The 72,089-nt window shown below is 35.7% G+C and overlaps 2 pseudogenes across 1 annotated transcript; one reads left to right on the forward strand and one right to left on the reverse strand.

Moving 5' to 3' along the window:
* Positions 1 to 41,965: 41,965 nt before the first annotated feature.
* On the forward strand, positions 41,966 to 44,925 carry LOC104671377 (annotated as a pseudogene).
* Positions 44,926 to 55,013: 10,088 nt separating this feature from the next.
* LOC104671375 lies at positions 55,014 to 56,433 on the reverse strand (annotated as a pseudogene). Its single transcript, XR_004057167.1, has one exon. The product of XR_004057167.1 is annotated as a vesicle-trafficking protein SEC22b pseudogene (transcript).
* Between the last annotated feature and the right edge of the window lie 15,656 nt (positions 56,434 to 72,089).

Raw genomic sequence — 72,089 nt, forward strand, 5'->3', positions numbered from 1 at the left:
AAGGGTGTATTACCACTGACACTGGAGAAATACAAACAACAATCAGAGAACATTATGAACACCTCTGTGCACATAAACTAGAAAATCTAGAAGAAATGGATGAATTCCTGGACACATACACCCTCCCAAGACTAAACCAGTAAGAAACTGAAATCCTGAACAGACCAATAACAAGCTCTCAAATTGAGGCAGTAATAAATAGCCCACCAACCAAAAGAAGCCCAGGACCAGATGAATTCACAGCTGAATTCTACCAGATGTACAAAGAAGAGCTGGTATGATTCCTACTGAAGCTATTGCAAAAACCTAAGGAGAAGAGACTTCTCCCTAACTCATTCAAGAGGCCAGCATCATCCTGATACCAAAATCTGGCAGAAATACAGCAACAACAACAACAACAACAACAACAACAAAAACATAGGCCAATATCCTTGATAAACATCAATGCAAAAATCCTTGACCAAACACTGACAAACCAAATTCAGCAGCACATCAAAAAGTTTATCCACCATGGCAAAGTAGGCTTTCTCCCTGGGATGCAAGGTTGGCTCAACATACACATATCAATAAATACGATTCATCACATAAACAGAACTAAACACAAAAACCATATGATTATCTCAGTAGTCTCAGTAGACGTAGAAAAGGCTTTTGATAAAATTCAACATCTACCCGTGTTTGAAATTCTCAATAAACTATGCGCAGAAGGAATTTACCTCAATATTAAGAGTCACCTATCACAAACCCACAGCCAACATCATACTAAATGGGCAAAAGCTGGAAGCATTCCCCTTGAAAACAAGCATAATACAAGGATGCCCTCTCTCATCACTCCTATTCAAAATAGTATTGGAAATTCTGGCCTGGGAAAGCAGGCAAGAGAAAGAAAGAAAGGGCATCAAAACAGGAAGGGAGGAAGTCAAACTATCTATCCACATTTGCAGATGACATGATCCTATATCTAGAAAAACCCAGAGTCTCAGTCTAAAAACTTATTGGGCTGATAAACCACTTCAGTAAAGTCTCAGGATACAAAATCAACGTGCAAAAATTACTAGTATTCCTATAAAACAATCAAATCAAGAGCCAAATCAGGAAGGCAATCCCATTCACAATTGCCACAAAAAGAATAAAATATCTAGGAATAAAGCTAACTAGGGAGGTGAAAGATCCCTATAATGAGAATTACAAAACACTTCTCAAAGAAATCAGAGATGACACAAACAAATGGAAAAACATTCCATGCTCATGGATAACAAAAACCAATATTGTTAAAATGGCCACACTGCTGAAAGCAATTTACAGATTCAGTGCTCTTCCTATTAATCTACCATTGAGATTTTTCACAGAACTAGAAGAAACTAATTTAAAAGTCATATGGAACCAAAAAAGAGCTTAAATAGCCAAGGAAATCCCAACACAAAGAACAAAGCTGGAGGAATCACATTACCTGACTTCAAACTATATTATAGGGCTACAGTAAGCAACAAAGCATGGTCCTGATACAAAAACAGATACATTGACCAATGGAACAGGTTAGAGAACCCAAGAGTAAGACTGCACACACACCTACAACTATCTGAGCTTTGACACACCTGACAAAATCAAGCAATGGGGAAAGGATTCCCTATTCAATAAGCAGTGCTAGGATAACTGGCTAACCATAGGCAGAAGATTGAAACTGAACCGCTTCCTTACACCATAAACAAAAATTAACTCAAGATGAGTTAAAGACTTAAATATAAAACCCCAAACCATAAAAACCCTGTTATACAACCTAGGTAATATCATTCAGGACATAGGCACGGGCAAAGACATCAAAAGCAGTTGCAACAAAAGCAAAAATTCACAAATCAGATCTAATTAAACTGAAGAGCTTCAGCACAGCAAAAGACACTATAAACAGAGTAAACAGACAACCTACAGAATGGAAGGAAATTGTTGCAAACTATGCATCAGACAAAAGTCCAATATCCAGCATCTATAAGGAACATAAACAAATTTACAAGAAAAAAATCAAACAACCCCATTAAAAAATGAGCAAAGGATATGAACAGACATGTTTCAAAAAAAGACATACATGTGACGAACAATCACTAAGAAAAAAAAGCTCAAGACCGCTGATCATTAGAGAAATGCAAATCAAAACCACAAGAGATACCATCTCACACCAGTCAGAATGTCTATTATTAAAAAGTCAAGAACAGACACTGGTGAGGATGTGGAGAAAAAGAATGCTTATACATTGTTAGTGCAAGTGTAATTAATTCAACCATTGTGGAAGACACTGTGGTAATTCCTCAAAGACCTAAACAGAAATGCCATTTAACTGAACAATCCCATTACTGGGTATATACCCAAAGGATTATACACCATTCTATCATAAAGATACATGCATGCATATGTTCATTGCAGCAGTCTCCACAATAGCAAAGACATGGAATCATCCTAAATGCCCACCAGGGATAGACTGGATAAAGAAAATGTGGTACATATACACCAGGGAATACTATGTAGCCATAAAAAAGAATGAGATCATGTCCTTTGCAGGGACATTGTTGGAGTTGGAAACCATTATCCTTAGCAAACTAATGCAGGAAGAGAAAACCAAATACTGCATTTTCTCACTTATGAGTGAAAGCTAAATGATGAGGACACATGGACACATAGAGAGGAACAACACACAGTGGGGGCTGCTGTCAGAGGGTAGGAGGAGGGAGAGGATCAGGAAAAATAACTAACGGGTACTAGGCTTCATACCTGGGTGATGAAATTATCTGCACAACAAACTCCCATGACACAAGTTTACCTATGTAACAAACCTGCACCTGTACCCCTAACCTTGTTTTAAAAGTTTTGAAAAAGAGATTAAAAAAGGAAATTTTAAAATTTAGGGAAAAAAATGAGTTTACACAACCAAAAAGAGGTCAAAAATACTCAAAATAGTTGGCATGCTTTCCCACATCCGGGGGTAGTTGGGTGGGGAGAGCATGTCACTATGTAGCTGTTCATTTTTGATGACATGATTCTAATGTCTTTTATTTCCAGTTTGGGATTTTACTCACGCGGCCATATTCTGAATTTTTAAAAATTCAAAATGGTATTATTTCCGAAATCATCCATATGACTGTAAATTCTTCCTGTCCAGTTCTCCCATATACTTTCTTATATAAAAATTAGTGTTTAATCCAACTTAATCTTCAGTTCTTCAACTTGTCTATGTTATTAATAATGACTTTGACTAAGAATTTTGCATACAGTTCTTCATTCAACATTCACAGGTAAGTATTTTTCCCATTGGGAAAATGGGAAAACTTTGGCTTCAGGAGGTAATTTAAGTTGATCAGCAATGCACTCCATGTGTCTTAGGTCTGCCTAAGTGTAAAGCTCATGTTCTCAATCACCACAAAATATGCCTTCCATCTTTAGTTTCTTCCCTATTTATCCTAGATTACACAATATCAGTTCACCAACATAGTCTGTAACATCTTCAAATTTCTCTCTTGACTTTTTGAAGACTCCATACTCCATTACTCTCAAATTCTAGATCAAACCATTTCTTTTCTCTTCTTCTGTTCTTTGCTTCTGAGAAATGTTAGAGAAAATTAAGTTTCTCTGGTCAAAGGCTATATTATAAAAATGTTATTTCAACACAGAGCTTTACATGTGCAAAGCAACATAAACCTGTTTACTTCCTCAAAACCTCAAATAGAGGCTATCAACGATTCTTAACTCAGCTTTAGGAAGTTCCTGAACTTTGCTTTTGTAAGCAAAACCTATGTTTATGTTCCTATTTTTTGATAATAGGACAATAATATTGATTAGATTCTCCAAAAGAGTCTGTGATTCAAAAAGACTGTGCAAAATTGCCCTAAATCTTCACTATTCTTAACTTCCTTCCTAGTCGCAGAAGCACATGAACTTCTTCCAAATTTAGAATTATTAATTACATCTTCCTTATAAATTAAAGTTTGTTATCATGATGAAATGTTTATTTTTAACTTTTATTTTTAACTGTAGCAATGCTTTGGGATTTGTGTTTTCTGTTTGCTATAATGCAAGTATATCAGCTTTCTTTTGGTTAGTGTTTGCATTGTACAGCTATTTCCATTCTACTACATTTGACTTACATTTAAAGTATGTCTCTTGTAAGTAGCATAGAATTGAGTTTTGAATTCTTGACAGTCTCACAATCTTTGTCTTCAACTGACATATTATCACATTGCTAAAATATCTAGGTGTAAGCCTGCCATTTACTCTTTCTGTTTGTCCCATCTGTCCCCCACTCCTCCACCTTGTTTTGTCTTCTTTGGGAGTTTGTATTTCATTTTTCTAATTTTCTTTTCCAATAGATTATTAGACATGCTTTTTCCATTATTTTTTCAGTATGAATTTCTTATTTGTTGAAGTCAAATGTAAATTAGTACTTTCTCACTTCTCAGACAATGCTTTAATAAATTATTATTAGGCCAGGCACAGTGGCTCATGCCTATAATCCCAGCACTTTGGGAGGCCAATGCGGGTGAATCACCTGTGGTCAGGAGTATGAGACGAGCCTGGCCACCAACATGGTGAAACCCCATCTCTACTAAACACACACACACACACACACACACATTAACTGGCATGGTGGCATGCATCTGTAATGCCAGATACTTGGGAGGCTGAGGCAGGAGAATAGCTTGAACCAGGAGGCAGAGGTTGCAGCGAGCCAAGATCGTGCCACTGCACTCCAGCTTGGGTGACAGAGCGAGACTCTGTCTCAAAGAAAAACTAAATAATTAATTATTAAAATAATAATTTATCTTTCTTCCAAGTTGCATACTATTGTTTTCTTGCAGCTCCTCAGAAATTATTTTTTTAATTTAGATTTAGTTACCTATTTACTTTTTTCAATATTGTTTAAGCCTTCCTAAATCTCTGAGCATTCATCTGGGATTATATTCTTCTTGCCTGAACATTCCTTTTAGTATTTCTAAATTTCAGATCTGCTAACAGCAAATTAATTTTTTTTTGTCTGAATATGCTTTTAATTTACATTCTTTTTGAGGTATAGTTTTATGTAGAATTCTATTTGAACAATTCTAAGTTGACAATTATGTTATTTTCTGCCCTTTAAATTTATCATTCAATTTTTCACTGGCTTTCATTGTTTCTGTACAGAAGTCAATAATCGGTGTTTGGAAGATAATACGTCTTCTCTTTCTCTCTCTGTCAGATTGTAACTTTGATTTTTTATCTTTAGTTTTCAACAATTTTACCATGAAGGTGTGGTTTTCCAACTTTCATAAAAGACATCAATCCATAGATTTGGGAAGTACTATGGCCCCCAAGACATGTAAATGCAAAGAATACCACTCCACCACTTCCGTAGCATGTCTAGCTTATTTTCAGGAGGTTGATTCTGAATCCCTAGATCACCACTGCCGAAAGTACTGTGAACTTCCTCCAACATTAGGCATGATGTGTGTATTTCTCATTTATACACGATTCTGATATGTATTTCTCTACTTTACATTCTACTCAAGTTCTAATAATACTCAAATACCTCCTGTAGAAAAAAATATTTTAAAATACTACCTCAACTACAAACTGGTGTCTCTGCTAATTTCCCCTTTGCTATAATTAACTTACACTTAAATAGTTTGATTTTGAAAAGAAAAATCAGTCCCCATGCCTACCATCCTTTTTCTTTACATTTCATTTATTTTTGTACTGCAGTAATATAGACTTCTTCCTACAAAACAACCCTCTTGAGGTCACCAAAGTCTTTCTTCACGATTACTGAACCAATGGCTTTATTTCAGTCTATAATGAAGCAGATTTATCTGCTTCATTGCTACTGAACCATCTCTTACTTGTTAAACTTATTTATCCTTGGTCTCTGTGACTCTGCTTGTTCTTATTTCTCTTATTGCCTTTCTAAATATGGTTTTCATCTCCTCCGTTTTTACCCATCTCTGAGAGTTTGTTGTATTTATGGTTGCTTCCTCAGTTACCTTCACCTTTTATAAAATACTTCTTCTGAAGTAGCTATGTCTTCACATGTATCTTTTAAATGAATACATTTGTATCTGCTGTTTAATTCTTTCTTCTGAGGTATGAGTCTCAAATTTCCAACTAATTCATGAAAGCTTTAGTTTTATCATTAGCTACCTCAATCTTAAAAAGTCTTAAATAGAACATAATTTCCTCTGTTCCCTCCACCAGACTTATACTTATCAGGCTGGAAATGTGCAATATCTCATCTCACAGTATAAAACATTACGTCTCCAAATTTGGACTCATCTTTGACCTCTATCTTTTTTTCCTCCTCTGTCAGATCCTTTTTCTTCACACTACTGAACCCTCAAAATCATATCCTAATTTCCCTTGCTACCTTCATAGCCCTAATAAATTTTTGATGGTGACTTAAATTTAGTGAATGCTTATAGAGTTCCAAGCACACTGTAATCATTACCTCATTTAATCCTCACAACAAGTCAATGAAATCGATATTGTCATTCTCAATTCAGAGATGGGTAAATTAAGACTAATAGAGAGTGAGTAACATACTAACACCATATAGTTAAGAAACGGGAGGAGTTGGGTTTTGGAAACAGAGAGCTTTGCCAGTTAGCAACTACGCACGTGCCCATGCTTTGTGATTTGCTTATAGTAACAGCTTCATAAAGATTTTCTATCTCCACACAGTCCTAACCAATCAAACCTCCAGATTCCTACTAGAATTATCGTCCTGAAGATAAATCTGACCACATCCTCTCCTTGCTTAAAACTTATTTTGGTGGCTTTCCATTGTGCACAGAACAAAATGAGAGTCTAATACCATCAAACCTTGCCCGGTTTAATTCTTTCCTTGGTTGCCACTCTTCCTCCCTGCCAGTGCACCCTATAATCACCTTCATCAATCCCCTTTCTTATCTCCTAATCTGAATTTACATTTATCCTCTAATCACCTACATTCATCATCTTTCTCTGACTGACTACCTCCTAATTATGATCTCTCCGCAAACTGTGGTTCCTCCATGAAGCGCTCCTTCCATTCCCCTTGTGTTTTTCAAAATATTATTAATTCAGTATCACTATGTATTAAGTCAGTTTTGCATACATGTCTGTTAAATGCCACCTGCACTCAGTGCTACTTTAAGATAACACTATTTTTTTCATTTATATATCCATTAGGAAGCATTGGATATATGCCAGTGAGAATTCAGAAAAGACTTTTTGTATACTCTGGGCCACTGAGCATTACCAGACCACACTGCAAATGCAGAACTTTATCCCACATTAGTGAATGCGTTCTGCATCTTGTGTATTTTCTTGCACTGGGGACCTATCTTTATACCACTTATTTTGTGTTCTTGTGGAAAGTTCTGATATATCATGGTTAACAAAAACTGTCCAAATAATAATGCTGAACCTGCCAAAAGGAAACAAAGAGAGAATTTCAAGTTGGATGTTAAAATGAAACTTCTATACAACTTGTGTTTTCTTCAAGGACATGGTTTAAAAAGGACAGGATAGTAACAGCAGCACGTAAGGAGCAGTGAGTCTTTGATACTATGGAGCACCCTAAATATAAATGCATCCTGAGATAATACAGGCATAATTATATAAATAATAATCAGAGAAATAATGACTACAGATATGCCAAGACTTCAGAATATTAGAAGAACATTTTATAAATGACTGGCAATTCTTAATGCCAAGAATGCATCTTCACAGGGACAAGACTATAATGATTCTTTAGAGTTAGGTAAGAAACCATACTTTGTTCATATTTATTTTTTCAACATTTAATACAGTACCTGGCATTATGTATGAGCTGAACAAATATTTTTTAAGTAATTTGAATTGGCTCCCTTGCTATGAAGGTGGATAAGATCACCTAGGGAGTATGTGAGAAGGAAAGAGGGCAGGGCAGTATAGTGGTTGAGCATGTGGTTTCTGGATTCAGACTAATTTGTTCATATCCCAGCTCTACTGCTTACAAGCTCTGTGACTTTTCCTATATTTTCCTTCCTTCAGTATTTTCTTTTAGACATTAAATAATTTGCAGGAACAACGGTACCTATTCATAGAGTGGTTGTGACAATAGAATGACTTAATACACATAAAAGTGTTTAAAAAGGTTCCTGACACTACATAAGCATTCATTAACTTTTTTTTTCTTCTAAGACAACAAATACCCAAGGAAATTAGTACTTCAAAGAGAGATAAATTGATGTGTGGGGAAGGGGGAAGAGAAGCCTGCAAAAGAAATTGAGGAAAAAGTGGCTGGAGTGGTAGGAACATGTGCGTGTACACACACATGCCTATGTATACACACACACGTCAGTGCATGATCATCCGGCCCAAGGAAAGGGTGTTTCCAGAAGGAATTGAATCAATAGCATTGAATGAGGTATGAAGTAAATAAAAAGATAAGTTATGGATGTTGTTCCCCTCATTTAGGGAAAAGAGGTTTTTGTTGACCTTTAAACAAGAAGTATAACACAAATCACAGTAGACTGAAAAATGAGTAGAGGTAGAGAAGTAGAGGTAGGGATCAATAAATAACTCTTTCAAAAACTTTGAAAGAGGAGAAGGACAATGTAGCACCATTCTCAGTGGAGAAACATATAAACAAATGTAAAGATGCAGTATTAAATTGTAAGTGCATAAAATTAACAACAACTTACTGTACCACTGTAATCATTTTGTAGCCATCTCCTGTTTTACTGTGGTGAGCTCAAATGTTGTAAGCATCCCGTTTAGAAGCCATCTGGGGCTAATCATCTCCACATGAGCAGTTTGTCTCCCCAAGAAATAACATATCACAGTTCAAAGTGACCACTTGCAGTTCTCACACATTTTTATCATGTTTAGTGCAATATTGTAAACATTGAATAACACTATGAGATTCATATGAAGTGCTGCTGGTGATACTGAAAGTGCTCCCAAGAAACAGAGATAAAGCACGACATTGTAGAAAAAGTTAAATTGCTTGATATGTATCATAGACTGAGGTCTGCAACTGCAGTTTGGCTGCCATTTCAAGATAAAAATGAATAGTGTAAGAACCTGATATAGTTTGGATTTGTGTCCCTGCCCAAATTTTATGTCAGATTGTAATCCTCAGTGTTCAATGAGAGACCTGGTGGGAGGTGATTGGATCATGGGGGTGGATTTCCCCCTTGCTGTTCTCGTGATAGTGAGTTCTCAGGAGATCTTGTTGTTTAAAAGTCTGTAGTTGCCAGGCGTGGTGGCTCACGCCTGTAATCCCAGCATTTTGGGAGGCCAAGGCAGGTGGCATTACCTGAGGTCAGGAATTCAGGGCCAGCCTGACCAACATGGTGAAATCCCATCTCTACTTTAAAAAAAATACAAAAATTAGTCAGGCATGGTGGCATGTGCCTATAGTCCCAGCTACTCAGGAGTCTGAGGCAAGAGAACCACCTGAACCCTGGGAGGCAGAGGTTGCAGTGAGCCAAGATTGTGCCACTGCACTTCAGCCTGGGTGACAGAGTGAAACTCCATCTCAAAAAAAAAAAAAAAAAAAAAAGTGTATAGCACCTCCCACTTCACTCTCTTCCTACTGCTCCAGCGATGTAAGATGTGCCTTCTCTCATGATCGGAAGTTTCTTGAGGCCTCCCCTGCCATGTTTCCTGTACAGCCTATGAAACTGTGAGTCAATTAAACCTCTTTTCTTTATAAATTTCAGGTATTTTTTTACAGCAATGTGAGAACAGACTAATACAGAATCATTGTAAAAAAAAAAAAAAGATAAAGGAAATTTGTGAAGCCTTTGCTGTAGCAATGCCAGCAGACACAAAACCTTGCACTATTTGCAAAATAACTTTTTATCTCATATTGAAAATACAGACTGTATGTGGGTACAGGGTTGCTGTAAGAAAGGCATACCTACAAACCCTGGACCCATACCTATAGATCCTAATATGATTTGAAGAAAAGTGAAGTCATTACATGACACCTTAAAGCAAAGGAGGGTAAAGGATCCAAACCTGGAAACGTTTATGCCAGCAAAGGATGGTTTGATAATGTTAGAGAGAAGTTTGACTTAAAAAACATCAGGATGACAGGGGGGCAGTTTCTGCAGACCAAGAGGTAGCAGATGAGTTTCCAAATATCATTAACAAAATCATGGAGAAGAAAGGATATCTGCCTGAACAGGCTTTTACTGCAGATGAAAGTGTCATATTCTGGAAAAAGAAAATCCACAAAGGATTATTTATTAGTAATAAAGAAAAGCAAGCACCAAATTTTAAGGCAGTAAGGAATAGGCTAACTCTACTGTTTTCCATAAATGTAGTTGGGTTTATGATCAGGACTGCCCTTATCTATAAAGCTGCTAACCCCTGACCCCTTGAAGGGAGAAGATAAATACCGGCTACTAGTCTTTTGGTTGCACAACAAGGCCAGGACAAGAGTCCTTTTTGTGGATTGGTTTCATAAATGGTTTCTCCCTGAACTCAGGAAGTTCCTTGCCAGTATCTTTCAAAGTTTGTTTCATAAGTGGATTTTCAACTATGCAAGGATCTGCACTTCTAACCCCCACATTGTTAAATGGTCAACTATGTATATTAGAACATGTCATTCAAAACTATATATAACAAACACCTAGTATGGCATTGTTGTGTATGCAGTCAGTAGAGAGTACAGCGATAGTTCTACTATATAATGGAATTTCTAATCTAGAAGAAGAGTATAGGAAATCTGGGTATATACGAAATATGTATTAATAACTTTAATACAAAGTAGCAAGTAACAAATACACAGTAAATGCTACTGAGTTTATAGAGAGAAAGAGCTAGGGTAGTCAGAGAAGACTTCTTAAGAGAAGTGATTTTTTATTTGAACTTCATGAATACCTAGGATTTGGAAATACAGGTGGTTTGCTTGTTTCATTCCAGGTGAAATGAAAAGTTTCATAGAACGCAAGAGATGGAAAGAGCTATAGAAGAAAATTGAAAAATTCTAAGAACATATATTTTCATATTTCTCAACATTTCCATAAAAGGGCATTTCAAGTGGGAGCCACTTGCACATAAAAAAAGAACTACACTAAATGAGAATAATGTAGGCCGATGGTCAAAGTGTGGAAAGTGAGGATTGCTCTCACGCTTGTTTTACTCTCCTTTTTCACAGCTTTAGAAGGCAGTAGAAACCATAAGAAACAACATCCTAAGAAAATCATGGGCCCCCAAGAGTAAGAAAGACTCTTATCAGAGACTTCAAAAATCATGGCAACAGAAACTCTAGGGATTAATATTGACAGTAAATATTAATATCAAAAATATTAATGTTATTTAAATATCAGCACTGATAGTATTAGTGTTGATATAGTATTCATAATGGTAGAATTGAGCATCAGTATCATTAATCATCATAATAGCTTAAAGCCTCACCCAGAAACAGCCATATCCTATCTTGCAAGGATGTGCAGCTAGAGCCTGTACAGAGGGTATGTCATGTGGGAGGTGAGGGCAGCTAGCAAGCCAGATATATTTTACGATAGCACAACTCTGACTAGACAGTATCTCAAAGACATTTCAAGTCCTTTGTGTATCGAAAAGCTCACTATATGGAAGCCCTTCTCAATCCAACTTTTATGAACCAATTGAAGTGATGAAGGTAGAGGGGGCAGTGAATCCAAGGAATATATTCATAAGACTATTTGATTTAATAGCAAAAATTATATATGATCCCCCTGTCTGCTTGTCCCTCTTTCTAGGTATGCTCAGTAATGGAAAGTACTAGTGCTCCTTACAACCTAGATCCAGAACACATCTAATTCTTTAGCCATGAATGAAGCAACTAATACATGCAAAAAGTTAAGGGGAATGTTTAAGCTGCTTTTCTTGAATTAATTCACAAATGTCCACTGGGACATTCAGAAAAATTAGAAACTGTAAGTTTGCCTGGTTTTGCAGAGCTATAAGCTTTGGAGTAGAGCCCACTGCTGTGTTGAGGTTTCATGAGAAGCCAGATTCAGGGTGAGTCTTGACAGTTGATCCATCATAAAACTTACTCCCACCTCCCTCTGTGCAAGTCTTACTGGAGAAAAGCTTAAATAAGAAGGAAGCGAGAAAATGGGGGTGAGCAGAGGGTAGAGGTGGTGGGGGAGCTAGCACAGCTGTGGGTCATTAACAATAATCACTGCCCGCCAGCATGAAAGGAAGCAGAGCATGAGTACCCCCTTTTCTTCCCTTTCCCTGTAAGAAGCCATCTGGACAAGGCAGTTTGGAATAATCGTTAGTAAGGGAATTTGATTCTGTTTGACTTTATTTAAAGTCCTCTTGTAGACCACACCATTGCTTTGACTTTGAAATCTGGGACTGAGAAGTCCCAAAATAAAAGCACACCTCTCGGTTTGCAGCACCACGTTGCTGACCTAAATGAAAGTTCACAGCAGAGAGGGAGGTTATTCCCCTCACTGGAAGATGGAGGGAGTGTGACGCACTGCAGAGGCCAAGGGCTCTGTGTTGCATTGCATTCTGATTTGGGTTGACAGGCCAGCACTATCTCTGCTGTCTGGTAGAAATGTGAATGTGCTTATAATCACCACTTTACCTAAAAACCCAGCTCTAATATTTATTTAGAAATAAAATAATTTGAAGAAAATAGTTTTACAAAAAAAGAAAAAGAAAGAAACTCCTAAATTTTGGAATATAAAATCGACTTACGGCTTCATCTTTCTCTTTTGTCTGGCTTCCCTTATTTCATTCACCAAAGTCATTTCGCGTGAAATTTTAAATTAAAAAATAATCCAAGCCACTGTAATTATTCACTTAGTAGATGAAACAGCACTCTACTACTTCTAATCCATTTGCCATCTTTTAAATTTGTATTATACTTTGAAGATATAGAAATATATTCAGTGAAAACAACCTGTTTGAAGACACGGATTTCAACTGACCAGTTTTATTTCTTCTTACAGAGAAGTTATATATTCCTCTTCGAAAGGCACACAAAAGAAGACACTATATAATGAAATCACAGAGGAGTTTTAGTGGCCTTTTACTAGGAATCAGTTGCTTCATGATATATTTAAATTTTTTTATTGTTTTTATCATTAGATAATAATAATGTGGTACCGATCATTTTAAAAATATAAGGATAAACTTGAACACTCAAAGTTAGCTCCTCAACATCTCATAAGTTACATATTGGCTCAAAGTTGTTGGCTATAAAACAATATGTTGGGTCAATGGGTAAAGAGCGGGATTCTCTATTATGGCATGTAAGATGCCCACAAATTATCAAACATGGGAAGTCCAGTTGGAAAATGTATAGGAATGGCCAAAAATTTAGGCATTCTCACCTAAAAAGAATAATTTTGTACCCAAAGAAACTCCATATACTGCTTTGTTGAACATAGAATGTTTGTAATCATAGTAGTAATAGCACTGAAGATGAGAAAAGATCATGACATTAACAGAAAAAAAAAAGGTGTTTTACTTAGAAAACAATTTCCTTATAGCAGCTTCTGCTTTATAATATTTTACAGAATCCTTAATGTATAACATAGTATTTTAAAATAGTGTAGATTTGCTAGAAAGACATAATACACATTTGATAGAGAAAAAAAACAAAGCAAATATAATTTTATGCTTGATTATTTTAAGATTTTTTAAAAGAATAGTTTTTGTTGTCGCTTTGGTTTCAGTAATAGAAAAACTCAAGAAATTGTATTTTTTCTACTCTTATTTGATGTATTTATAAAGTTATATATTTAGCCCTGTTTAAATTGATCAATCAAGACACGAGGCTAGAAAGCTGCTAATGCTGCCTTGATGTTCAAAACCTTTTTGTGTGAAGGTTGACTCAGAGAATTATGTCAGTTAGATTTTTTCCTCAAGATCTAACTGGCGCTTGGTTTACAAAACTCAAAATGAATCCAACAAAAATAAGCTGGAAAAGGACTAGCTGTCCTCATTTGTCCTGCTGTCCTCTTTTCAAGCTATTTTTTTCCTTTCGTGGTAAAGTTTTTACTTTGGGGTTTCTAAAATGCCACAGCTAGCTGTATTTACATTTTGAATACCTAGTCATGTGAAAGCTTTAATTCTCTATTGGCATAGCTTTGAATGATGTGTTTCTTTGAGAATGATCCAAATAGAATGTTCTGGACTCACAAACAGCTGATGCTACCTCTTATGTGTATGAAAAGAACAAGCAGAATCTTCACAGTAATGGAATGATTCTAGAATAATTTGTACTGCTGCTAGAATAATTTGTACAACTAAAATAATTGGATCTCTTTAAAGACAATGTTATTAGAATCGTATGTTCAGTTCCTGTTATAGTATATGCCTGACCAGAGGGAGGACCTTGACAGAAATAAAGTGTCATTATCAAGAGAAGTTGCAGCAATATGATAGAATGAAAGGAAAAGAAAATCACCTTAGAATCACTTAGGGAGCCTGTCCTTGAAAGGAAAGGCTACCTTGAGGCCTTTGAACGGGCTTTAGTTACAAGGGTAAAGATGGAACTAGTTCTGCCTAGGAAAACAAAATAATACCTGGGTATCTGGGGGTTATCAGTGAGTTTAAAGGGGTGGCTGGTATGACTTTATAAAGTCTGCTGAAGCAGACAAGTCTACATCACTACTTCTTGGGCCAATTTCCAGCCTGAGTAATAGCTGTATTCAAACTAAAATAGCTAATTGCTATAGCTAAAAAGCTTTCTACTCAAGTCTGAGGCTGAGAAGTCACTTTTCTGTGAAAAATTGCTGTGAAAGAGCACCAGCCTCCACTATAATCCCGTACTCAGCCTCCAGGGACATCCTCCCCTACTCTGCCCTTCACTCATGCTGCCTAAAATTCACACCCCACCCACTGTTTCCGTGACTTACTTCAGGGAGACTCAGAAACCCAGCTTCCATATTTTGAACGTGTAATATTTGTGTACTTAAAATCTCCTCTCTGGTGTTTGAAAACATTTCAAAGTACCCATACAAAGCTTTTGTTTTTCTCCTTAGTTTCCTCCAACCCTAATCTTTCCCATCTCAATAAGTGGCACCACCGGCCCTCTGATGTCATTTCAGGATGTCATCATTATTATCTTTCTCTTATGCTTTACATCCAGTTCATCACCAATTCCTGTTAACTCTACTCCCAGAGTATATATTGAGTCCATCCATTTCCACTGCTACCTCTTTAGTTAAACCCATCATTATAGACAAACGTAATGACCTTCCCACTGCTCTCTCCGCTGCCTCTCTCATCCTCTATGACCCATTCATCAGACAGCATACAAGGTGATTGTAAAAATATGCCTCAGAAACTCACTCTTCTTTGCTTAAAACCTCCCAATATCTTCCCTCTGTTCTTAAAATATATTCAGTCCCTTCACTATAACTCCAAGATACTACATGAAATTTATCTTAACTCCCCTCTTCAACTTTATTCCATACGATTGTTGCTCACTTTGTTACAGCCACACTTGTCTTCTCCTGTTTCTACAACATGCCACACTTATTACTTCCTTAGAGCCTATTCATCGACAGGAATTGAAAACAACCAGACTGATAAAGAACATGTGGCACATATACACCACTGAATGCTATGCAGCCATAAAAAAGAATGAGTTCATGTCCTTTGCAGGGACATGGATGAAGCTGGAAACCATCATTCTCAGCAAACTAACACAGGAATGGAAAACCAAACACCACATGTTCTCACTCATAAGTGGGAGTTGAACAATGAGAACACGTGGACACAGGGAGGAGAACATCACACATTGGTGTCTGTCAGGGGGTGGGGGGAAAGGGGAGGGAGAGTATTAAGACAAATACCTAATGCATGCAGGGCTTAAAACCTAGATGATGGCTTGATAGGTGCAGCAAACCACCATGGCACATGTACACCTATGTAACAAATCTGCACGTTCTGCACACGTATCCCAGAATTCAAAGTAAAATAAAAAAAAACAACCAGACCATAAGACTACACATTCCACGTGCAGCTACCACAGTTTCATCCTTTCTTGTTGAACTTCTCAGCACACAGTTTTCAAGCATCACTCACTAATGTCACTAGTGCATGCATTATCATCAAATCTAATGTCCTCTGCTCTTTTTTTGTCCTTGCTAAAGCAGTGGACGTTCTTGTATATATTCTATCTTTCAGAAATTATTTCCATGGGTTTTGGGGAACTTAGTGGCAATGGATATCAGAGGAAACTTACCATGTTAAGAATTATGCTGCCAGGGCTGCTGGGTTCTATTTCTAGCCCTGTCACTTATTAAATATATGATCTTGAGAAAGGTACTTAAACTCTCTAAGACTCAATTCTCTCACCTACAAATTCAAGCAACTACTTGGTGGTGTAATGTACATAAGGTGCCTAGCACAATGTCTGTCATAGAGTGAACATCAAATAAATAAAACCTATTATTATTACATGGCTCGATAGGCAACTTTAAAAAGAAGTAATACTGTGTATAATCACAAAAAATCCTGAAATCATTATTATTTGGTATGAGAGGAATGAAAATAAACCCTTCTTAGACCATCAAAACCCATTTATTCAAACATTTTGCTTTATTGTCTTTCTGCATTTCAACTCTGGGTTGAGCACAACTTGCTCTCAAAATAATGACTTAAACTAGTGAAGGTCAAAAAGCCAAATTTTCCCCAGGCTATAATTGTGATAAATTTCAGATGTGTTCTAAGAAAGTGATACATTGACCCAAATTCACTAAAGTACTTCTAATTACGATGTTGTTTATTACTATGACAAGTGTTTTGACCACAGGACTGATGTTAGATTCAAAGAGAGGTTTTGTTAACTTGCTGTAAATTTTAAAGTATGTGGGCTGTGTTTTCAACAAAAGACGAAGCTCTAATAATAGCAGGATCATTTTTTAAAGCCCCAAGAAATACATGGGTAGACAATCATTTTTATTTAAAAGATATCTTATAATTAGATTAAAATGTTTTTTTTTTTTCCCCATACTGAAAAAAAGACAGGGTTAGCTGTTCAGAGGCTGAGATAAGCATTATATCTACAGGCTTCCAGAAAACCTAAGAGAATGGCACATGGCCTTCAGAAAGCAGATGGCAGAACACTAGCACATACAAAAGAAGGTAGGGATTCAAGGAGAAAAAATAAAACAATGCCAGCACTCAAAAATTACCTCATTACTGGCTTTCTTGGATTATTTACTGCTTGAAATGCGAGGGAAGCGTCTATCAGGGGTTTTCCTCCAAATTAAAAATAATAATAAAATTACATATGATTTCAATACATTTACTTCAGGCTCTTAAAATATAGGCGGGGAAAGAGATGGAAAGCTCATGTTGCTGTCCATAAAGACATGAGGCACGTACTAAAAGGCACCAGTATTCAGAGAGGCATGTTTCCTAAGATGCTACTTGCTCTCCAGAGTGGCCAAGCTGATGCTGACTACAGTCTATACATTATTAATGGTCGTGAGCCCATCTGGTCCTCGTAACATGAGCAAGGAGAATTTGGGTCACACGTCCTGAAATCTAGACCTGGGCCTTTCATTTAAATTGTATTAAGTGTGTGTGTGGGGGGGGAACACCTAATTTAAAATGGTAACACATACGCAGCTTTCACAACTCTTCTATTTTGCCTTTTGTGTATTCTTTCCTTCTCCAAGGTCTTGTTTTCAGGTCTTGTATTACAAATAATACGGAAGTGTTTTTTCAAGGTAAGATCCAATAATCAATGACATCAGACTCATCATGGGGGGTGGGGGTGACTAATCAGGCACATTCCTAGGTGCCACCCTAGACCTAGTGATCCAGTCAAGCTCCCTGTCCAATTTGAGAGCTACTGGGTTTTTTGAAAAACATTTCTTAAAGAACTGAAATCTCTTTTAAAGTCCTTAAGACAGCATGAACTGTGTCTTGTTTATTTTTAATCCCTCAAAATGCTGAACAAAGTTGCTGGCATAAAAAAGGTAACCAGTAAAGATCTGTTAAGTAAAACAAATGAACAGCAGTTGAATTTCAGGCACCAGCATTCATCAGGTGATTCTCCCTGTGTTCCACAAATACTCTCCAGCCAATCTTTCTACTAAGCAGTATTAGGGGCATTGGGGAGTACACTGGGAACAGCTACTTTATAGTAGTTTCAGGGTCCCAGTTAGGTAATGACTATGAGGTGGTATTTTCTTTTTTCTTGCAAAAAAACACAAAATGGTACAGTAACTCCCTTAAGCAGAGGCTACCCAAAGGAAGAGAGCTGCTTACAAGGGGAAATATATTCAATTCTAGATTTGAACAGTTGATTGGAGAGTTGTTATTTGATCTCAGAGGAATTAGTTGAATACTTAGTTGTACATTTCCATCAACTGTTGCTTCCTATGGGAGGATTTCTGTAAAACCTACATTTTATAATTTTCATCTAAGGAATTTTGTCAGTTACCAGTTACTTTTAGCTTCCAGGCATATGCAGTTTTAAACATCCAGGATAGTATGACCTAATGGGAAATTGTTTCAATCTGCGACTGATTTGCCAATAGAAATGCCAGTGTAAACCCAATGGCCAATCTTATAAATGTGTAGCACCTTACAGAGTTTTCAAGCATGCTCATAAATAGATAGAATAAGTATCATTGTAAGGTAGAGCCACTAAAGGGTAGTTGGTGCAGGGACACAACTGATCCCTTTGTCTTTTTCCTCTGTTATCCATTTAATTTCCCCTTTTCTCCAGCTACCCCCTCAGTAACTCTCAGAGGTTTACTTGGTGATGTAACCCAAATTCTCCTTGCTCATGTTACCAGGACCAGATCAATAGTCCTACTTGGGGAATGTGCTGTTTCCTGTGCCAAAAGAGGCCTACCAGGTACTATGCTTCCCTTTTTTTGTGGCAGGCAGTGCAAGGCATAACATTTTGTCTTTTACGTTAGAAGGATGTAATGGCACACTCTGACTACTGAAGCCCTAAAAATCTACTGTTGTGATGAGTCCCCGGATCTTCATGAGGTTTGTTTTCTACTCTCTGGAGCACGTGTAACTTACCAAGACCTCCAGCATACCAGCCACCTCTTACTCATCTTGCTAGATCAGCATGATGTCATTGATTTGATGGACCAATATGGCATTCTGTGAGATGTCCAAGTCATCCCAATCTATTCAGACTATATCAGGACAGAAAATAAGAGAAAAACTGTGAACATATATTGCTGCCTATTCCATGGGGACACAAACTATTTCTGATCCTCTCTCCTAAGATAGAAAAAAAGCACATTTGTCCAATCACTGCATGCTTATGACATACTTGAAGCCATATTAATCTACTCTAGCCAAGGTACTACCTTTGGTATGGCAGAAACCTACCAACATATCTACCCACTTACTAGAATCTGTAATCACAGGCATTTTCCCTGATCATTATCAAAGATAATGGTAATCTTTGATAATCATTTCTGCGTTTCACTAGACCCCTATGTTCTCTTCAAGAACATAATCCCGGGAGGCTGAAGCAGGAGAATGGCGTGAACCCGGGAGGCGGAGCTTGCAGTGAGCTGAGATCCGGCCACTGCACTCCAGCCTGGGCGACAGAGCGAGGAAAAAAAAAAAAAAAAAACATAATTCCAGTAATTTCCTCTCTTTTTCTCCTACATCAAATTTCTTTCTTTTCATTATTATTGCCATTAACACATATAAGATAGATACATGCCCTTATTTCTTTATTACAATAAAACCTCTTTACCTGACTTTCTTTTTTGGCTACAGAGTGATTTTACTTTTCCCTTATGCAACAAAACTCACAGATTTGCTAAACTCCATTTCTCTCCTACAGTTCTCTTTTAAACACATTCCAGACAGACTTTTACAACCACCAATCTACCAAAGCTTCTCTTTTCAACTTGACCAATATCCAAATGAGATCCAATGGTCATATTTTAGTACTCATCTTAATTGACCTAATGAAACATCCAATGCACATGATCACTCTTTCTTAATAAATTTTATTCATCAGTCTGTTTTTGTGTTCTTTCTTGGTATCTATTGCTAGTTCTCTTTCTCCTCCATGGTCTTCGGGCTTTTTCTTTTCTGCATACACACTTTCGCTGTGTCATTCAGTATAACCATCTCACGACTTAAGTACTGTCTATGTGCTGACAGTCTCACAATTCATGTCTCCAGACCAGGCCTCCCCCTTAAATTCCACATTTGCCTATCTTCCTTTCTACTAAATACACCCACAGGGATGTCTAATATTCATCTAAAAATCAAGAAGTCTAAAATTAACTTCTGATCTCACCTGAAGCTTCCCACATCTCAATAAATAGCAACTCCTTCATTTGGGACAAAGGCTTGGTATCCTCTTGACTCCTTTCTTTTACTTGTAACCTACATCCTTTCTGTCAGGAAATCCTGATGATTTTGCCTTCAAAATATATCCAGAATCCAACCATCCCTTTCTGCCATCTTCCTGGTTCGATCCATCATCTTCTCTCAAACAGATTCCTCAAATAGACTTCTCATTGGTTTTGCTGCTTAACTCCTACTTCCTTCAGTCCATTTCTTTTTTACGAGATAGGGCCTCATTCTGTTGCCCAAGGTGGAGTGCAGTGGTGTGATAATGGCTCACTTTAGTCCATTCTGAATATATCAGCCAGATAGATTGTAACATTTCTCTGCTCCAAACCTTGGTAAGCTCTTCAGTCTCCAAAAGATAAATGCAGAATTCCTCAAGAGTTCATAGAACCTTAGATGATATGGTCCCTATTACTTCTCTAGCTCACTTCCTTTCTCACCCACTCTTCACCAAATCTCCTAGCTATTCTGGAGTACTTTAGGCAGGATCCCATCACAGGATATATATATTAATATGATATATATGTATACACATACATGTGTATATACACACACATATATAATGTGTATGTGTATATTTATATATGCATATATGTGTATATATTATATGTGTCTATTATATATGTATATATATGTATATACACACAAATGTATATGTATATATGTGTATGTATATATATGTCAGGTCTATTGACTATGACTGGAATATTCTTCCTTCAACTCCTGCAGGTATTTGCTCACATGTCCTTTCTCAGTTGGATCTATTCTAACCACCCTGTTTAAATTGAAACCGCCCTTTCTCATGACTCCTGAATTCCTACTCTACTTTAGTTTTTCATTTTCCCTTAGCACCTACATTGTTTTACATGTGATGTAAATTATTTATATATTATATATGTTCTTTCTTCTGGTTAGAATGTAGGCTTCATTTCCTCAGTGATTCCAAACTCTTAGAATAATACTGGCATAAGAGGGCCTCAAAAAACTATTTGATGAATGAATAAATGGACTTTATTAACATTACAAAACAAGACCTGAATATATAGGTATATCGTATCGCAAAAGGATAGACTATCTTAACAATATCAATTCTCCTCAAATTTACAAAAATTCAATCCCAAACAACTGATCTTAAATTATAAAATTCAAAATTAAATCCAGACTATGCTAAACAATTATAAACAAGAAGAATAAGATTGGTAGTGGTATTGCCACTGGTCTAGATAAATAGATCAATGGAATCAAATAAAGAAGATATACTATGTAGCAACTTCGAACATTATAGTGATAGCCTTGCAGATCACTAGTAAAAGAAATGAAAATAGAAATTCATATCATATGAAAAGTATAATTATATTCCCATTTCACAAAAATTAATTCTAAGTTGCTTAAAGAGCTAAATATGAAAATAAAACCTTAAAGCATTTAGAATAACCATAGGAGACTACTTTTATGACATGGTGTAGAAAAACATTTCTTAACCAACACTTCAAAGAGACAAATCACCAAAGAAAAGATTAATAAATGTGACTCCATTATGACAAAACACATATAAACACAGTCTTAGCCACCTAGAGACAATATTGGCAAAATATTTAATGGCTAAAAGATTAGTATTTATGATACAGGCATTTTAAAAGCTTACAAATCTCTAAGAAAAAAAGAAACTTGACAAACAAAAACATAAACATGTATATCACAGAATAAATGATCCATATAAATGTGGAAAGATTAAAGCTACAATAACATAATATTTACAGCCATCCAAGAAATTAATATTAATAGGTCTGACAATATTAGAAGATGAATTGGTACTATTTTAGAGAATAATCTGAAATATCTAATGATAGTAAAAAATACACACCTTAAGACTCTGCAACACCTTTAGGCAAATCCTCTTGAAAAAATACTACCTCTATGCTCAAGAAAATATACAAAGCTGTCCCCTATGAAATTTCTACCAATAGCAGTTAATGATAAGACAGGAATTTGTCGCTGAAGAAGATAAATTTATAATTGGATATATTTAAGCTGAGTTACTTGAAATATGATGAAAAATATGGTTGATGGTTGGAGTAGATTGTTTGAAATAAAGGGAACCAAGGAATTGTAAAATCAAGATGTTAGAAGCATCCTTAGTGAAGCTACAGGCAAAAGATGAAATGGAGGTAAAGGCTACAACCTAATTATTAGAATTCGTGAGAAATACAGAGAGTTTCTCTCTGGAGAGAAAAATACTAAAGAGGATCATAAAAGGGGGAGACTTGTACTTCAAAAGAGAAATCTGATTTAATTTGCAAAACAACAATGGAAATTGCCTTGTGAGTCAGGAGAAGAGAGAAAAGAATATCAATAGGCAGATCTCAAAGAAACAGGAGATGACAAAGAATAAGTCTAATTTAAGTTAAGGCAGAAAGAATAGCAATTTGCATGTCACTTATACGCAATTCTCCATTTATTCCATGTTTCTTTGTTTTCAGTTATAAAGATAAAGATTTTATGATGTTACAAAACATCCATAATTATATTTCTAATCTTTCCCAATTGTTTGATTAGAAACCTTGATGTGATCAAGAGTAATTATCAAAGCAAACACCAGGCTTAGCAATCAGGCAGATGTTTAGCCTCTTCCTCTATTACATATGATATTCTGAATAGGAAGGTGATATAGCTTGGATATATGTCGTCTTTAAATCTCATATTGAAATGTAATCCTCAGTGTTGGAGGTGGGGCCTGATGGCAGGTGATTATTGGATCATGGAGGTGGATTTCTCATGGTTTAGTTCCATTCCCTTGGTGCTGTCCTCCTGATAGTGAATGAGCTCATGAGATCTGGTTGAGTAAAAGTGTGTGACACGTTCCCTCCCACTCTTTCCCTCTTGCTCCTGACTTAGCCATGTAACATGCCTGTTTCCACTTTGCTTTCTGCCATGAGTGAAAGCTCCCTGAGGCCTTTACAGAAGCTGAGTAGATGCTGGTGCCATGCTTCCTGTACAGCCTGCAGAATCATGAATCTATTAAACCTCTTTTCTTTATAAATTACCCAGCCTCAAGTATTTCTTTATACCAACACAAGAATGGACTAACATAGAAGGCATAACTTTGTTGATCACTTTTGGTTGAATTTGAAGATGCTGTAAAGTAAACTGAAGCCCATGTAAAGAAGAAATAACCACAATTTATTTTTTTCTCTTTCATTTTTAATTTGCTATCTTTATTGGACATTAGATTTAGGATAAATAGTTTAAATATCAGTTTAGTCTGGAATCCTGGAAAAGAAGGAAAGAAGGAAGATAGAAAGAAGGAAAGAAAGAAAGAAGGAAAGAAAGAAAGAAAAAGAGAAAGAAAGAAAGAGAGAGAGAGAGAGAGAGAGAAAGAAAAGAAAAGAAAAGAAAAGAAAAGAAAAGAAAAAAGAAAAGAAAAGAAGGAAAGAAGGGAAAAAGAAAGAAATATGGGGTTAATTCTATTAAATTGGATTATAGACTGTATTACCAGTTGAAAGGGCTTCAACCTTTTAAATGAAGCCATAATAAAACAGTCCAGTTAATTACCAAAGGGCCACATTAAGAACTGGGAAAAAGACCCATTGAGTAGACAGGCAAGGAAGGGCTAATTTGTAAGAACCTCTTATGGCATTCTACTCTCCAACCAGGCCTCTTCTCCTCTAAACCATCGTATACTATAAAAGAACCTCTCCTGTTTTTTCCTCACCCACTATTCCTAATCTTGACTCTTATTTAATGAACAAATACTGGTTAAATATAGACTTAACTTTAAAATGTATTTACTCAAATATATTATTAAAAATCATATTAAAACTTCTTGAGATATTCTTCTCAATAGTTGGTTTGATTTAATTTTTGAAAAGTTCCAAAGAACTATTTTTGAGCTCCAGTGTTTAATAGTCAAAAATCGGGGCATAGACACCTCACCACCTTATGTGGGATCTGCCTCTCTGCGCCACACACACGTGGGGAACTCAGAGCAAGCCACATCCCCTCCTCTGGCCACAGTTAATTCATATGATGGTGGTTAACTCATTCAAGCAGAGTCAGAATCCCTTTACGCAGAATTTGGAATTGGGACTAAGAGAGCAATTCAATTCCTTTCCAGAAAGGAATTTAGCAGCGTCTTGTTTGAGAACCTGAGAAGCAGAGTGAGTCAATGTATGAAGAGAAAGAACAAAGCATATGTGAAGGGAAGAATCAGAAGACTCAGAGAAAAACAGAGAGTAAAGATGAGGAGGGGAGCTTGACAAAGTATCCTTGTTTTCAAGGGTTTGGGTGCATTTCAACTGTAGCGTTTCACGAAATCATTCAGTCTTTTTAGAGTAAGTTATTTCTCCTTAAGCTGGTTTAAATGGGTTTTCTGTTATTTGAAAACAAGAGTTCTAGCCATTATAACCACTTTCTAATCATTACTAATCATGGAATTACTAATCCCTATGCCTACTTACGTTTTTCAAATTATAAACTCCTTCAGAATAAAATCTGGTTTATAATCATGTTAGTGACCCTGCTTCATCAACCGTCTCTCTGGGCTTCACCTCAAAGTATTACTCTGCAATACAGTGATTGAACTGCTAAGAAAAGTCTATTAAATAGATGGATTTATTGAGTGATAGAGGCTCCAACTGTCTAGACTTGTAAGTGTGCAATGTTCTCTCTTCTGCTTTTGCCCCCATCCTTTTTATTTTGACCATTTAAGATGAATTTTTAAATACCAGGGCCATGACTGATAGAACCGCTACTGCTCTCAGATGTAAAAAGAACACCATGGTACAAATGACAAGTTACCTTCTAGAGTAATCTAAGCCATGTCTACTGAACCAGTTCTCCACAAATGAAATACATTTAGTTGTACGCTCCAGTTCTTGATTATTTGGGGAAAAAATAGCACAGAACCCTGAGGCCAGATGCCTTTAGTTATGTCCTATATATGCCTGTAAAAGGTTTTGTTTTTTAACGGTATGAAACACACTGATTCATATATTAGTTCTCGCCTTTCTTTATATGTAAAAGAAGAAAGTTGAATTACTACATGATCTCTAAGACGGCTTCCAAGTTTTAACATTCTTTGACTAAATTCTTCATAGAAGGATTGACATTATAAACTATCAACAGCCATTATAACACTTTTGTTGAATTTCAACAGATGGGACAACCACAGCAAGGCACCAATTGCTGTTAATGGCAACTAAATAGGACATATGTATATATATGAAGAGTTGTTTCCTCTCCACAGACAAACTGCTTTTTCTTGACTTTTTAAATATGCCTCACTCAGCATGTAACTATTCTTAATTAATATGTCCTTTTACATAATTTTTCTTTAGAAATTTTTTCAGGAATGGATTTTAATGCTAATAACTGAAGTAGGTATAGTTTTAAAAATTTATAAGTTATTTTGTATGTCAAAGCATACTTTTCTCAAATGACCATGATCAATCTTTAAAGAAATTTCATTAACATTTTATTTATTTACATTTTTTACTTTTTTAGAGACAGGATCTTGCTCTGTCACCCAAGCTGAATATTTTTAATGTCTCTAAAAAACAGGAATAAAACAAGTTGCATCCTAAACTTTCATGAGCTTACTGTATTGAGAACGTTTCCAAACCCTGGCACAGGAAGAGCAACCCAGATGGAGCGCAGTGGTCTCCTTACATTGAGGAGACAGAGTTGAAAGTACAGGAGACGAAGGCAACAGGAGATTTAGGGCAGAATACTGGAGGGGTGACAGTCACACAAAAATAGAATCCTGGATGTTTGCAGAGCTCCCTCCACTTGAAGTCTCCAGCTGATTATTGATATGAACATACATATGAGATAACTACATGAGGTCAGGTAAAGAACCACATGAAAGAATTAGGGAGAACAGTTCCCATAGATCCTATAGCACTAATAATAGCTGGTATTCTCATCAGCCAGAGTGGTAAAAACCTTGCAATACATACAGAGTTAAGTAGAGTACCCAGAGAATATTACCTCAATTATGGAAGAAAATATAATTTTAATATAGTCATATCTAGCATCCAATAAGGCTATATTCACAATGTTTAGCATTTAAAAAACATGATTAGGCATTCAAAGAAGCAGAAATATTATTCATAATGAGGAGAAATAGCAATCAATCAAAACTGACCACAATATGACACAGATGATAGCATTAGTAATACAAGGACTTTATATGGATATTCTTATGCTCAAGGTAGAAGAAATAAAAAGTACATTCAGAAAGAACATAGGCTTTTTAGACAGATGATTAATGTATTTATTATACAAATTACTAACTCATTTCTCATCTATGAATCTAGGTTGATAAGCTATTGGAATATGAAAGCCCATCCTGGCAGCCATGGACCTTTGTTGTGGTCAGAATGAGTTGCAAAGAAAATAAGGAGCGTTCCCTTCACCCAGCTTCTCTACACTAGCCTCTTACATAATTATGGTACATTATTAATAGCAAGAAATTAACATCAATATAATGTTATTAACTAAAGACTTTATTTAGGTTTCAGCAGTTTTTTCCCTAATGTTCTTTTTTTAAGCCATCATCAATTTTCTAGAGGTGAAACACAGAGGTTGAAATAAAAAGTTAATGATATAGGATTAATAGCAAGGATTAAAAGTAAGGATTATACTCTTTAGAGAAAAAGATTAGTGAATATGAATAAATAAAAATAAAAACCAACCAATATGAAACACACAGAGAGAAAAAAGAATTTAAACAAACAAACAAAAAATAGAGCAACAGTAAAATGTGAAGTAACTTCAAGTAGCCTAACACACATGTAATTGGAAGACTTGCAGATCAGGCAAGAGAGACAGGCAAGGGCATTAAAAGTATTTGAAGAAATAATGGCCAAAATTTTTCCAAAATTGGTAAAATTCTAAACCTGCAGATCAAAGAAGCACAAAGAATCACAAAGAAGCACAAGTAAATGAATCATCAGAGAAACTACACAAAGGCACATCATAATCAAATTTGTCTTAAACCAGTGATAAAGGGAAAATATAAAAAGAAGAAAAAAAGACATTTAAAGAGAGGAACAAAGATATGAATGAAGCATGTTTATCAAAATAGAAGATAGTTAAGCAACATCTTTAAAGTATTGAAAGAAACATTTGTCAGTCTAGATTTCTATGCTATGCAACAATATTTATGAAAAAAGAAAGTGAAAGAAACACTATTTTTCAGACACAAAATCTGAAAGGATTTTTTACCAACACTTAAAAAATGTTAAGAAAAATTATTTAAGCATTCAGAAAATAATACCATATGGAAATCTGTAGCTACACAAAGAAATGAAGAGCTATACAAAGAAATAGAAAAGATACAGAAAAATTTTAACTAAGTTATTCTTACATTTTAAATAACTTTAAAAACTAATTTTTCTGACAAAGGTGTAAAGGCATTTCATTGGAAAAAGGATTCTCTGTTCAACAAATAGTGCTGGAAAAATTGGCAACCCATATGTAAAAGCAGAAACAGAGACCATACCTCACACCATATACAAAAATTAACTCATGATGGAAAAGAATGCACTGACGGTGAAGTAGGATGCTCCCGCCCCTCCCAAAGCCAAAGCAAAGGCTTTGAAGGCCAAGAAGATAGTGCTGAAAGGCATCCACAGCCACACAAGAAAGAAGATTTGCAAGGGCCCAAGACACTGTGCCTCCAAAGGCAGCCCAAATATCCTTGGAAGATCCCAGGAAAAACAACCTTGGCTACTATGCCAACATCAAGTTCCCCTGACCACTGAGTCAGCCATGAAGAAGAGAGAAGACAACAACACACTTGTGTTTGCTGTAGATGTTAAAGCCAATGAGCACCAGGTCAAACAGGCTGTGAAGAAGCTGTATGGCATTGATGTGGCCAAGGCCAACACCCTGATCAGCCTGATGGAGAGAAGAAAGTATATGTTCAGCTGTCAACTGGTTCCTGATGATGATGCTTTTGATGTCACCAACAAAATTAGGATCATCTGAGACTAGCTTGCTACTTCTCTCTCTAAATAGATAGATACATAGATAGATAGATAGATAGATAGATAGATAGATAGATAGATAGATAGATAGATAGATATAATTTCACCACTAAAAAATTTAACTTGTAATGGATCATAGTCTCAAATGTAGAAGGAAAAACAATAGCTCATGACTGTAATCCCAGCAATTTGGAAAGCTGAGGCAGAAGGATCATTTGAGCCCAAGAACTTGAGGTTTCAGTAAGCGATAATTGTGCCACTGCTTCCAGCCTTGGCTTCAAAGTGAAACTCTACCTCTAAAATAAATAAATATTTTTTTTAATGGGTAAAGTATATGAACAAGCGTTTTACTAAAGAAGATGTATGAGTGATTAACAAGGACATAAAATATGTTCAACATTATTAATCATCAGTAAAATGCAAATTTGAACTACAGTGAAATATGTTTTCAAATACAACAGAATGAGTATAAGATACAAAACAGACATTAACAAATGTTGATGAAGATGTGGAGAAAATGGATCCCTTAGACATTGCTGGTGGAAATGTAAAATAGTGCAGCCATTTGGAAAACAGTTTGAGAGCTTCTTATAAAGTTAAACATACAACTACCATAAAACCCATCAATTTCACTCCTTGTTGTCTACTCAAGAGAAATGAAAACATATGTTCACAAAAAGACATCCACATGAATGTTTATAACAGCATTATTCATTATAGCTGAAAACTACAGACTCGATTCCTTTCCCTGTACCACGGCTTGGAAGCTCTCTCAATGTAGTAAGCTGATAAAAGTTTAGTGCTCAAGTTGTTTTACTCTTGTTTCTTAGAGGCATTAAAATATTAATAAAATGTATTTTAAGATTAATTATGATCATTGTGAGAAAAATTATAATTTTATGTTCAAAATAATTTATAATTAAAATTTAAAAACTATATCGACTTTCAGAAAGTATAACCTTACTACCAGTAAGGTTCTTATACCATATATGATATAATATAATACAATACTATATGAAGCTAGACTGTGATAAATTAAAGATGTACATTACAGACTTTAAAACAACTGCTAAAAACTCAAACAAACTGTTATAGCTAATAGGTTAATTATGAAGACAAAAATTAACTTTAAAAAATAGCTAATTCAGCAGAAGGCAAAGTGGGCACAAAGGAACAAATAAATATGGGACATATAAGAAAAAGTAACAAATTATAGACTCAAACACAATCATAGAGATAATCACATTAAATATAAAATATCTAAATACCCCAATTAAAAGGCAGAGGTTGTCAGATGTATAAAAAGGTAAGACTCAACTATATGCTGCCTACAGGATTCTACTTAAAATATGAATACACAAAGAGATTAATATGGTTTGGCTGTGTTATCACCCAAATATCATCTTGAATTGTGGTTCCCATAATCCGCATGAGTCATGGGAGGGACCATGTGGAGATAATTGAATCACAGAGGTGGTTTCCCCCATCCTGTTGTCAGTGATAGTGAGTTAGTTCTCACAAGATCTGATGGTTTTATTAAGGGGCTTCCCCCTTCGCTGGGCACTCATTCTTCTCCTTTCTGCCATCATGTGAGGAAGGACATGTGAGCTTGCCCTTCCACCATGATTGTAAGTTTCCTGAGTCTCCCTAGCCCTGCAGAACTGAGTCAATTAAACCTCTTTTCTTTATAAATTCCAGTATTGGGCAGTTCTTATAGCAGCATGAGAATGAACTAACACGTAGATTAAAAATACATCAATGGAAAAAGACATATCATGCTAAAACCATTTTTTTAAAATCTGGAGTATCTACATAAATATTAGAAAAAGATGATTTCATGAAGCAGATAAGATTACTAGCAATAAATATCCATGAAGAAGTGGATTCATGAAAAAGATAAAACAAATAATCTCAAATGTTTATGCACTTAACAGCATAACTTTAATGTTTATAAAGAAAATCCATAATGGAATATATGATGGAACTAAGACAATATAAGGTAAGCAACAATTATAGTCAAAGATTTCAACTTACCTCTTAATAATTGGTAGAACAAAGAGATGTAAAATCAGTTAAGATACAGAAAATTTGAACAGCAGCATCGATCAACTTGATCTGATCCACATTTATAAAATACTTCACACAAAAATATCATAAGGGACACTCATTTCCAGTGCCCACAAAACATTTACCAGGCAAGACTATATTCAGACCCACAAGTTTTAAAGAACATAAATCATACAAATGTATTATCTGACCAGAGTGAAGCTTAGTTAGACATTAATAACAGAAAGATATCTAGAAATTCTCTAAATATTTGGAAAATAAACAACACACTTCTAAATAACCTATGGGTTAAACAAGAATACAAAAAGAAAAACTAAATGAATTTGTGGAATTAAATTAGTGTTTAATTTATACTACTAAACACCTATATTAAAAAAGAAAGGTTTAAAATTGGTCAGGTGGGTGGCTCACACCTGTAATCCCAACACTTTGAGAAGCCGAGGGAGGCAGATCACCTGAGGACAGGGGTTCAAGACCAGCCTGGTCAACATGGTGAAACCCTTCTCTACTAAGAATACAAAAAATTAGCGGGGCATGGTGGCATATGCCTGTAATCCCAGGTACTCAGGAGGTTGAGGCAGGAGAGTCACTTGAACCTAGGGGGTGGAAGTTGCAGTGAGCCAAGATCAAGCCATTGTACTCCAGCCTAGGAAAAGAGTGAAACTCTGTCTCAAAAAAAAAAGAAAGGTCTAAAATCAATGACCTAAGCTGCCATGTAAAGACACTAAAAAAAAGAGCAAATCAAACACAAAATGAGCAGAAATAAGAAAATAATTAAGATTATAATATCATTATTAAATTAATTATGCATAATTATATATACTTGTACTAATTAAATATTTCAGACAATTATATAATAATTCAAAGCAAAAAATTCAGTCATATGGTAAACATAATGTTCTCCATTGTTTATAAAGGCCAATGAAAATTTAAAACAATTGTTCCTTTGAAAAGATCAGTAACATAAATAAACCACTAGCCGATTTTTCAGAAAATGTAAGAGGAGAAAACTCACAAAATACTAATATCAAGAATGAAATAGGAATCATAACTATAGAACCCACAATTATAACTTTTAAAGTAACTAGATTTGTCTTTTAAAACTTCTCCATATAAAAACTCCAGGCCCATATGATTTCACCAGTGAATTTCACCAAATGTCTAAGGAATAAGAACTATCAATTCTATACAAACTATTCCATAAATTGAAGAAAAGGGAATACTTTTCAAGTCATTCTTTAAGAAGAGAATTAGCTGAGAGGAGGTCAAAATGTCAACATTAATAGGAGTTTGAAAGAAGTCAATTCCAAGTCTCATAGATGACCTTGAGGGGCTCAAAACTTCAGTAGAGGAAGTCACTGCAGATGTGGTGGAAAGAGAAAGAGAACTAGAATTAGAAGTGGAACCTAAAATTGTGACTGAATTGTTGTAATATCATGATAAAATTTGAATGGATGAGGAGTTGCTTCTTCTGGATGAGCAAAGAAAGTGGTTTCTTGAGATAGAATCTACTCCTGAAGAAGACACTGTGAACACTGTTAAAATGTCAACAAAAGATTTAGAATATTACATATGCTGAGTTGATAAAGCAGCAGCAGGGTTTGAGAGGACTGACTCTAATTTTGAAAGAAGTTCTACTGAGGGCAAAATGCTGTCAAGCAGCAACACATGACGTGCTACAGAAAAATCTGGGAGAAGGAATAGTCAACTGATGCAGCACACTTCATTGTTGTCTTATTTTTTTAAATTGCCACAGGCATTTCTACTTTCAGCAACTACCATTTTCATCAGTTAGCAGCCATCAACACCAAGGCAAGACCCTCTACCAGCAAAAAGATTCAGAATAGCTAAAGACTCAGATGACTTAGTATTTTTTTTTACAATAAAATATTTTTAAATTAAGGCACATATATTGTTTTAGGCATAATACTATTACAAACTTAACAGGCTACAGTATAGTACAAACATAACTTTTATATGCACAGGGAAATCAAAAGATTTATGTGAATTATTTCATTGCAATATTCGCTTTATTGTAGTGGTCTGGAACTGAACCTGCAATATCTCCAAGGTATGCCTGTATTAATGTGCATGGATCAGAGGATGCAATATAAATAACATACCAATTCTTCCCATGGTTATCTACAGATTCAATGTAAATTCAATCAAATTGCCAACAGGGTTTTGGTTTTGTAAATATCAGTGTGTTAATTCAAATATTTATATGAAAAGGCAAAGGAACAATAGCCAAAACAATTTTGAAAAAGTAAAAGTTGGAGGACTCAAACTACCTAATTTCAAGTTTGATTATAAAGCTGTGATAAAAACAGTATAGTACTGAAATATCTATAGATCAATGAAATATAGTCCAGAAATAGACCTACACATACACTGATAAATTGATTATCAACAATGGTGCAAAGGCAAGTCAATGAAGAAAGGACAGTCTTTACCAACTAGATATTTACATGTAAACAACAATGGACCTCATTCCATACCTTCTACCATACACAAGTATCAATTCAAAAGGATCACAGCTCTAAAATGAAAATCAAAAACCATAAACTGGCTAGAAAAAAATATAGGAAAAAATATTTGAGACATTCAGTTAGGCAAAACTTTGTTAGATATCACACTAAAAGCACAAGCCATAAAGGAAAAAGTGGTAAGTTGGACTTTGTCAAAATGCAAAACTTCTGTTCTTCAAAAGACCCTATTAAGAGAACAAAAAGATAAGCCGTAGACTGGTAGAAAATACTTTCGATTCATATATTTGATAATGGACTTGTAGTCAGAATATATAAATAACTCTAAACGCAATAATAAGAAAACATTTCAGTTTAAAAATAGGACAATGATTTGTATAGACAGTTCATAAGAAAAGATATATCAATGGAAAAGAAGCCTATGAAAACATAATCAACCTCAATAGGTATTAGAGAAGTGCAAATTGAATCCACAATGAGATACCATAACTCATCTATTAGAACAGCAATAATAACAAACAAACAAACAAAAACTGGCAATACCAGGTGCTGGCAAAGATGTTTAGATTTTTTACACTGCTGATGGGAATACAAAATGGTACACCCACCTTAGAAAACTGTTCATCAGTTTCTGATAAAATTAACATACACTTATTATATGATCTGACAATCCTACTCCTATTTATGCTAGAGAAATAAAAACACATTCACACATTCTGCACATTGATGCTCATAACAGCATTAACTATTATCACCAAAAACTGGAAACAAACAAAATTTTCTTTGTGTAAAGAATGGATAAATAAATGTGCCTATTCATATCATGAAATACTACTTAGCAAAAAAGAATAAAAAATCTGCTAATACACAAAACAATATGAATAAATCTCAAGTGCATCACGCTAAGTGAAAGAAGGCAGACTCAAAGGGTTTATACTGTATGATTCAATTTATATGACATTCTGGCACAGGAAAAATTATAGGGATATAAATCAGTTGCCAGAGACAACTTGGAGGAGAGGATGACTAAGGACCATGGGGAGATTTTTGAGGTGTGGGAATTATTTTATATTTTGATTTTGATGGCATTCTCATGACTGTACTGTATGTGTTTGTCAAAACCTACAAAACTATCTTCTAAAAGAATAAAGTATTATATTTTGACAAAATAAGACACAAAGAAAAAAACCAGCTTCATTTTTCAATTAGAAATACAAAGTCATTCCTATGAAAATAAAAGTTCAATAAATCTAATTAAAAGTTCTACAATATTATATACTCAAAATAACAGTATGGGAGATTATTATTTGAGTTTTATATAGTTATTTTTGAGCTCCATTCTGAGGCGGACTATCTACAGCTGATCTTCGTTATTTGCAGAGTCTATATTTATGAATTTGTCCACTTGCTAAAATGTATTTGTACTCTCAAAATGGCAGGGCATTTTCATGGTCATGTGTGGACACATGCAGGGTGGCAAAAAACTGAATGACCTGACATATACATTCTCAGCTGAGGGGAAACAAGGCGATGCTCTGTCTTTATGTTTCAGCCATCATACTGTATACAAGTGTCCTTTTCTTGGTCTACTTAGTGACACCTTTTTCACAATTTAATGCTTTTTATTGGCAATTTTGCCTTTTAAATTGGCCCCCAAGCATAGTGCTGTAGTGCTATCTATCTAGTGTTCCTAAATGCAAGAAGTTTGTGCGATGTGTCTTATATTACAATCTATGTATACCCAATTTTAAAAGTATCTCTAGTTATAAGTCAATTATTGAATAAACATAAAATATTCACACTCTAATAAAGTTAATTGCTATAATCTTTCTACCTTTAAAGTTAAATAACGTTCTTTAAATATATGTTGAACTCCACGGTTTTTGAGATTACTGGATATGGTTGTAGAAATAATATAAAGTTAATAAGTATTTTTATTTATACTTGATTGAATGCTTTTGAAAAACAGAATTTAGTAATAATTGAAATGATCAAGGTAAGTTTTCAAAAAGTTGCATTCTTACAACCAGCAAATGAAGCAGACAGTATTATTATCCCAGTTTTAGAGATGAAGCATCCAGATTCAATGTGGTTACACTAACACCTTCAAGGTTAAAGAATCTAGTGCCTGAGGGAACAGTTTTAAACTTTAGTGGGTCTGACTCCAAAGCTCCTTCAGTCACTACAGGAGCTGAATATTGGCACAGTTTTTCTTGTCTTTTTCATTTTTTTGTAAATAATATTTTAGAAATAGTACAGAATTTCAGAAGTCCAACATCATAGTCATTAGTTTGCATCACCTTGCCTTTACAGTCAACAAATTTAATTGGGGAAGAGGCATATATCAGAAAGATTTTTCCATAATTATTTCAGAAATTATCACATTGATTCTGTAGATTGCCCTATTCATGAGCATTCACGTGTTGTTTTTAGAAAAATAATTAAATGTCCCTTTCTCCATAAATAAAGCTTTATATAATGCATTTTAATGGAAGTGAAGGTAACAGAAGAAACTATTTCCTGATGTGTAACCTTCTAAATGTGTAATGTGTTTTTTACTTTGTACTTCATTCTGTATTTGTGAATTTGCCCACTCAAATTTATTTGTAATCTCAAACTCATACCCGTGGCACTTTCATAGTCACTTTATACAAAGAATGAATAGCACACTTGTTGGCCAAAGTTCTTGTTCATTGAATATATGAATCTTGTTGGCTCTGATTAAAAAAAAAAGTTAATCAACCTAGAAAATACCTGATTTAGTGTCTTCCTACTGCCATAAAGTTTCCTCTATTGTTTGCTTCCCTCTCAAATACATGCCAGCCTGTTGAATTATGCAAAAACAAATACAAAAAAGGAAAACATTATATCTACTTTTTGTGTTATTTTAGATTTACATGGTTATTTTTGAGAGATAACAAACACAGAAAATTCAATAGCAAATTTAATTGATTCGGGAAAGTCCATCTAACATATAAGTAACTAAAAATTATTATTCTGAGTTTACCTTTCCTTGGCCAATGTAAATTCAAATACATAAATTTAGTATTATTGGGGAAGGAAGAGAACCCTGATCTTGATTCTTTCTACATTTATATCTAGTTATGAATTTCTGAATCCTCTTATTTGACTTTAAACCTAGGTTTGCTGACAATTGTCAAATGGGGAAGAGCTATTTTATATGAATCTATAAGAAGTAATAAGAATTAACTCACAGCATTTAGGAACAGAAGCATATTTTTGGTTGCTGTCTTCCTTCATTTACCTACTACTTTCAGGTGCAATATTTCCATCTTTCTTATCTATTCAACCTATCTGTTGGTCACTGGAGTATCTTGCCAAATAAAGGGAAATAAAGGTATTGACTTAAAAAAAAGTAGATATAGGCCGGGGCGGTGGCTCAAGCCTGTAATCCCAGCACTTTGGGAGGCCGAGACGGGCGTATCACGAGGTTAGGAGATCGAGACCATCCTGGCTAACACTGTGAAACCCCGTCTCTACTAAAAAAATACAAAAAAAAAAAAAAAAACTAGCCGGGCGAGGTGGCGGGCGCCTGTAGTCCCAGCTACTCGGGAGGCTGAGGCAGGAGAATGGCGTAAACCCGGAAGGCGGAGCTTGCAGTGAGCTGAGATCCGGCCACTGCACTCCAGCCCAGGCGACAGAGCGAGACTCCGTCTCAAAAAAAAAAAAACAGATATAAATAACCAAGAAGAAAGTGAACATTCCTTTTTTTTCTTGCAGGAGTCTTAGGTGGCAAGGCTGTGAAGTGCTGCTGCACAGTATCATTCAGACATTGAGTTTACAATCCATTTCCAAGGAAACATGCTATTTATCATTTCCCTCCATGTCATTAATCACTTTTCAAGATGTATTTCTATATCCCATATTGTCCTTTCAAATTGATTTATCTTAAAGTCCAATTAATGACTCTTCAAATTCACTTCAAAAACAAAATTATGTTCGGATAATAGTTCTTTTTTCTTGAAGAATACAAATTATAATAATATATAAAAACTGAAATCTATAACAGAAGAGCAATGAACTTGTTTGGGCCCTAACTGCATTTGGCTAATACTATGATATTCTGAATTGAGCATTCTATTGAAAAACAAAAAGGACTCAAATAGAAGCAACTTATTTGGGAATTATATTATTTACATAATTCACATATTTTCTTTTCCTTCACGTGAACAGTTGCCATTAAAGATGCATTGCAAGCTTGCCATTCTTTGGAATAATGTATGAAGTGACATTAACCCTGAGAGCAAAGAACACTTTGAATTTGTCATGACTTTTCTCTGCCCTTTCATGAAACTAAATGCAGGGTGATTTTTGGCCACTGACAGGCTAGCCACTTTTGGAGGAAGACCAGTGAGTAAATTTGATTTTAAAACTGACCACAACTTTTCATTGACATTTATAGGCAGAGACAGATGTTAACTTGTAATAAATTTGAAAGCAGAATTTTATTTTCAGAGCCATGAACCAAATACGAACTTTCGAATGCCGCTTCCTCCATTCAGGCATAACTTTTCAGTATTTGTTGTAATTTGGTCTGGTAATCTACTAGAAATTGTTCCAAGTCAAATTAGTTGAAATATTGCAATGCCAACTTTTAAAAATCTTTATTGAGATATAATTCAAAAGCCATACAATTTACCCATTGAAAATGTACAATTTAATGTTTTCTTAGTATATGCAGAGAGTTGTGGCACCATTACCATAATCTAATTTTAGAACATTTTTTATCACCCCCAAATGAAACTACATACCCATTAGCAATCACTCTTATTCTATCCCCCCATCCTTAGTTAATGAGTTCCTGTTTCTAGAGATTTGACTATTCCAGACACTTTATATAATGGAATCGTAAATTGTGAACTTTAGTGATAGTCTTTTTTTTTACTTAGCATGTCCTCAAGTTTCATAAATGTTGTAGCTTAAGTCAGTATTTCATTCCTTTTTGTGGCGAATAGTATTTCATTTTATGGATATATCACGTTTTATCTATCCATGCATAAATTGATAAGCATTTGCATTGTTACCACTTTTTGACAATTACAAATAATAGTACCACAGATATTTATACATAAGATTTTATATAAATGTGTATGTTTTTTTAATTCTCTTGGTTTTATACCTGGAAGTGAAGTTGCTGAGTGTCATGGTAACTCTATGTTTAACATTTTACAGAACTATCAAACAATTTTGCAAAGCAGTTGCACAATTTTACATCCCCACCAACAATATATAAGTGTTCCTATTTCTCCACATTCTCTCTAACACTGGTTATTGTCTACCTATGTAATTATAACTATCCTGGTGGGTAAGGAGTGGCCTTTCATTGTGGTTTTTGACTTGCATTTCCTAATGACCAATGTTGTTGAACATCTTTTCAGATGTTTTTTGCCAACTTGTATATCTTCTTTAGAGAAATACCTATTCGTATCCTTTGTGTACTTTTAATTGTGTATTTGTCTTTTTATTGTTGAGTTGTAAGAATTCTAAATATATTCTGGATACAAATCTCTTATTAGATAAGTAATTTACATTTTTTCTCACTTCATAGGGTTTCCTTTTCACTTTCTTATAATATTTTTTGTGGTGCAAAAGTTTTTAGTTTGACAAAAACCAATTTACCTGGGTTTTTTCCCCTTTGGTTGTTGCACTTTCAGTGTTATATCTAAGAAGTCATTACATAACTAAAAGTCATGAGGATTTACTTTATAAAATGTTTATAGTTTTAGCTATAATGTAGGTCTGTGATTAATTTCAGTCAATGCTGTGTTTGGTGTAATAAAATGGGTTCATCTTCATTCATTTGCATGTGGATTTTCAGTAGTTCTAGCACAATTAACTGAAAATAAATCTCTCCATTAAATAATTTGACATTGTTGTTTAAAATCAGTTGACCATATAGATAAGGATTTATTTCTGGATTCAAAATTCTGTTCTATTGATTGATATATCTGTTGTTAGGCCAGTACCACGCTGACTTGATTATTTTAACTTTGTAGAGTGTTTTGAAACCATGAATGTGATTCCTATAACTTTATTCTTTTTCCAACATTATTTTGGATATTCTGGGTCCCTTGAAATTTTATTTGAATTTCAGAATTAGTTTTTACATTTAGGCAAAAAAAAGCTGAGATTTTTATAGAGATTGTGTTAAATCTGTAGACCATCATGGGGAGTAATATTGTCATGTTAACATATTAAGTCCTCTAATCTATAAATGTGGAATATTTTTCTATTCCTTTAGAACTTATAATTTCTTCCAATGATGTTATACAGTTTTCTGAATATATGTTTTACATTTCTTTAAACATATTCCTAAATATTGTATTCTTTTTGATGCTATTGTAGATACAATTGTTTTCTTAACGTTATTTTCAGATTGTTCCTTGCCAGTGTGTAGAAACAGTTGATTTTCATCTATTGGTCTTGTATCCTGCAACCTTGTTGAAATTGTTTACTAGTTCTAATAGTTTCTTAGTGGAGTCCTTAAGACTTGCTATGTACAAGGTCCATGTTGCTTAAGTAGAGGTCATTTATTTCTTCCTTTCCAATTGAGTCTTTTACTGCTACTGCTAGCCTTATTGCTCTGGCTAGAGCAATAGAAGTACATTGGATTTTGTTTTAAAAAATTACCTACTGACATTATCATGATTTATTTCTGTCCTTTATTCTAGTAATATGGCATGTTACATTAATTAATTTTCATGTGTTAATTGAACCTGAGATAAATTCCATTTGGGCATGGTGTGAAATTTTTTTTTTTTTTTTTGTATGTGTTGCTGGATTCAGTTTGTAAATATTTCAGAAGAGATTTTTGTGTCAACAATCACAAAAAATACTGGTACAGTATACCTGAGTTGCCTTGTCTGATTATGGTATCAGCGCAATACTGACTGCATAGAATAAGGTCATAAGTGTTTCTTCCTTTTCCATTTTCAGAAGAGTTTGTAAAGGATTGGTACTAATTTTTAAATGTTTGGTAAAAATCGCCAGTGAAGCTACCTGAAATAGAAATGTTGTTTGTAGACCTTTTAAAATTCCTAATTAAGTTTCCTTGCTTATTATAAGTCTGTTTAGATTTTCAGTTTCTTAGTGAGTCAGTTTTGAATGTAACTTTTTAGGAACATGGTAATTGTATCATAGATGTACTGGCATACAGTTCTTCATAGTATTTCCTTATAGTCATACTTATTTCTGTAAAGGCATTAGTAATGTCAACTATTCATTCCTGATTTAGCAATTTGAGTCTTCTCTGTTATTAGCATGATCCTAATAGCTAAATGTTTGTCAATTTTGTTGATTTTTTAAAAAAATCTTTTGGTTTTGTTCATTTTCTGTATTTTTTTCTCTATTTTATTTATTTCCACTATAATCTTTATTATTTTCTTTGTTCTGTTTGATTTGGATTTAGTTTGACCTTTTTTTCTGGTTTCTCAAGGTGAAAGTTTAGGTAATTGATTTAAATTTTTTCTTCTTTTTTAAATTCAGGCATTTACACAACTAAATTTCACTCTAAGCATTGTTTTAGCTGTATGCCACAAATTTTAGCATGTTGTGTATTCATTTTATTCATCTCAAAGTGCTTTCTAATGTACTTGGTCATGTCTTCTTTTACTCATTGATTATTTAGGAGTACCCTGTTTAATATCCACATATTTGTGAGTTTCCTGAAGTTCCTTTTATTGTTCTAACTTAATTCTATTTTGTTAGGAGAACATACTTCCTATGATTTCAACAGTGTTAAATTTCCTGACACATATTTCTTAACCCAGTATGTTTACTATCCCGGAGAATGCTCCATGTATGCTTGACAATATATATTCAGCAAATTGAAGTGTTCTGTAGATGTCCATTTGTTTTAATTGGTTTAAAGGGTTCTGCATTCTCGTTGGTCTTCTAAATAGTCACTCTATCCATCATCGAAAGTGGACTATTAAAGCCTCCAATTACTATTGTTGGATTGCCCATTTCATGCCTTTAATTTTGTTAGTCTTTGTTTAATGCATTTTGGGGTTCTGTTGTTAAATACATATAAGTCTATAATTATTATCTTCTTGATGAATTGATCTTCTTAACGATAAAACATCCTTCTTTAGTAACTTTGTCTTTTTTAAAATTCTTTTTTTCGGGCCAGGTGCGGTGACTCACACCTGTAATTCTAGCACTTGGGGAAGCTGAGCGGGGCGGATCACGAGATCAAGAGTTTGAGACCAGCCTGACCAACATGGCAAAACCCCATCTCTACTAAAAATACAAAAATTAGCTAGGCGTGGTGGCAGGCACCTGTAATCCCATCGACTCAGGAAGCTAAGGCAGGAGAATCGCTTAAACCCAGGAGACAGAGGCTGCAGTGAGCCGAGATCGTGCCACTGCACTCCAGCCTGGGCGACAAGAACAAGACTCTGTCTCAAAAAAACAAAAAAAAAAATTCTTTTTTCCATAATATTAGTATAGTCACTCCAGCTCTCTTAGGATGGCTATTTGCATGATACAAAATTTTTCATTCTTTAACTTTCAACCTATTTTTACCTTTGAATCTAAAATGTGCTACCAATAGACGGTGTGTAGTTGAATCTTGATTTTTGCACAATCTAACAATTCCTGTCTTTGGTTAGATTGTTAAAAACGTTCGCATCTAATGTTATTAATATGGTTTGACTTACGGTTGTCATTTTGCTTTTCATTTTCTATATGTCTCATGGTTCATTCTTCTCTTCCTCCTTTACTAAACTGTCCCTTCCAGGTAAAAACTGCTGTCTTAGCGTGGGAGATGAGAGTGAAGTGAGCCTCCTTTTCTTGGTTGAACCCTTTAAGAATAGGGCTTAAATCACACTGAGCTGGGGATGAGGCATGTCCTTAATATAACAGACTTCCATAGTTCTTACTCAGATTTAGTACTATAGATTTTCTTGAATAAATATTTCTCCATTTCCTCTATGTTTTTAGGAGAGTTTCCAGCGACTAAATTTTTTTTTTTTAAATAATTTTCACCAGTTATAGTTGTTTCACTGGGGAGAGGGTTCACAGAGGTCATTACACCACACCCATCCCAGAAATGCTTCTGCCATACCATTTTATATGTCTTCTGAAGAACTTGAGGCAATGCGTAAGTTCTTATCAGTGTCAGAGCAATACAAAGTATATCCAATATATGCTTCTGGGATTCCTCATCTCTGATTTTCAATTTCTCTTCTGACATGGAAAAATACAAAGAAAGAAAGGACATCTGGATACTCCTTTTTCTACTTTATGCTTTCAATTGATGAGTTGGAAAAGATGGTGGAACTGAACAACCCAAAGGCCTGCTAGAAATTTTCAGCTTCCCACAGCTCTCACTAAAAGTGTTGCTATGGCCAGGCACAGTGGCTTACACCTAGAATCCCAGCACTTTGGGAGGCTGAGGCAGTGGATCACTTTAGACCAGGAGTTTGAGACCAGCCTGGCCAACATAACAAAACCTTGTCTCTATTAAAAATACAAAAATTAGTCGGGCATAGTGGTGCATGCCTGTAATCCCAGCTACTTGGGAGGCTGAGTCATAAGAATTGCTTGAACCTGAGAGGCAGAAGTTGCAGTGAGCTGAGATCACATCACGGCACTACAACTTGGGTGAGAGAGTGGAACTCTGTCTCAAAAAATATTCAAATAAAGTGTTTCTATGTAAGCATAAATCATATTCGTAATAGCACTTTCGTTGGGTAGATTGATGGTACTTTTATATCTCCTGAATTAAAGTTCACATAACTGTGTGCTGGAAATGTCTAGACTGAAATATGATGTCTGAGCCTGTCAATGTCTGACAGAAACCTGTTATATCAATCTGAATAGCTTAGATTTGATCCTTGCCCCTAACTCTTGTAGAGTTCTTGAAAATGTACTACAAACAATGTCTATAGTGGCACAAGGACCTTTACTGTAAGGTATGTGTCATAGTTGCTAAAGAACAATATTAGAAGTACATAAAAAATTCTACAAGGAATATTAGCCACTTTTGCCTCTAATAAGGTACTTGTTAAGAATGTAACTCATAATCTAATAAGATTGGCAAATATAGTTAATGTAAATTTTCATTTAAAAAAATGATACTTCAAGTTTCAGCTCCAACATGTAAAGAGCTTTGAAGTTGTCACTTGGGGACTTACAAGAAAAAATAACTGAATAAATTGGGGGAAACATAATTCTCTTGAGGTTGCAGGGCAAACCAACTTTCAGAAATCAGGAAAGATGGACAAGTTCACAAAAACATACCTGAGTTCAGTTGATCTGGCGCAGAAGCTGCTGGAACTATAAACCTGTAGATACAGTTAAATAGCAATGTTGATAAATGGATGAGGGTTAAGTGTAGAGTTTCTTCAGAGGGAAAGATGCCCTAGGGCTGCATTCTCAATACTTTCATGGAAATCCAGCAGATGTGAAACGCCAAGAAAGCTCACTTCTTATTTTTGGCAGGAAGAGGTGAAAAATACCATTTTGAAGTATGACCAATGTGTTCTCCAGATGAATAACAAAGGCCCGTTGCCCAGTGAAAAATATTTCACCAGAGCTTTATCTCACATAGGCAGAAAAGCAACTTCAGCCCACCTCTAGCCTTCTTGTGTCATCCAAGGTGACTGGATGTGGCGGGGAGGGAGCAAAGGTGAAAAACTTAGGTCACAGTCCAGGGACTTGTTATCAAAGAGGTTTCATGACTTACTTGCTCATAGTCACGTGTCCAGTTGAGGCATAAAAGCATATTTAGTAGTTTCAAAACGGACATTCTTGAGGCTTCTAATACAGAACTGAATTCAAAACAAAACAAAAATAGTTTTTTTTGCAATAGGTTTGTCACCAGAACACAGGTATTGTAAAAAGCCACAATGGAAAAGGAATAAAATTTGTGTACACATGGTTGTCTTGGACCCCAGGTTCAGGGAAGTCCACCACTACCAGCCGTCTGATCTATAAATGTAGTGCCATTGACAAAAGAACCACTGAAAATCTGGAGAAGGAGGCTGCTGAGATGGGAAAGGGCTCCTTCAAGTATTCCTGGGTCTTGAATAAACTGAAAGGTGAGCCTGAGTGTGATATCACCATTGATATTCCCCTCTGGAAATTTGAGACCATCAGATATGACTATCACTGATGCCCTAGGACACAGAGACTTTATCAAAAACATGATTACAGCCACATCTCAGGCTTGCTGTGCAGTCCTGATTGTTGCTGCTCACATATATGTCACAGTAGATGAATTTGAAGCTGTAATCTCCAAGAATGGGCAGAGCCATGAGCATGTCCTTCTGGCTTCCACACTGAGTGTGAAAGAACTAATTGTTGGTGTTAGTAACATGGATTCCGCTGAGCCACTCTACAGCCAGAAGAAATACAAGGAAATTGTTAAGGAAGTTAGCACTTACAGTAATTGGTTACAAACCTGCCATAGAAGCATTTGTGCCCATTTCTGGATGGAATGGAGACAACAGGCTGGAGCCAAGTGCTCACATGCTTTGGTTCAATGGGTGGAAAGTCACCTATAAAGATGGCAATGCAGTGGAACCACACTGCTAGAAGCTCTGCATTGCATCCATCCAAACCAATGCCTTCAACTGACAAGTTGCATCTGCCTTTCCAGGATGTCTACAAAATTGGTGGTATTGGTAATGTGCTTTTGGGCTGAGTGGAAGTTGGTGTTCTCAAACCCACCATGGTGTTCCCTTTGCTCTAGTCCATGTTACAACTGAAATAAAGTCTGTTGAAATGCACCATGAAGCTTTGAGTGGAGCTCTTCCTGGGGACAGTGTGGGCTTCAATATCAAGAATGTGTCTGTCAAAGGTGTTCGTGGTGGCAATGTTGTTGGTGACAGCAAAAATGACCCACCAATGGAAGCAGCTGGCTTACTGCTCAGGTGATTATCCAGAACCATCCAGGCCAAATCCCTGCTGGCAGCACCCCTGTACTGGATTATCACACAGCTCGCCTTGCTTGCAAGTTTGCTGGGCTGAAGGAAAAGATTGATTGCCATTCTGATAAGAAGCTGGAAAATGATCCTAAGTTCTTGAAATCTGGTGATGCTGCCATTTGTTGATGAGGTTCCTGCCAAGTCAGGCATGTTGAACAGTCCTCTGACTATCCTCCTCTGCATCCTTTGGCTGTTCGTGATATAAGATAGACAGCTGTCATGGTGTCATCCAAGTAGTGAACAAGAAGGCTGCTGGGAGGTGGCAAGTTCATCAAGTCTCCCCAGAAAGCTCAGAAGGCTGAATAAATATTACCCCTAATACCTGCAGATCAGTCTTAATCAAAACTGTTTGTTTCAACTGGTCATTTAATAGTAAAAGACTGGCTAATGATAATAATGCATCATAAAACCTTTAAAAGGAAAGGAGAATGTTTTGTGGGCCATTTTTTTTTTTTTTTTTTGCATGTGGCAGTTTTATTAGTTTTTTAAAATCAGTGCTCTTTAATGAAAACAACTTGACCAAAAATCTGTCACAGAATTTGTGACACATTAAAACAAAGTTAAATGAGAAAATAAAAAAGGTTTGTAAAATAAAAATAAAATTCTTCATCACACCTAAGTCATAAAAACACACATTTTTCCCTGAGTCTTCATTTCTAAAAACCCCTATATCATGTAAATCTTATGTTAAACAAATGTGTTATGCTTTTCTCTTGTTAATCTTTCTTGTATATGGGCAAGAAAAAGATATTTTTCTCTACTATAAGTTCAAAATACTTATTATACATTGAGACATAGCAGCAAATCTTTGTGGATCAGTACAAGTCTCCGGAACCAAGTCTTTTGGAAAGAGTGGTTGATCAAAGTATTTTTATTTGGCCAGTGCCAAAAAAAAAACTATAAAATAACTAATTTTCAAATATGTGCTATAAATTAGTTCCAAATAAATGTAAATCTTGAAAATAATTTAGGTTTCTAATTAGTCTTTCCAGACTGCATCAACCTAGAGAAGGCATATACGTCATCATAAGGGAAACAAGCTGTTTTTTCTGGTTCAGCTGTCATCTTCAGAATTGTTACCCCCAATGACACTTCTAGCTCCTGCTCCAATCTCTCTGGAATACTCGGGAAATCTCAGATGTCTCATATAGTGGCCTTTGAAGACATTATCAGGGTACTTACCATTCAGTATGCACCTATCTGACTCTGAGGATGGCTACAAGGATCTCAGGTCACTTTTTGTAGTCTCCAGGCCTGTCCCCAGGGGAAACGTCCCTCCAAAAGTGATAGTTCTTGCTCCTTGCTTGAATTGCAGGGGTTTAATAGAAGAAAACGGTCTAGAAATTCTGAGTAATTCACATTATGATCACCTCAAGATTATCTTTCCATCTGTCCTCGGGTCAAGCTGCATTAATCTCTCTTAAAATAAAATTTTTTCCCACGAAAAGATTAGTCCATCCTATAACAGAGCTAAAGAAATCTTCTAGATGTGACAAATTATAGCTATTTTTTCAGCTTCAGTTACATTTTTGATCAGGAATCTCTTAATATACTAATATAGGTAAAACAGTAAAATTCAAGGTCATTGGAATTTTTTTTTTTAGAACACATGTTCTTTTTTAATTTAACTTTTATTTTAAGTTCAGGGGGTACATGTGCAGGTTTGTTACATAAGTAAACATGTGTCTTGGGGGTTTGTTTTACAGATTATTGTATCATCCAGTTATTAAGCCCAGTACTCATTAGTTAGTTTTCCTGATCCTCTCCCTCCTCTCCACCTCCACCTTCCAATAGGCCCCAGTGTGTGTTGCTCTCCTCTCTGTGTCCATGTGTTATCCTTTAAGTCCCATTTGTAAGTGAGAACATGTGGTATTTGGTTTTCTGTTCCTGTGTTAGTTTGCTAAGGATAATGGCCTCCAGATTCATCAATGTTCCTGCAAAGAATATGATCTTGTTCTTTTTCATGGCTGCATAGTATTCCATGGTGTATACATACCACATTTTCTTTATCCAGTCTACCATTGATGGGCATTTAGGTTGATTGGCTATTAGAATTTTTCTATACGTGCTATTATTTTCATAATAGAAATATTTATATTTAACATGTGCAAAAAACCATATAAACAGAAAGTAAATAGGGAAGTCTGTTTTACTCTAGAAGTTTCTGACTTTCCAGCACATACTACCAAAATATGTACCATTTTTTCCCCAGAGCAGTATAGCAACAACTCATTCAAGATTTTGAATGTTGTCTTTACAAAACTTATTATAAATCATGAATTAAACTCCTAAATAAAAAATTTCTCCATTATTATTTCATCCAATATCAACTGCTAAACACCCATCTCTTCAAGAGAGACACATTCCTTCAGTCTTAGATCTACCTGCATCATCTACACTTCTTAAGGTATGTTTATACTGTGACCTCAACCTCACTCTGATTCCAGCTGCACAGTTTAATTTTTATTTCATGTCATCTCTGTTGGACATACATTTAAGATGACTAGTGGTATGAAAAAGCACTTAGGTTCTTCCTACCTGTGAAATTTTGTGTTCTAGGACCAAAGATAAATCACCTATGGGCATGGAAAGCTTTTCATAGTGTTCTTCTTGGGCCTATTTAGCTTAAAGCATTTACTGAATCATATGCTATGGGGTTCAACTGTTTTCCAGAAGATCCAATAACTTGGAGATATAAAATAATAAAAATAAAAAAATTGGTAAAACAATTTGAAGCACTGTATCAAAGTAAGGAAAAAAGAACGTGACTCACTGAGAATAATGGGCAGCGTAAGTCATATTAAACTTTCCTAAACAATTATGATGGTAGAATAGAGCGTATTTTCATTTCAAAGGACTAATGTCTCAAACACATTTTTTATAAACTTTTAAAAAACATTTTATTTTGATATATTATGGGAAATGAGTATTATTTTTGTTTCCTTTTCATTTTTGTCAGTAATTATTTGCTTGAAAATAGTTTCTTATTATTAAATGTTAAGGTTAGGTTAACTCCCTTTGTGCATATGGAAATATAGTGGCTTAATAGTATCTTATTTTGCAAATTGTAAGTAGTGAGACTTTCTTTCCCTTGTTGTTATTCAAGTTTCAGCTGTCGCTTTAGCAGTACTACTCTTCGAATATGCAATCAACTGTTTGGAAAGAAGAGATGGAAGTCAAATCTTTACTGTATTAAAACATAAGTCTCAAAAGATGGAGTGGACATACTTTACCCTATTCCTCTCATTAAGTACAGATCAAAACCTCAGGCATTATATGTAAAAGAAACATAAGAAGACTCTGAAAGTGGAGACAAGACTGGCTAGGGACCGTGGGACCAAAGAATGATGCAGTGTGTTTCCTGAGTTTCCCTTTTATCTCATGCATCCTGGACTGGGTGCTAGAGAATCCAGCAACCCAGAAATATCATCAGCTGGAGCAAAGAGATTCTCTCATGAAAAGTCTGCTCTCTCTAACCAAAAGAGGAGGAAAGGGGCATGTAGCAAGACAGAAAACTTTTAGATAATAACAGCACAACTCCAGTCAAATATTTATGGAAATGCATAATGCAGTCTCACTCCCAACCCCATCAGCAAAGGCTAGAAGGGAGCCTGGACTCCACTCTCATTAGATGGAAACATGGTCCCCAAATTCCCCCACATGATAGTATCAGAGAAGACGGAGTAAGAAACCAAGACCTTCATTCCTGTCCCAAGGTAACTCCTGTCACCCTTCATAGTGTCAGTGGAGACCATGCAGGCAGTCAATCTACATGCTGACCCAGCTGTTAAAAGACACCCAATTCCCTCCTTGCCACGTTAGTGTCTGTATTAGTCAGGGTTCTCGAGAGGGACAGAACAAATAGGATGAATATATAAAAGGGAGTTTATTAAGGAGTATTAACTCACACTATCACAAGATTCCACAATAGGCCATCTGTAAGCTGAGGACCAAAGAGGCCAGTCTGAGTCCAAAGCTGAAGAACTTGGATTCCGATGTTTGAGGACAGGAAACATCCAGCACAGGAGAAAGATATAGGCTGGGAGGCTAAGCTAGTCTAGTCTCTCTACTTTCTTCTGCCCGCTTTCTATTCTGGCCACACTGGCAGCTGATTAGATGGCACCCACCCAGATTGAAGGTGGGTCTGCCTTTTCCAGTACACTGAATCAAATATTAATCTCCTTTGGCAGCACTCTCGGAGACACACCCAGGAACAATACTCTGCATCCTTCAATCCAATCAAGTTGACACTCAGTATTAACCATCACAATGTTCAAAGAGAATGAACAGGAAAAATAAAGGGTATTTATGACCTCAAGCAATAATGAAGACTGCCTCATTCCTCTGACTAGTATCAGTAGAGGTCATGTGGGACAAAGTAACAAGGTACTTCTCCTCCTCCCAGATAGGATGATGCCATCAGAGACCTAGTGGGAGCCTAAACTCCCATCCCTGCTGATCAGTAACAAAGTACAACTTACCTTTGGGTATCAGCGAAGGCCACCCTCACCTGGCAGTAATGAGGTAGCACTTCTGCCAGTGTGGTATCAGAGGAGGCCTGCTGAAACAGAAGACTTAAATAAGATCTGGATTCTCATAGCCTAATACTCAACATGTCCAGAATACAGTAGAAATTTACTTATCATACCAAGAACCAGGACTTGAATGAGAAAAGACAATCACTGCCTAACTGAACCAAATCTCAGGGATATGTGAACCTGTAGCAAAGGATCAAACATCTGTGTCATTGGAGTCCCATGAGAAGATAAAGAAGGTGAGACTAAAACAGTACTTAAAAGAATGTCTGCAAATTTACCAATTTTGGCAAAAGGTACAAATTACTGATACAAGAAGCTTAGTGTAAGCATTAATAGAACTTGTGGCCCATTTCCTTGCTGTCAAACTTTTCATTCTCTTCTTTCATGCAAAGGAGGAGGCGGCGAAGAAGAAGATAGAAACAGAAGGAGAGCACAGAAGGAGGAGGAGAAGGAGATGAAGAAGAAGAAGAGTAAGAAGCAGCAGCAGTTTAGTGTACCTTAAACAGGATGAACCCAACAAATTCCACGTCAAGATGCATTCTATCATACCTATGAAAAACTAAAGCATAAAAAAATTGAAAGCAGCAAGAAGAACTACATCCTACCTATAGTTTGAATAATAGCAGATTTATCATAAAAATCATGGAGGCCAGAAGAAAGCGGTACATTTTTCAAGTGCTGAAAGAAAAAAACAATCAACCTAGAATCCAATATTCCGTGAAAATATCCTTCAGAAATGAAGAAGAAAGCAAGATAGTCCTAGATAAAGAAAAACTAAGGGAATTTCTAGCCAGCAGTGCTATCCTTAAGGGAAAGAAAAGACTGAAGAAAGTTCTTAGAACAGAAAGCAAATGATTTAATAAAAAGAATCTTGAAACATCAGGGAGGAAAAACAGAGTAACATAAAGAGTAAAAATATATATGGCAATATAACAGGTTTTTCTTCTCTTCTTTAGTGTTATAAATCATGTTTGAAGAAAAACTTTTAGCACTATGTGAAGTGGTTCTTTTTTAATTTTTAACTTTTCTGGGTACATAGTAGCTGTATATATTTATGGGACACACGAGATATTTTGATACAGGCATGCAATGCAAAGTAATCACATCAGAGTAAATGGAGTATCCATCATTTAAAGCATTTGTCATCTCCTTGCATTACAATCTAATTACACTCTTTTAGTTATTTTAAAATTTACAATAAGTTATTGTTGACTGTAACCACCCTGTTGTGCTATCAAGTACTAGATCTTATTCATTCTATCTAACTATATTTTTGTACACATTAACCATCCCCATTTTCCCTCCTCCCTGCTACCCTTCCCAGCCTTTGGTAACCATTATTCTGCTCTCTATCTCCAGGAGTTCAATTTTTCTTTAATTTTTAGCTTCCAAAAATGAGTGAAAAATGTTGTTTCTTTCCATGCCTGACTTGTTTCACTTAACATAATATCTTCCAGTTCCATCATTGTTGTTGCAAATGACAGGGTCTCATTAATTTTACAGCTGAATAGTACTCCATTGTGTGTATCTACCATATTTTCTTTATCCATCCATCTTTTATGGACACTTAGGTTGCTCCCATGTCTTGGCTATTGTGAATAGCGCTACAATAAACATGAGAGTGCAGATATCTCTTCAATATGTTGATTTCCTTTCGTTGGGATATATACCTAGCAGTGGGATTGCAGGATCATGAAGTGGTTTGTAATGTATGTAGAAGAAAAATTTAAGACAGTTTTGTTACAACCAGGGGAAATGAAAAGGACTTAAATTTAAGATGACTATTTTTCACCTAAACTGATCAAATGTCACACTAGATGGGAAAATTACATATATATAATATTTCTATTTTTACTTTATATATAATATTTCTATTTTGATTTAGCTAATGTGTTTTGAGTGTATCTCTTTTTGTGTGTATCTATTTTTAGTTACTATCCTAGGTATGTAATGTAATACTACTCTGGGTATGTAATGTAATATACCCAGAATAGTCATAAAAAATAGATACACACAAAAAAAGAGATACACTCAAAAACATATTAGACAAATCAACATAGAAGCCTAAAAATACTGTCCAAGTAGCCCGCAGAAAAGTAGAAAAAGGAAAATAGAGAAGTAAAAAGTAGAACAATTAGAAAACAAGAAAATAAAATGTCAGGACATAAGCCCTAACATAGCAATAATTATATCAAATGTAAACTATCTAAATACACCAATGAAAAGACAGAGGTCGGCAAGATGATTACTATTGAAACAAAACAATAACTTCAATGGATTTCAAGGGCATTGTGCACCTCAACAGAATTCCAGGGAGTGCAGCTGTCATAGTGACTCAATCACTTGTTTCAGGAAAGAACAGCCTCGGCAGTGTCATCATGAGTCTCATAAAAGCCATCAACAGCAATAGCACCAGCAAAATACAGAACTCAAGAGGCCTAAGTGATAGATACCATCAAGGCAGCAGAAAAAAATGACAAAAATGAGTGAACATACCTGAGACCTTCTTGGCTTTTTATATATAGACCGTATGAAGTCAACACTTACTAAGTTAACAGGGTACAGAGAACACTATGATAAGCCAGTATTTTACATTTTATCAGTATTATTGTTTTACTTTCCTTCATCAAAGTTGTCACCAAAAGGAAAGAGGGAAAAAGAAAACTGTCCATGTAAATATGCCCACAATAGAATTCACAATACATTTTTTCAAGAAAATGCAAAAAAATATAATAAGGCACAATTTCAGGAGATGTTGAGTTATGGACGAATACAGTCCATAGACCAACATACATATTGTGACAAATAAATTATTAATATTAATAAGTAAGTAAACTAAAATAAATTGAGCCTCAGTTCAGCACAATAATAAACCAGGAGATTCACTATAACTAGATGTGATTACACTTCTGATTGACGTGAACTGATAGATGTATAACCAAACTCAAACAGCACTAATTTATGTAAGTGGGGCATCATAGTAGTCCAGTCAATGAAGTTATAAGCCTACAGTCGAAACCCATGAACCTAAGGGTAGATGTATTTTGCATGGCAGTTATGAGAAAAGAAAAAGGAGACATGAATACAAATAATACATCTCAGACCTATATTACAAACTGCAAAGTCAGATGCAGCAAATGAAGGATATTTTCCCAATGCAATGCACAAATCTGACAAACAAGCATAATATGGAGATTGAAAAACAGCTGGATGACTGGATGACTCTGTTCACACACACACACACACACACACACAAAATGAGAACACTTAAAAAATCATTTCCTTGTCTCGGTGAAAATTTTAACTCCCATGAATTTTATTTTACTTTGAAATAAAAGCAATACACAAGTAAAGAAAAAAGGGAAAAATACAGTTAGTGAAGTATTTCTCTGAAGAAAATAAAGGTTTGCTGAGAAAAACAACAACAAAAAAAAGATATTTGCATAAAACAGAACTTGCTGTTTGTCACCGATAAAAGGTGGTATCAAAAAAAAAGAAAAAAAAAACCTGGCTTTCTTAATCTTTTGCTTCTAACTTTTCTGTCAGCTACAATAATTTTCATACCAAAAAGAATGAACAAATGTTGATGGAATAAATTTTTAAGTCCATTTTGTAAGATAATAACAAAACTGTACTTTCTCATTTAAATCTCCAAAATATGTTATATATGAAATGGAATACATTATATACCAGATAAAAATGCTGTCATCAGAGTAGAGTGGTAATGGATCAAATCTAGTATGAAGTAATCTGATAGCAATAAATACAAAACCTCTCTTCTGCGGCCAAAAAAGTATAAGTAATAGGATAAGGAAAACATGCTATTTTTTATATCCTGTTTTATCATCAGACAATGTCATTATAAAATTTGAGTGATGAAAGACTGAGAGCAAAGATGAAAATAGCAACTACTATGTTAGTTGATGGGGATGAGGTGATGTGGACTTGCTAAGAAGCCAAAACCTTGTCAGTGATGAAGTAGAGATTGGTTTGGTCAGATACTGTGTTTATTTTTAAATATCTATCAAATCAAAGCATGGAAACAAAGCAGAATCACTAGAAAAGCCAATAATCAAATTACAAAAAGACAAAACATAGGTTCCTCATCAGGCATGTCAACAATCTGGACAAATACTTATGGATAGCATTTCTGCTGTACAAGTATCTTTGTAAAAGATTGATGGCTTTACTTCTGTACCTAAATTATAACATGATGTCACGTAGCTTAGCATCATTGTATAAATACTTAGAGTGTTTGATTTATAGAAAGCCCAGACTACTGAGTTAACAGTGGCATGCAAAATAATAATAATGATAATAATAATAATATAATTGGTTAGCATGTATTAAGAGAAATAGTGTGTGAAGAATGAGAGTGTGCTATTGGTATTTTACTACTGTGCTCTAGTTCAAATATCCATAAAGCTTAGTACTGGGAACCATAACTTAAAGTAAGAGGGTTCTCCTAGGACAGGACACCTAAAGAAGAAAGAAATTAAACATTTATCCAGGTGGAGTAGAAAAGCCTAAGTGAAAACAAGGTAGTTGGGTGCAAATATTTGAAAAATTATCATGAGAGAGTGTTGATTTGTTCTATACAGTCTCAAGGAGTGGATCTATGACTTGTCATTTATCTAAAAGAAATACGTGTTTTAATTAAATAAATAAACTCTTTTGAGAATTGTTTTCAAAATTAAATGAGCTAGATCGGGATATAGTGAATTAAAAGCATAGACTGTAATAAAAGCCTCATAGGGAGAAAACTCAAATACTGAACAAGGTGAAAAATATTAAATTAGATATTTACTAATGGACTGGGACTGTTTTAACCCCAAGATTCTATAATGTTAGTTATTAAGTGTCAAAGTGCCTAAGTTGGACTTTTTATTTTATGTCCTTGACTCAGCATTTGAAGAAGTATAGCATGGAATAACATAGAGAAAAGGAAGTACATAAAGGGCAAAGGTAATTCTGAGGAAAATTAATTCTGTTCCAGTTGTGTCTTTTTTCATCTTGCTCGTCATTGTCACTACTATATCCATATAATCCTCCTTAAAATTCTTCATTGGTTCTAGACATTCCATTTAGTCTAACTTCTCAGCCTGTCATTCAAATGTTTCAAATAATGAATTAATCTATAACAACTCTCCAACCCTAGCTTTTAAGTCAAGTCAAATTTATTTTTATCTTTCAAATCATCCTTCCCCACCGGAGTGTTCTCTACTCTTATCTAGTTTGCTCCCACTAAGATACGTAGCAGAATACTGGAAAAGAGAGGCAAATTCTTTTTTTTTTTTCTTTTTCTTTTTCTCAGGTAAATGTATTTAGTAGTTTGAGTAGTTGATCTGCAAAAACTTTAAATTTAATTAACTACATAAATGAATATTTTTTATTTTGAAATTTGAGAATGTCCTAAGAGGATGTCTATAGGACATGAAACTACTGGGTGCAGGAAAATTTTTTAAATGTTAGCAAATTGTGGCAGGAGGAAAACAAACAGTGTAGAAAATTGTGGTACAGAAAGTAAAGAAGGGGCAGGAGAAAGCTGTAATTATAACCTGGGCCTTTCTTTCTTCTCATGAAGCCAGGAGCCTCATCCATATCCTATACTTGGTCTTACACTAGTACAAACCAAATGCTGCAAAATAAAAGTAATAATGACCCAGACTAATTTAAGTATTTTGTTTAAGGAGTAAATGAGAGAAACATTGTAGCTTCTTAATCGAAGAGTGCTATAATTTCAAGGTATCTTAATATAATTCACTTAACCCTAAAGCAATTGTGCAATAAGCAAATTATAAAAGGAAAACAACAAAGGTTAACTTTCTACAGGGGCCAATAGACAAGATCTGTGGAGCACAGCAATTAACCTTCACATACTGGAGTCTTGTTTAAAAGGCCATCAAAAACTCAGATTATTGAAAATCACAAATGTCACCAACAAAAGGAATGTTGATTAGCGTCAAAAAAAAAAAAAAAAAAAAAACCTTCCCAAAGGACTGTCTTCTTTGAAGGAATTTCAGAACGTTGCTAGCACAGGTTGACTAAATCTCATTGATGGCTCCATTAGAGAATGAGAATGCCCCAGTCAGTGCTGTTTTTAAAATGCACTGGAAGGGAAAAAAACGAAATAACAATCTACTGTTCCCTAACATATATGGCTTAGCTCCCAGAGAAAGCCTCTGCTCCTGAAACAGACTTTCTACATAGGGTTAAGCTTCATTAAATGAGGTGTAACCTTTCATTTTCAGGACATCTCATTTCTTTCAAGGTCTTTAGAGGCAGAAGTTCCACTTGGATTCTAATACACATCTCTGTGAGCTCAGTTTCCTGAAAATATACACCTACTGGGTTCTAGGTTCTCCCTTACCAGTGACTGTATTCATTATTTCACAGCCACCAGAATCGGACATACACTATTAACATGATGAAAAATACAGCTACTGCTGCAAGTTTGGCATAAGTGGAACGCATGTTCAAGTACTTCGCATCCTGGCGGTATTTCTTGGACAGACTGGACAAATTGTTAGCCTTTGAATCCAATGCTGAGAGTGCTTCTCCTCGTTGTAACACTTCTTCAATATTGGCCACCGTGATCCTCTGCACATCTTGCAATTCAGTGTTGATGGAGCCTAGGTTTCTTCGAGCACGACTGTCAATGTAGAGCTTCTTGGTTTTTTGAATGAAGGTATCAAATTCAATAAAGGAATAGGGTCGGGACACAGTGGGCACCTTCTTCCCATGCTGTTCATCAAATTCTGAGTGCAAATCTTCTAAGTAGGCAAAAGCCAACTTCTTAGGGAAGGCAGCTTCACATAAAACCAAGTAACACACCCCCTGCTCAATAATGTAGTGAAAAGTCATGGCTCCTGCTTCCAAGGTACATCTGGTAGGGGACTGTTCATTCAACTTCCGAAAGAGTTGCTTAGCCTGACTCTGATACTGTTGAAGGTCCCGGGCAGACTGTTCATCCTCCTGCATCGAGGCGGCCAGCGGGAGCCCGTCCGCCACTCGGGCGATCATTGTTAGCAACACCATCTTCACAAATTACAGGGATCCAACACTGGCCCGGAAGGCCGTTGGTGTCGTCCTCACTTCTTCCAAGGGGCAAATTCTTAGCAAACAATTGCTGAGTTAATCAACACTTGACTATGCTTTAAGGCCTATAGCTGCATTTTAGAGTTGAACTCCCATAAAATGCAGCTTTTTTCCTCCTAATTTAAAAATGTCTATTTAGTTTTGGGGTCACTAATGAAGTTATAATGTACTTTTCTACCAGTTTATTACTAGACATAACCAGTTTCAATCACAGAAACAAATACCTCAATACCAGAGGTACAAGAGCACTTTCCCTAAAGAAATGCATAATCAAAGACAGAAGAGAAAAAGAAAACGGAATGTGAAATGCTATAACACGGTAAGTTTCATGTGTACTAGGGGAACCCTGAAGAGTACCCTAACAGTGGTCCTTATCATTTTCTTGTGAAAATCAGTTAACAACCTGTAAAAGGAAGAAAATCTAAGTTGCCTTAAAGGGGAAAACTTAGCCCAGCAAGGAAGTACGGTAAAGAAGCCGTGAAACAAGGGAAACTGTATGTACAAAGGGCCAGAAACAAGAGGAAGAGGCATATTCAGGGACCTGGAAATGTTTCATTATAAAGAAGATAGGCATGATAAAGCCGTAGAAATAACAAAGAGATAACGAAAGATCTTTGATGCCATGCTAAAAAGTTTGCATTTTTTATGGTAAGTGATAACCCAAAGACAGTTTCTAAGACCGTGTTCTAAGACAGATTCTAACATTGATTTCTAAGAAATGTCTGACTCAATGAAGGAGGATTTCTGGTGTTTCAAAGTTAGAGAATTTTTTTAGGACTTCCAACTTAAATTTAACCACATTTAATTCACTGGTATTGCTAGTACTAAGCTATTACTGATGACACTTCAGTCGGTATACAATGAACAACCTAGGTGCAAATAAGCCACATGGGACACAACTCAGAACATGTCCCTAGGAGTAAGAGGTAGTCCTTCCTGAGAGAAAGAGAAAATTGATAAAAGGGAAGTACTTAGATTCATCCCAGATAAAAAGGCATCAATATACATCCAGCCACCAAACCAGAAATAGTTTTGTTCTTGAGTTATTTATAGGTGGTTAGTTGGAACCCATGAAGCACTTCCCCTTAGAATCATTGTGGAAAATAGTGGTTAGACCCTCTACTTCTTCCTTCCTTCCAACGAATAGGAGCCAGGAACTCTGTCTTCCCTGGTCTAGGGAAATACTTTATCAATGTAAACAAAAAATAAAATTCTAAGGGCTCCCAACCATCTGACTGGATCCCTCCTCTCAGCCAAGAGCATTCCAAAGCTAACCTGAAAACTAGTTCAAGCCACGATGGGAAGAGGGGAGCCAGACATGCTTCATTATACCCTCCTCCTTTTTAGAATTACTGATAGAACAGACTCTAAGTCTGATAAGAAACACTTACCATCTATTCTCTGAAGGTTGCTACCTGGAGGCTCAACTGCATGATAAAACTTTGGTATCCACAATCCTTTCTCATAACCCAGACACTTCTTTGCATTGATAACTCTTTCAACCAATTGCCAATCAGAAAATCTTTGAATCTGCCTATGACATGAAAGCCCCCACTTCCAGTTGTCCCACCTTTTCAGACTGAACTAAGCTACATCTTACATGTTTTGCTTGATGTTTCATATCTCCCTAAAATGTATAAAACCAAGCTGTACTCCGACCACCTTCAGCACACATTCTCAGGATCTTCTGAGGGCCATTGGTCACTCATATTTGGCTCAGAATAACTCTCTTCAAATATTTTACAGAGTTTGGCTCTTTTCGTTGGCATCAATAAAGATAGGAAGTAAGACAGATAAAGGGTATAAAAGAAACAAAGTTGAAGACAGAACAAGCCCTCAAGGCAGAGTTGTCTGTGAGTGCCCAGAACGTTTCCTGTATAATTCTCTGACGATGTTCCTCTTCTACTGTCTACCTTTTGCTCCTGACTATCTATATTTTCCCACCCAAGCCTGCTCTAATAACCAAAGCAGTCAGCCAGCCTTATGTGCCTCTGTTGTGTGTGTGTGTGTGTGTGTGTGTGTGTGTGTGTGTGTGTGTGTGATTTCCTAAGGGTATTGTTATTGTTGCGTTATCCATCTGCCTTCAGGGAATGAGTTAGGGCTAATTCAATAGGCTAAGCTGTAAAACATCTACTGTTTCCTTCCAGGGGATTTTAAACTAAGGAGAAAAAGACTTGAGTTTTAAGGATATAAGCAGAGGAAGAGGGAGTGTGAGAAACATAAGCACTTCTTTTGTTTTCCTTCCTCTTTTTCTTTGTCATAACTAGTTTTTCTACCCAGTTCCCTTTCATGAACCCTCACCTTGTGGTGAAATTAGAAAGTGGAACTATATATCCTGTGAAGGACAAAATAAGAAATTGTGATTACAAGCTGGGTGCAGTGTTTCATGCCTATAATACCAATACTTTGGGAGGCTGAGGCAGGAGGATTGCTTGAAGCCAGGAGTTTGAGATAAGCCTGAGCAATAATACAAGACCCTATCTCTAGAAAAAAATGTAAAATAACCCTGTGGTATGGTGGTGTGTACTTGCAGTCTCAGCTCTTCGGGAGGCTGAAGAGAAAGAATTGCTTGAGCCCAGGAGTTTGAGGCTGCAGTTGTATACCATGATCATGCCACTGTACTTCAGCCTGGGTGACAGAGGGAGACCCTGTCTCAGAAGGAAGGAAGGAAGGGAGGGAAGGAGGAAGGAAGGGAGGAAGGAAGGGAGGGAGGGAGGGAAGAAGGAACTGGGACTACATTTCTATGGAGAGCAGAATTAGAAAACTGTGGATTAAACACAGAAAGCCAAAGAATTAAAAACATCCTTAAATATTGAATAGTAGTTTGCTTTAAATAATTATTTTAAATGTATTTCATTTCAAAATCACTGTTTTTAAGACCATACATAATATGAAGACAAAAATCAAGATAAAAAGGTAATTAATGGTTTATAATTATATTTGCTATTTTCCTTGTAGAATTACACTTTGTACTTTTATAGCTTTGGTCAACTTTTACTAACTGAAATGTAAGCTGTTATTTTGGGCTACAATTTCCTCAATAGAAATGTCTTTTTAATGGGGAAAAGTATCTTCTTGTCTGACAAATGCACAATGCATAAAATATTAAAGATCTTAAAATTGCAAAGTGGTATGATACCAGAGAGAGAACTTCTTTTTGCACATAGTACCTCCCTGATCAAAGCAGATATGTTCTGTCATCTCTGAAATCCCAGATAGGATTTAGCCTCCTTGACCTTAACCAACCTGTGCAATAAACCAACAATTATTTAAGTAATGTTTCCAACAGCAACAACATTTAACAAAGAAGAAATAAAATTCCAGCTCTAGTTAATAAAATGCAACTTCAATATTGAACTATTAAATATTTTTTCTAAAAAACACATGAATTCAGTAAAAAAGGAATTCTCTTAATCAAAATATTATTAGTATTAATGAATCATAGCCAAAGGAGCATAAAGCTCTTTAAAAATAATTTTTAATATTGAACATAATAATTCATATGAAACATTTTAAAGATAAAACATTGATTTAAAAGGCATATATCATTAATCACAAATATCAGACATTAAAGATATTAAGGAAAACTAAGTGCTTTAAACCATTCCCTCCATTTGGAATCTGGTACAGTAAAATTAAATGTTTAAGAAGCAAATTGATATCCCCGAAAATTTTGAGTACAAATGAATACAAGAGTAGTATTTATTTTTAACACCTTTCGTACAATAATGAAGATGTGCTTTTCTTTTTTCTAAATTATGTATCTGTCCAATTTTTTTCTGAGAAAAAAGACATTAAGAACCAGAAGAACAAGCATAGATTCAACCATTCAATTCCTTGGTACTCTTCAAGGACGGGTAATAGTTGAAAATCATTATCCCTGGTCTCTACTTTGTTGTACTCCATACTATGTCTTCTGTATTGATAGGCTGTTACAGGTCTTCAAAATGTTTACCATTTGACTTTGAGGTCCGCATCACATTTGTTGATTTAAAGGCTTTATTTGAGATATCACAAGTTCAGTTGCTCATCCCACGTCATGGTTCAAGTTATTACTCAGCTGCCATCATTGATAATTCCATTCCATCTCTGAACAGAGCATGGTATTCCTCTTAGATTGGTGATGTTGAATAAGTATGTTTGTCACCATTTGTTTCAATCCTTTTGCATTCCTGGGACTTTGACTGCCATATTTTATACAATATGGGCACATCGATAGCTGAATTTCTGTTTAGTTAAATTGATCACCTCTGGCAATAGGTTATCAGAGCTCTATCAAACAAAAAGACACTGTAAATGTTCTGCCTAGAGGGTTTTCAGAGGTGTTTGAGGAATAAAATTAGCTCCACTGGTTAGGATGCTGCCAATAGTTATATTCACTCATTCTTTCTCAAAAGCTGACACTTAAAAATGAAGAAGAAAGCCTGCTTCCTACCCATGAGGAGCTTGCAATCGGATTCTATAATATGCATTAACAAAATAATTCATGCATGCTGTAAATTCAGCTGGTAGAAGAGATTAGTTTGGGAAGACTGAATGCAATAGAGCTCTTCTATAATGCTTGAGGTTGGGAAGATACATTATATTAACACTTATTTAATTCTAAATATGTGCCAAGAACTTTCACATATTTCATTAAAACATCTCTTTTTCACTGGGATAATTGTATTTAATCCCCTTTTGAGGAACTTAAAGCCCACGGAATGCAAATAATTTTCCTAAGATCACACAGTTAATAAGTGGCAGAGCTAGGATATAAATAAACTCTATCTAAGCTCTAAATTCTATCATCTTTCTGCTGTACCAACAAGAACTCCTTTAGTCTATGCTGGCTTTGCAATATTGAGGGCAATGCAGACTGGATCACAAATGAAGTAAGTTTGAATCCATTAAATAAGCTGTAGTATTGCCAGGCTTTTTGTAACATGGTTTTCAGTTTTTCAAGCACATGGATCTCCAAGTTTGAAACCAGATGCATAGATAATCACTATTGTCTTGCCTGGAAAGTGAAGAAGGACCCATGCATAGAGGCTTCTCTCTTGTGCCTACATAACGTCATTTTAGGCAGAGATCTGCCAACTAACGTAAGTGAGTCGGGTCTGGAGAGTATAGAATCACATACAAGATTTTCTCCTGAAATATGCTTCTTTAATAGAGTGAAAATGAAAATCAGAAGTACCTGCATTTTATTTTGAAATAGTCAGAAATGCCTTGAAGAAATAGAAAGGGACCATTGCAGTCTCCACATTTAGTGCTATTTAAAAAATTTCTCCCAACAATCCTATGCTGTAGTATACAACACAGCATATTCAAAATAGTTGTGGGAGAACAGCTGTACTGATCAGATGCAGATTTTAAAAGTGGATGAAATAGCGGTATTGTGTCATCAAATCTTCCAGCCCTGGGAGCAAATGATAAGACATGCTCTTTTTTTTCCTTTTTTCCACTTGCAGGTGCAATCATTTACAACTAAATGGCAGGAATGTCTCTCACACAAGCAGTTAATATGCACTAGAATTTTCCCAGTAACCAGATGGCATGCATTTCATACCAAGCTTGTTGAAATAAGAACTGAAATCATCTGCCAATAAGTTGCATGGAAGTTTTCCACAGTCTCCTTAGGTGACCCCATTTAAGATTTTGAATTTTTTGAGGTCAGAAAGCTTATAAATATTCAGTTCTTGGTGACTCACTTTCAGGGCTGTGGTGGAGTAATTATAGAATAATTCTAGTTAGCCATCAATGAAAATATTCTGACTTTAGCTTATGTTTGGTTCTGCTTTTTTTTTCTTATTACCTTCCTTATTTTTTAATCCAGTCTTTACTAAGAGTGCCACCTAAAGAAAAATAATGAATCAAAAAAGCCATGAACAATGTTAGTTTCTTTGACTGGAGACATCATTATTGTGAGTCCAAAACTTTAGAGAATGTATGAAAGTATAGAAATTATACTGAAAATGTTTTGAATGTAGTACACATTTGTTTTGGCCTCAACAGCATGCATTACTCCACCATCTGCTACCAATGCTCTAATATTCCTTGAAACAATATCCCTACCCTAGACCTATTCCTAGCTGGAGGCGGATGATGTGATCTGGACTTGCCTAAACAGGATACATCACAGAATTGCATCCGGGATGGTCACATGTCCCAAGTCAGCCAATCAGGGCCAGAGAAGCATAACTATGGAATTTTTGTTGAAATTGTTAGGGAGAAATATATTTATTTTCCTTTAGACTTATAGAATATAGACATGGAGATGCTGGTGGGCATTTTACTATCATGTAAGAGTTTCCTTGAGAATAAATTCAAAAGAGTGGAAAGAAGGCCTTAGAGATGAAAATAGTAAATAGAAATAAATGAGACAGAGAAGAAATTAGAATAAGAAGTGAGGGGGAGTCAGAATGATTGTGTCCTGATGATACTTTTGAAACCCTTGATGTAGCTGAAGCCTAATTCTATACTCGGAATTGTTTTATTTATAATAAACAACACATTCCCTGTTGGCTTCAGTTAGTATGAGCCGGGATCTCTGCTACTTGCAACTTTAAAAGTCTTGAATGATGTATATATAAGGAAAATACATTGGTGCTGTCCCTAATTCTGAAAAAGCAATGATGTGTTCCCAGGGATTGATTAAATTACTCTATGGGAAATTTCTGCTCAACTTTTGGAACAGAGTTCATTTTCTTGGAAATGTAAGTCAAAATTCTTGTTTTATCTAAATAAACCAAGATACGGATGGCTTGCATGTCCAGTCTCACAGTAGGAGACAGCCTGTGAAGATGAGTGGGGCCATTGATGAGAAAAATTCCCTTACCCATGAATTGTTCAATTTTTAATGTTTATACACATGGACAGCAATGTCATAAGCTGCAGGGTTGTTGTGTTTTTCCCATATGTGAAGGAAACCACATAACTTTAGAATGACTGTTTTCTCTTAGGAAAGAAAGGGAGTAAAACACTATTTCAGATGCCATCTAGACTTATGGTTTCCTTTGTCCTTTGGGGCTCAGCTTTCAGCTTCATTTATTCAATATGGCCCTGAATGGATTTATGAGGCATAACCAGGACTCCCTAGTCCATCTCTTACAGTGACTATTTCAGGTTTCTCCTGTCCTTTCACTCCAATATTTCTCTCTCTCTCTCTCTCTCTCTCTCAACTCTCTGTGTATGTGTGTGAGAGAGAGACACAGGAAGAGCGAGATCTCCTTCTCAAAACCAGCAGTTTCAGAAAACTTGTCCATTTTCAAGCTGATCTTTTTCTCCTGTGTTCCTTATCATATTCCTTCCCATCCTTCTAAAGACAGCTCTGTCGCGTGTGCATGCTTTTTTATATCCACCATCTCTCTTATTTCAATCAACTGGCTTCTTGCCTTCTGCATTCAAGTATTAAAAACATCAAATTTGCCTTGGGAAGAGAAAATCCTGGGTACCACTGCCTGTATCATTCCCATACGATGGGAGTCATTAGTACCACTTGCCTAGGTCTGGTTTATGTCTCCTGATGAAATCCTTGTGATTAGGTGGGACTATGTGACTAGATCTTGTCATGGAGTTGTGAGGGAAAGGGACGTCTGTCACTTCTACTAGAACACTTATTTGTCTATGTAAGATTAATCAGAGCTCCCTTTCTATTTGCTGATACTCATCAACACTCCAGAGGTAGATGTTCCATCAACTTGGGTCCAAAAGTGAGGACACACAGAGCAGAATGCCAGTCAAAGGGCATGTAGTGAGTGAAATCTTTGCTGTGTAAGTTGTTGTCAAGGTTTGAAAGCTGTTTGCTACTGTAGCTTAGATTGATGTATTCTGACTGACATACTTAACTGTTCTGTTTTTTCTTAGTTTAATTTCTAGTCTCATAAGAGGAAGATATTTTTTAGGTGTTGTCACTATGTTATGAACATTCCTTCACATTTCATAGGTAAATCTAGCTTCCATGTCACCGAAGTTACAAACTCTTACACTCCTGCTCTGTGTTTCCTGCGTATATTTTGTGCTATCTTGACTTTCTGTTGCAACTCATACCTCTGATCATGACTGTCATCCTGAAATTCCCATGAGTTTTGTTGCCCTGAACTCTGACTTAGACTTCCTTTCATACTTTTCCCTGTTCCCCATGTTAATCCAAGGTTTAATCCTGGCAGGATACTATAATGAAAAGTGCCCACACCATGGAATAAGATAGCCTCATTTTAAATTCTGGCTTAATCACTTATTAGCTATATGACACTGGGCAAGTCACTTAACCTGTCTCAGTCTCAGTTTCCTTTTTAGTAAAACAGGGATGCTACCAATAAAAAAAACAGCACCATCACAAGGATTAGCAACATAATTAATGCAAAATGCCTAGCTCATAGTTGAGACTAAATGATGATGATAATGATTTTTATGCAATTCAACTGCCTCTAATCTCGTTGATTTGGGGGGTCTATTTTACCCTAAACAGGATGATTGTATTATACAAGCCTAGAGAGTACTACTCACATTGCGTTCTAAATATTGGCTCCCCATGAAGTGCAAGTCCAATGTGACGGTTGTGTTTAAAGTTGTAATATTGTAGGACACCATTTTAAAAGACCAGCAAGAATTCCAAATATGTGTCTTTGTCCCTGTCTTGTTAATGGCAAAAAATCCAATTCTCTGTTATTTTTCCTTTCTGATATAATTTTGGGAATTCTTGCTACACAAATACTTAACATTTGACACAAATCCATGATGGCAGTTGCTCTGATGGTCTAAACAATTGCTGCCACAGGATTTCACGGACCCTTCCTCACTATCTGCTATGGTCTGAAAGCTTTTGTTCCTCCAAAATTCGTATGTTGTAACTTAATCCCCAATGTCATGGTATTAAGAGGCAGAGTCTTTGAGATGTGATTAGGTAATGATGGTTCTATCCTCATGAATAGGATTAGTGCCCTCATCAAAGGGGCCCAAAGGAGTTTGTTTGTCTCTTCCACCATGTGGGGACACAAAGAAAATGACATCTCTGGGGCACAGGCCCTCATCAGACACCAAATCCTCTGGCACCTTAATCTTGGACTTGCCAGTTTCCAGAACTATAAGCAATACATTTTTATTGTTTATAGATTATTCAGTCTAAGATATTTTGTTATAGCAGCAAGAATGTACTAAGACACCAGCTGTTTAACTGGCTGATTCAGGCTGATGTTGCTTGGCCTATACCTGTATTATTTCCCAAAGTAAAGCTAAGATCCACTGAAATGTTTAACTCATTACTCCAGAAGGCTTGGAGATAAAGGACATCACAGAGTAGTTGATGGCTTTCAATGGAATTGGCTCTGAAAAGAGGCTACACTTAGGACCCACTGGTTCAAATCTAGTATCTAGAAGGCTGTCAACTAGCTCAGCATCTAACAATGGGAAGCCCCAACTTAGAACCTAGAATCAACTCTGTTAGGACCCAGAGGAAAAAGATAGGTCATTTTCTACTCCAATCCCTAACTTCTTTCCTGCAGGAGGAATTTTCTTCCATGACGTTGACAGCCTCAATTATAGCAGAAGCTAACAGGGGAAGTAGCAAAACCGAACAGCAGTATTCCTGGTTGGAAAGTCACTGATGGTCAATTATGAAAGATCTGTCACAGGAGAAGCCTTCAACAGAAGCAAGTGGGTAGTGGAAGACAGAATTGATTGGGCCTAGTGTCAGCATGAGGTGAATCTCAGATCTATCACTTATTAATAGTGTGACTGTGAGGAAGTCACTACAACTCTGTGCCTGAGTTTATTCATAACTGAAGATGATATTAGCATCTGTATCATAGGATTGTTATGGAGATTTAATGAGATAATGCACATGAAGTACTTAGTATAATGTCTGCCTACTCTAAGCACTCACTACAAGTATTTGGAAGTATTCCAAATCAGGTATTATTATCAGTATTAATAGCTAAAACCTACCATTTGTGAAGCACCTATTCTGAGCCAGACACAATGTTAAGCACTTTACTTATATTTAACCCTATGAGTTAAATATGTTATTTACATTACTGCGGGTAAAGAGAAGTTAGATGACTTTTTCCAGATCAGAACTGAGACAGGAACTCAAAGCTCTCTTTTTATGTTTGCCCCCATTGTCCTGAGAATGCAATTACAAGATCCATGAGCCATCCCAAAATTTTACAGAGTTTTGACAATGTATTTGGGACACAAGCACATCATCAAGGTGAAGATTCCAGCTCTGCTTGTTCAGCCTCTTGCCACCAGAGTAAGAGGAAGATATGCCTATTACCTTTCTTGTCTTTCTAGATGATCTGTAAGCCTGAACTCCTGTGGTCTCCTATCCAGAACACACATATATGCACCCCCACACCCCCCACAGTATATACCTACATACACATACACACACACACGCGCGCACACCTACATGTACCTCTTCTCACTCTGCAACTGCAGGTCCATATTTCAGAAAAGTATCCCTGTTGAGCACCCCAATATGTATTACTAAACAGAGGACTTAGAAAATCAAGTCTGAAGCGAGCCTTCAAAAACACTGTGTATATTTAGCTTACAGCTGTTGGACTGAAACAACATTCCAAAGTGACCTTTCCTGGAGGAAAATAAAATCAACTTTTACCTAAAATGTAAAAACTTCCTGAACCCCCAAGAATGGCAATGTTTAAAATATTTTCAGACCCAGTATCTACTGACCTGTTTATCCCATGAACTTGAATACAATCCACATGTTAACCTCAAGTATTACCACCATGTTATTGACTCCGAAAGTAAAAACTTTTGACTAGACCCTTGAGCCAAGTTTTAATTCCATGTTTTCTGCTTCCAGAACATCTCCACTTGGATGCCCGCCCAACTGTCAACTAAGAACTACACGTATAGGGGAAACGATAGTGTACACTGATTTGAAGTGTGGCTATACAATTATCCAGTCTTGTTTGAATCCATGTCCTACCATTTGCAGCTCTGTGACCTTGGGCAACTTGGCCTCTGATACTCAACTTTCTGAGCTATAAAATAGGACTACTAATAGAGCATATATCACAGGGCTATGAGAAAGAAATAATACATAGTAAGACATACCAGAATGCCTGGCACGTCATACATGTCTGATAAATATTTTTCCACTGTTTTACATTATTATTACTTTTTATTTTTATTTTTGAGATGGAGTCTCACCCTGTTGCCCAGGATGGAGTGCAGTGGCATGATCTCGGCTCACTGCAACCTCTGCCTTCTGGTTTCAAGCGATTCTCCTGCCTCAGTCTCCTGAGTAGCTGGGACTACAGGTTAGCATCACCATACCCAGCTAATTTTTGTATTTTTAGTAGAGACGGGGTTTCACCACATTGGCCAGGATGGTCTCAATCTCTTGACCTTGTGATCCACCCACTTTGGCCTCCCAAAGTGCTGGGATTACAGGTGTGAGACACTGCACCCGGCCTACATTATTATTATTATGCACAAATTAAATTCATCTTTCCTCACTACTCACAAATAAACTTTAGTTGCACTCAATGGTACTTTTTCTTCAGGATCAAAACCTTGGAGCTTTTTTAAACTTATCTTTTGTTATCCATCTGTGACTTAAGTTATTTATAGAATGATATAACATATCGGTGAATACATTACAAACGAATGAAAAAAAGAACGTAATCACCAAGTACTAATTTTTTCTTTCAATAATTTTTCTCTTTCTCTTCGTTCCTCCTGTCAAGAGCCTGGCTTGGACTTCCACCTCCTAATCAACTCCATGAAGTCCCCAGACAAAACACTCACCCTTTAGGTTTTTGCCCCGGTACTTCATTGTTGAATCAAATTTTCTAAGACATTGTTTTCAATTCATCATCATACAATGACTCCTGATCTCCTTATTTGATTTTATTCCAAACTTCTCATTTTGGCTTTAAGAGGTTACCATCAGTAGGCCCCTTCTCCACAGTCTGATCTCTTTCTGCTCCCAGCATTGACCCTCTGTCCCCTTTCATAGAGTCCTCATCCCTACCATATGTCCAAGGCACTGGTAAAGGTAAATGTCATCCTGGCTCAGCCACCCCGAATCCCTCAAGCTTTTTAAAACCCAAATCTGATCATGCTCCTCCTCTGCACTTCATCCTGTGTTAGCTCTTTTGCTTTTAGAACAAAACACAATCTCTTTACCAGCATGTTTACAGAGTCAACTATGTTTTAAACATCGTAGTAGGCAAAGATGAGCAAGGTATAGTCCTGGCTTTTAAGGTGCTCAGAGTCTTAGAGGATGTGAAAGTGACCCATAAACTTGGCCCCTCCCTACCTCTGGCTCATTTGTCACTTCTCACTGGAATCCTATTCTTCAGCCCTATTTAATAAATTGCCAGCAGTTCTCCAAATGTGCCCTGCTCCCTCACCTTCCCTTGGAAGGTTCTCCTAGATCCACCACCATCCCTGTCTAGTTTGGGCAGTCCTCTTCTGTGTTTCTAGAGCATTCTGTGATAGCGTCTTTCATAGCATCACAATAGTGGTAAGAGGTCTCCCCAACATAACAGTCAACAGGAATTGTGCTAAACTCTAGTGGCAGCTAGTATATACCATAAAACAATAATGTGTTACTCTCTTCTGCTTATTGGCTTTTATGTCGACGCTTTGATTCTCTTCTTCAGAAAGAAAGTGTCCATGTATTTAAAAATTGTTATGAGCCATCCCTTCATTGGCCTTCCTTCCTTCCTCAAGGGAATTTACCTTTCACTGAAGGCTCCTCAATCTTTTCCCACAAAGCTTGAGTTCCAACCCTTAGCATCCTTTATTGCTCTCTTTCAGGCTCCAACCTCTTAATAGTTTGTACTTTTCTACCACATAGGACTTGCAACCCTGGATCTTGTTTTGTAGACATGTAATTAAATGACAATTAAATACATTTAGGGATCAAACAAGTCTGTTTTCAAATTGTAGCTCTGCTGTAGTAAAATTTAGAAATCACTTTCTCTTTCTGAACCTCAGCATTTTCATACCTAAAATGTAATAATAAAAGATTGTCTTATAGAATTGTTGGGAGTATTAAAGATACACTTTAGGTAAAACTCCACAGTAGCCAGAACTTGTTAGGAAATCTAGGTCTGCTTATCTCTATCTATCTATCTATCTATCTATCTATCTATCTATCTATCTATCTATCTATTTTTCATCTATCCGAAAATGCTTTGTTGTTCAGTCCCTAGATTTTATCACCATGCGTGGTGCTTACTTCTTTATACTTTTAGTCAGATGGCCTCAACAGTGATGGCCACAACAAAGACTTATGTCAGAGAATTTCCAATCACTGAACACATGAATAAATTATTAGAGCATTTAGCTTCCTCCTGCACTCTCAGCAGAGGCCTTTTTTCTTGTTTCCCAGAGAAAATAACACCATCAGACAGGCACTCCCTGAATATCTCACTCCCAAATCTCCAGACCTGCAGTAGGAGAATGTGCCTCTGATTAAATGTCCTCTTCTCCTACCCTGTCACAAACTTCTGCCATCAGACTGTCTCACTAAAACCTCTCATACTGTGGGCTATGAGTTAGTCTTCATATGAGTGAGTTAGCCCTCATACTCTCTCTCTAATAACTTTAACCACTTACTCTACTGAAACACAGATTATTATAACAAAGGAAATATTTCCTAAAAGTATCAACTCATCAAGAAAACATAACAATCCTATATGTGCATGATGCTAATAACAGAGATTCAATGCACCTGAAGCGAAACCTGATAAAAGTAACAGAGAGTTAAAAACACATCTACAATTATAGTTGAAAATGTCAGCATTCCCTTCTCAGTAATTGATTTATGAAAAGTTGACAAAACAAGTAATTGTTTATAAAAGAACTGAGCAACCACTATCAGCCAAATTCATCTAGTTGAAATTTATATAACACTATACTCAACAACAATAGAATATATTTTCAAGTATACACGGAATATATACCAAATAAACCAAATTCTGAGCCATTCAAAATAAATAAATTAAAATTCTAAAAATATTCAAAAATTGAAAGTATGCAGAGTTTATTCTTAGATCACAATATGGATTAACTAGAAATTAATAACAGAATAGTACCTAAGAGATTACTAAATAATTGAAAATTAAACAGAGCGCATCTAAGTAAACTATTAATCAAAATCAAAACTATTAATCAAAAAATCTAATTTCCACAATGGAAATTAGAAAATACTTTGGATTGGATGAAATAAAGAAACTACATAAAGAATTTGCAGAATGCAAGAAAAGCAGTACTTAGAGGAGAACTTATAAACTTGAATGCTTAAAAATCAACGATATGTTTCTATCTTGAGAAACTAGAAAAATAGAATCAAATTAAACTAAATACAAGAAGAAGAAAGAACAATAGAGACAACAAATTAATAAAAAAAAAAAAAATCAGGAAAAAAGAACCGGGAAAAAATAATGAAATCAAAGAGTGGTTCTTTGATGAGATCAGTAAGGTTAATAAAGCTCTAGCCAGACTGATCAGGAAAAGTAAGAGAAGACACAATAAACCAGTATGAGGCATGAGACAGGAAACATCAAATCCCCTAGATTTTAAGAAGATATAAGAGAACGTTGTAAAAAAAAAAATTTGACAACATAAAGAATGGTCAAATTTCTTAACAAAGTACAGACCACCAAAGCTCAGGCAAGAAAAAATAGATAATCCAAACACCCACACATCAATTAGAGAAATTGAATTTAAAATTTTCAATCTTCTAACAAAGAAAACTCCAGGCTTTCTTGGTAAATTTTACCAAATTTTAAAAGAAGAAATAAAAAATGTTAAAGAACAAATGCTTCCAGAAAATTGAAGAAAGCCAGTATTACCCTAATACAAAAACTATATAACTATTACATGAGAGGAAGTTAAAGACCAACATTTCTAATGAATACAATGGCAAAAACATTTATTACAATTTTAACAATAAAGTCCAACGTTATCTAAGACTATAATATTTAATGGCTGTGATGGTTAACTTTATGTCTTCTTAACTAGACCACAGGATGCCCAGACAATTTGGTTAAACATTATTTCTGGGTGTGTCTGTGAGGGTGTTCCCAGGAAAAAAAAATTAACATTTAAATTTGTAGACTGAGTAAAAGCAGATCGCCCTCCTGAGTGTGAGCACTCCATCCCACTGAGCACTTGAATCAAAGAAAAGGTCTGAGAAAGTTTGGATTCTCTCTCTATGACTGTTTGAAGTGAGGCATCAGTCTTCTCCTTCCCTTATACTATTGGTCCTCTACTTCTCAGAATGATACCAGCCAGTTTTGCTGGTTCTCCAGTTTGCAGACAGCAGATTAGCCTATATAACCACATAAGCCAATTCTGTCTAATAATATATATATAATCTATACATATGTAATACATGTATGTGTGTATATATTTATATGTATGTACGTTTGTGTGTGTATGTGTATCTACACATACATATTCCATTGTTTCTTTATCTCTGGGAAAACCTAACAGATACAATGAACAAGTGGGATTCAATCCAAAAATGTTGGTTTAACATTGAAAAACGTATGCAATTCACCATATTAACATATAAAAAAGAAAACAATATAATTATCTCAAAGATACAGAAAAAGTATTTGACAAAATTTAATACCCATGTAAGTTATTTTTAAACTAAGTAATACATGAATAGATCAAATATTT

Source organism: Rhinopithecus roxellana, chromosome 1 (assembly GCF_007565055.1).
Source record: "Rhinopithecus roxellana isolate Shanxi Qingling chromosome 1, ASM756505v1, whole genome shotgun sequence".
Classification (NCBI taxonomy): Eukaryota; Metazoa; Chordata; class Mammalia; order Primates; family Cercopithecidae; genus Rhinopithecus; species Rhinopithecus roxellana.